This window comes from Manacus candei, unplaced genomic scaffold (assembly GCF_025592945.1).
Source record: "Manacus candei isolate 608988 ecotype Guabito, Panama unplaced genomic scaffold, ASM2559294v1 h1tg000071l, whole genome shotgun sequence".
NCBI lineage: Eukaryota > Metazoa > Chordata > Aves > Passeriformes > Pipridae > Manacus > Manacus candei.
In genome coordinates, this window is record NW_026138119.1 from 9,868,465 (window position 1) to 9,920,238 (window position 51,774).

General features: G+C 54.8%; 4 protein-coding genes across 6 annotated transcripts; 1 reads left to right on the forward strand and 3 right to left on the reverse strand.

Annotated features, from left to right (window-relative positions):
- Nucleotides 1-3,776: 3,776 nt before the first annotated feature.
- On the reverse strand, nt 3,777-13,965 carry TOR4A (torsin family 4 member A). 3 transcript variants are annotated; one of them, XM_051807963.1, is made up of 3 exons: nt 11,291-11,584; nt 6,871-7,105; nt 3,777-6,837 (listed from the first exon to the last, which is right to left on the reverse strand). In XM_051807963.1, exons 1-3 carry the CDS (start codon nt 11,462-11,464, stop codon nt 5,480-5,482), a joined length of 1,767 nt encoding a protein of 588 aa, XP_051663923.1. In that variant the 5' UTR covers nt 11,465-11,584; the 3' UTR covers nt 3,777-5,479. The 3 variants fall into 3 exon arrangements, with proteins under 3 accessions (XP_051663923.1, XP_051663924.1, XP_051663922.1); XM_051807964.1 differs by lacking the exon at nt 11,291-11,584 and adding an exon at nt 13,851-13,965 and having other exon boundaries at nt 3,777-7,105; XM_051807962.1 differs by having other exon boundaries at nt 3,777-7,105.
- A 4,747-nt stretch (nt 13,966-18,712) lies between these two features.
- Nucleotides 18,713-28,867, reverse strand: ANAPC2 (anaphase promoting complex subunit 2). Its single transcript, XM_051807947.1, has 13 exons — nt 28,764-28,867; nt 27,402-28,024; nt 26,697-26,829; nt 24,402-24,576; nt 24,136-24,255; nt 23,540-23,657; nt 23,277-23,458; nt 22,995-23,136; nt 22,160-22,235; nt 21,379-21,582; nt 21,055-21,184; nt 20,515-20,750; nt 18,713-19,209 (listed from the first exon to the last, which is right to left on the reverse strand). The coding sequence occupies exons 1-13, from the start codon at nt 28,827-28,829 to the stop codon at nt 18,997-18,999; spliced, it is 2,418 nt and encodes an 805-aa protein (XP_051663907.1). The 5' UTR covers nt 28,830-28,867; the 3' UTR covers nt 18,713-18,996.
- LOC127480229 (microtubule nucleation factor SSNA1-like) lies at nt 28,868-32,127 on the forward strand. The gene is given in 4 exon segments (XM_051808127.1): nt 28,868-28,925; nt 29,002-29,201; nt 31,589-31,640; nt 31,643-32,127. Coding segments are annotated over 4 exon segments (378 nt in total). The 3' UTR covers nt 31,711-32,127.
- Nucleotides 32,128-32,753: 626 nt separating this feature from the next.
- Nucleotides 32,754-51,189, reverse strand: TPRN (taperin). Its single transcript, XM_051807944.1, is given in 5 exon segments — nt 32,754-34,316; nt 35,090-35,217; nt 35,423-35,603; nt 48,722-50,110; nt 50,112-51,189. Coding segments are annotated over 5 exon segments (2,625 nt in total). The 5' UTR covers nt 50,976-51,189; the 3' UTR covers nt 32,754-34,253.
- Between the last annotated feature and the right edge of the window lie 585 nt (nt 51,190-51,774).

The following is a 51,774-nucleotide window of genomic DNA, read 5'->3' on the forward strand; positions in this document are numbered from 1 at the left end:
CAGTGACTTGCTGATCTCACCACACTTTTCCAGGCTGACAGTTTTCAGATGCAGGTGCCTGAAACTTTGCACCTAAATCCAGGTATCTTAGGAACTGAGGCAAATCCCTTACAGAGGAGTGATGTTAAATTGGTGTAACCTCTGAAGACCAAGGACTGCAAGTGAGAGCAGCTGAGTGCTGGGTGGGAGAAAGTTCCAGCTGAACCCTTGACAGGCACGAGGGGTGACAGGGGACAGGCAAAGTCCTGAGACCACTGAGGCAGATTCCTGTGTCTTTGGCTAAACCATCCTCCTCTACCCCCAGCCTCAGTGGCAGCAACTCTGCAGCCTCCCCAGTCAATCCATTTTGGTGCTTCACTCTTGCAGCTACAGCAGTTTTCCAAGAGTTTTACATAAATCTCTTTCTCTGGAGCCAACTCCACACCCTGCCCGAGGAGGGCTGGGAGAACCAAGCACCGCTGTCTCCTTCCTGCCAGTGTTTTGCATATTTGAAACCTCTTATCATGTTCACCTGAGATGCTTCCCGGGACTCCTCACTCCCCCTCTCCTCCTGCTCCCTCTTCCCAGCAGGATGCTGGTGCCGAGGTCTCCCTCCACCCCACAAGGTGCCCAAATATGGCCACGCTGGAGCAGCCGTGGCCCCACATTACTTCATCCCTTGCATATGCAACACACCTATTTATACATTCTAATGGGATGTTTGCCATTCTCGAAACCCGGGGTATTATCCCTCCTGCAGAGCTCAGGTGCCTCGATCCCCCCAGGCTTGGTTTCCTTTCATCCCTTCACCCTCCCTATCCAGGAACGTGCATTTGCTCACTCCCACCCTCCTCTGCAGCACCTTCCTTCAGACCTTTCCTCCAGTTTATGCTTTTCATCCCAAGCCTGTCTCCTGCAATGCTTGCATGCCTCTCATCTCCCCATCCCCTCCAAATTCTAACTGTGTCTGTCTCCGTGTCTGACTCTGTCCTCTCCACCATTTATGGAATATTTCGTTTCCCCAGCTCTGGAAAACTCTTTCCAGTTCATCCTAGTAACTATTAACAGCTATTCTTTGAATATCCTGTCAGAGGAGGAAATTAGATTCTGTGGTAACAACTTCCCTTGAAAAATGTTGGACGTTATTTCTCCCCCCCTCTCCCAGATGCTCACAGGTAATGCATTCACTCCCATATTTGCCTGTGCCTCCTCCTCATTCCCAAGGAGAGGGGCTGCTTTTCCTCTCTCCACCTTTCAAAGGATCACCCCATCACTGTGTGGTCTCAAAAGCCATTGCAGACATTCCCTCTGCACCCTCAGAGGAACTGCCCCATTCACAGCTATTGGGAAAGCCCTGAGTTACCTGGGCTGTCCCAGCTCCTTCCTCCCCTGCTGCAGCCCCTGATCTTCCCCTGCTGTCACTGGGGTCAAAATCTGCTTTCCTCGTGGCACCTTGTCTTTTTAGTGATGACCACAGGAAAGAAAGCAGCAAAGCACAGACCCTTCCAGAGAGTGGCAGCAGCTTTTCCTTGCCCTGTGCATAAAGGGCACATCACTGGTGTACACAGAGATGGGCTCACCGTGCCCCTGCACCCCTTGCAAGTGGCACCTTCCTTTGCACCTCTCTGCAAACGCTGCTCAGAGCTGGGCCAACACCACAGATCCTCTGTGGTGCCCTGGGAGAGTCAGAGGCACCAGCAGTGAGGACAAGGCCCTGCTGGGTGGGCACAGTGCAGTGGGAGCAGCTCCAGGGAAGCAGCCCTTGGAAAGCTCAGGGAGCCCAGTGAGGCTGGTGTGATGCTGTGGGGTAACAGAGAGCTCTGGGCCAGTGCTGTGTCATCCCTGCAGCACCTTCCTGTGGTGCAGGGAACCCCCAGGAGCACTCAGCCTCACAGCCAGGCTTTAGACAGGCTGCTTTGATTAACAGAGGCAGCTGGGATTAGGTCCTTTTTAGGAATATTTAAATACCAACCTCTCCTCCTGGAGGCAGCTGAAGTTATCCAGAGCTCATGCAGAACGTGTTCATGCATCCACCTTCCTCTGGCTGGAGCTGGGCCATGTCCATGGAGAAACACAGGGCACATCCCATTCCTGCTCCCCCAGCCCTGCCCTGCACAGAGGACACAGCCCCATCCCTGCAGGATCCACAGGAGTGTCCTGGGAACCCCGACCACAGAGTCCCTGCCTGGAGGGCTCCAAGTTTGGTGAAAGCAGTTCATTGTCACTGTATCACAGAATCCCAGGATATGCTGAGTTGGAAGGGACCCACAAGGATCATGGAGTCCAACCCTCAGCCCTGCACAGGCCCATCCCCAAGAATCACACTCTCCAAGAGTCAGTCCCACGTGCCTGAGAGCATCATCCCAGTGCTTCTTGAACATAAAATAAAAACCTCCCAACCTCTGGAGCCAACTCCACACCCTGCCCTAGAAAGGCTGGGAGGACCAAGCACTGCTGTCTCCTTCCTGCCAGTGCTTTGCATATTTGAAACCTCATGTAGAATCAATTTGTGGGCCACCTGGTCTCCAGCTTCCAGCCCTTTCTCAGGAACCACTAAGGATCCTTCTGCCACTGAAAGATGGGAGAGCCTGGCTGGGGGGTGGAACCAAGGACAAGCCACTTTGTCCTTTGGTCCCCAAACTCCAGCCTTGGAATTTGAAGGATTACCTGTTTAATTCCTAACCCAGGCTCATCATCTGGGCCCTCAGTGGGTGTGCCAGGGTGTAATCTGGAGGAGGTAGGTAAGTGTGGGAGTTGATGTCAGCTCCTGCAGAGGTTCTCGTGGCTGACACAGCAGGACAGTGCTCCTGTGATGAGCAAAGGTGGAGAACCCCAGCAGGCCTGGCACAGCCAGTGTGGGAGATGAGGAGGTTTCATTCTCCTCAGTGCTCCCTTCCCTTGGACCAGCTCCCTCTGCCCAGCACTGAGGAAGGAGCCATCCTGGTGCCCAGCTCTGTGGGTCACCCACGTGCCAATTCCACTGCCTGGAAAGCCTTGGAGGGGCTGGTGGCTTTGCAGGGGATTTCAGGGAAGCTTGGGGCCAGGGATAGTATGGACAGAGCTGGGATCTTGGGGGAGGCTGGGCTTGGGGACAACATGAAGAGCCATTTGAGCTGGGATGAGTCATGGGACATGCTGGGACTGGGGACAACCTGGCCAGACATCCTTGTCTTCTGGCAGGGAAAGTCCTCTCTGTGCCCTGGAGGTTCCTGTGCTGAGAAAGGCCTCCAGAGGTACAGGAATGCCACTGAAAGTTGAACTTGATGACCTTGGAAGTCTTCTCACCCTTAAAGATTCCGTATTCTGTGTGAACTGGGGGCATGGGGAGGGTTGACAGGAAGCTGAGCCCTCCTTCTCATCACTGAGAGGAGCTTTGTGGGAGGCAAAGACCTTGGCAGGTCTCCAAGGTGCACAGGGCACCCAAAGCCTTGTGCAAAGTCGTCAGGACAGCTTTGCTTTGAGAGGGTTTTGATGTGCAGAAGGGGGGTGAGATAGAGGGGGAGGCAAGAGAGTGCAGTATGTCCCTGGTCTGCCCAAGCAGAGCCATGAGGGGCCTTTTGCTGCTGCACCCAAGGGTGCTGAGCTGCTCATGGTGACCCAGCGTGCAGCTCCTGGTGGGTACAAAGCCATGGGCTGTGGTGCCTCAGCAAAACTCAGGCAGCTCACTCAGGGGAGGGCTGGGCCCCCTGGTTTAGGGCAGGTGAGTCTTAGAGGGTTGGAAACAAGCTCTGCAGATGCTCAGCTCCACTTGAAGTCACCCTCCCCTTTCTCAGGGCGTGATGGTTGGTGCAGAGGCACCCAGGGACTTCTGGCACAGCTAAACACCCCAGGGGTGGGTGTTTAGAAACAAGAGACCTTGGCTGAAAAACCAGAACTAACATCTGTCCCTCTCCCAGCTGGAAGAGGAGAATCCTGGTTCCTGAGTTGTGTCTTATCCAGGATAAAAACATCTGAACTGTCCTGGTAGTAAAATCTCTCTAAGCTACGAAAACCAGCTCACACCCATTGGTTTTTGAGGACACTTGAATTTAGGAGGTGGCTTAGATGGAGGAGCTGTGGAGTGCCCAGATTGTGGCTGTGGGATTGTGCTGCCCTGTGTGGGTTTGGGACTGGGCTCACCAGGAGCACCTCGAGGTGACCTGCAAAAAACCTGCAGCAAAGCTGTAGCTCTTGCCCCCAGTCCAAGCCACCGGGAAGCACAGGCATGGCAGTGCCAGAGAAATTTGAGAGGAAAACCACATTTCAGTCCAATAAAGGAAATGCACTTTGAATTGTTTTATTCAGGATAGTTTGGGTTTATTCCTGACAACAGCTCTGGAAGCAGGGGTTTGTGACGGAGTCTTTGGAGACCAACAATTAGCAAGAGGTGAATCAAACACCCAGTGCAAACATCCACGGGGTTACCTATGTGGGAATTCACAGCAAATTGTAGAAACCTTGCACAAAACCAAAACCTGAAAAGAACAATGTCATAAATACCTGCTCAGTTTGCCTGCTCAAAACATGGACATGTGCTCTTCCCGAGGTGCTCCCAGGCTGAATTCTCACCTGGGTCTTGCTGGCAAAGAGCCTCCTCTTGGCCTCACAGGACTGGGAACAAGCCCAGCATTCCCCCTGCACAGGCCCAGGCAGCCCAAACTGTCTTTTCCAGTGTGTGTTGCTTAATATACATCAGTTGCTATTCTGGGCTTTCCAGATAACGAGCACAGTGACGTGGGCCCAGAGCAAAAAGCAGAAGAGCTCTGGGGACGAGTTGTCACCACCAGACCTGAAACAATCTGGAGGTTACTCCTGCACTGGCTGGCACAGCCCAGCAGGCTCCAAGGCGAGCCCAAACAGGCCTGCAGGGCAGAAAACTCACTGCAGGTGCCAAAGGTGAGCTCAGGTATGAGCTCAGAAGAGCAACAGCCCAGGAGCAGATCCAAAAAGCGCTCTCCCGAGGATGTGGTCACGTAGGAGGTGCGGAAAGCAGAGCTCTGGCTGCCCATGATTTGGGGGAGCAGGAGCCACAAATTCTCTCAGTTCCCCCAGGTGTCCAGCCCTGCCTCTGCTCTGCACACACCAGCCAGGACCAAGAACAGCAAAGAGCTGGTGACTGTGAGCCTGGGAGGGAGTGAGACATGTGAGGTGACGTGTTCTGCAGGGGCAGCGACCCAGGAATTGTTTCATCTTCCTCTTTAGGTCCTGCAGCTTTTGGTGCCACCTCACAACTCCCTAATGACAAGTATCCCAACGAGAACGTGAGGAACAAAGCATCTCACAGTTACTGGGAGGTGGTTTGGGCTTTCTTGCCCTTCCTTATTCACGGAACATCAGGAACAAGTGAAGCCTGAGGAGGAGAACAGGGTTGTCTGGGCTGCCATCCCTCCACCTTGACTGGGACAGTCGGTGCAGGGCTGAGAAAGGACACCTTGACCACAGCCTGATGTAACATACCCCTCCATAAACCCACAGTGTGGCCAATCCTGAGAGCAGGGCTTGGTCTCTCTGCAGCAAATCCCTACTGGAGGTTGACTTTGGCCACAACCTGCTTGCAGCCTGTCCTGGAGTACTGCTTGTCCCCTGTCGAGTAGTAACTGAGCTGATTCGCCAAATGTTCAAGGTGCTTCTGGTCGGGGTACAGCCCTTCCCTCCTCATCTGCTCTAGGAAGCAGTTTATGACGTGAGTCTTCTCCAGCAGAACAAACGGGACGATGTCTGCAGACTTCCAGAGGGGGTGGACATCGCTCAGTACCGGCTGGATGATCCTCACCAGCTCTTCAGCTCCCCGGCGCTGACGCAGGAGCTCTGCGGAGTCGTTCTGGATAAGGAACTTGGTTATTTCACCACCTCCTATGTTGCTGATTAAAATGTAGATGGCATTGAGGAACTCGTTGGTTTGATTGGGTTCGAAGAATCGGCCGAGAGTATCCAGCAGGACCGGAGACATGAGTTCCACCTCGTCCAGAATAAACAGTGGCGTCTTCTCCTCTATTTCAGCTCTTGTAACGATGTCAGAAATCTTCTCTGACAGATCTATTTCACACATCAGAGGATCCCCCCCGCTGGGGCAGTGGTGCATTACAAAGTACTGCAGCACAAAGTCACTGGCCATGACGGAACGAAAATGTTTGGCCAGCAGCCAGCCAACGTGACTCTTCCCCACTCCTGTCGGGCCGTTTAAAGAGATGACTAGAGGCTTGTTGTGGATGTGGGTAGCCAGATAGTCTTTCAGTAATTCCATAATGCTTTCCACAGCGACCTTCTGCCCAAATACTTCCCGGTGCATTGTTTTCTCCAAACCATCCAGGTCGTATTTTTGGAGGTTATCATCCAGGTTCTCTATTGCATTGAGAATCTGGAAGAACATGATGGCCATGAGCAAGAAGAGGCAGCGTTTTGCCTTGCTCTTCTGCTCTGTTGGAAGGTACCTTTTTGTTTTGTCTGGATAGAGGACCATCCTAGATTTCCTTCGGCTCTTCTTCCGCCGACACTTTTTCATCGCGTGCTGCTCCACCGACGTGTCGAAGGTGAAGTACTGGGAGCTTTCAAAGCCTGTCTGGTTAAAGAGGGACATGGAAGGGCCATACAGGCCAGTTCTGTTCAGGGAGAGCTGCCTTTGGAGCAGCCTCGTGTGGACAAACTCCGCAGGCTTCTCCCGAGGGAGCTCCAAGTGCAGGCGGCTTTTCTTCTGCAGGCGGTAGCGCTGCCGCAGGCGGATGATCGCCCGCAGGGGAGAGGAAAGAGAAGATATTTTCCTTGAAGCAGCAGGGATTCCAGGTTCTGGTACTTCTTCCCCATCGCTCTCAGAGCAAGATGCCTCTTCCTTTGCATCACTTTCAGCACAGGGCATCTCCCCTTCCCCATCACTATCAGTGCCTGGATTCTCTCCTTCCCTGTCGCTGTCAGTGCCAGGAGTTTCTCCTTCCACACTGCCCTCAGCACAAGCTTCTTCTTCTTTTGTGCTGGTCATCTCTCCTGCATCTCTCTGGGCACTGGACACTTCTCCTTCAGTACAACTCTCCCCACAGGGCATCTCCCCTCCCAGATCAGCTGCTGTGGCAGAGGACACTGCTCCATCCACCTCAGCACAGGGCAGCTCTCCATCCATCTCGTCAGGTTCTTGCAGCCCATTCACATCATCTCTCTAAAAAGAAAAAGAACAATATAAGATCCATCTTTGTCAGATCAGGAAGTGACCAATGACTGAAATTAGACAGATAACCCACTTTCTAATGGACAGAACAATTACCTGTAGCAATCAGCAGTGGCAAGGTGGCAGAGAGAGACTTTCAGACCTAAGCTAACTTTCTGGAAGGTAGTCTAGATGTGCAAAACCACAGATGAAATTCAGTATAAATAAATGCAAATGCATAATACAAAACCAACCCTGCCTTCAAGTGCAGAAGGAAAGGTCAGAGCTGGCTGAGGCCAAGGCCAGAGGCTCCACTGTGAGGAAGAGGCAGGACAGCAGGACAGACTGACCCATGCTCTGAACCAGAGCCGCCCAGTCCTCTTTCCCTACACCTGCTAAATTTAAGGCAGACACAAAGCCACACCCCTGTGCCAGCACACACCCCCACCCCTCTAGGGAACAGTCACTTGTACACCCATAGAGACCTCTCAGGGTGTGGGAGTAAGCCTGTGGAAAGACTCTTGCCATGCTGGCTGTGGTGGCACAGCATCTCCCAGGGGGAGGATTTTTCCCAGCTGTTCCAATGGGTATGCCAAGCAGCACCAGCCCTGCCAGCAGGGAGAGCTGCCCCTGGGTGGGAAGGGCTCAGAGAGGCTGCAGGGAACCAATATGGATGTGACAAAGCCTGTCAGCAGCACATGGCTGTGGGGAGAGGAGCAGGGCTGCCCCACAGGGAGGGGGTGGAGTCCCTGTCCCTGGAGGGGTTTGAGCAGAGCCTGGATGTGGCATCAGTGCCATGGGCTGGGTGACAAAGTGGGGTTGGGTCACAGGTTGGACTCCATGATCTCAGAGGTCTTTTCCAACCTTAATGATTCTGTGACCCTGATCCCCCCCAGCCCAACCCTACCCCATGTGCCCACACACTCCCACCCCTGGACACGCAGCAGCCTCTGTGTCCCTCCCACAGGAGACCCCAGAGCTGCCCAGGAGAGTGCAGGGACATGATCACCCTGGGAATACCCCTCTGCATGAAGAACACATGGGCAAACCTCAGCTGGCAAAGAAGGAGGAACAGGAGAGGCTCCAGCAGCGGGGTGTGATGACAAGAAGCACAGAGACATTGGGGGAATCCTCCAGGAGAACACAGCCCTCCAGCCCCAGCTGCAGCCAGGCGGCACAGGACCCCACACACAACCACCCCCACGTGCTGCAGCACCAGGCAGGGCTCCGTGCCTGCCTGGCACGAAGCTGGTGGTGGCAGAAGCTGTGTCACAGTGGGAGGGTGCTTTTCCTCCACCTCTGGACCGCAGCAGCACTGACGCAAGGGATGGTTTGCTGCGGTGACGAGAGCAGGAAACCGGCGCGGGCAGGGCGGGAAAAGCTGCTTTCATCACCCACCCAGAAAAATCGACCCTGCCAAAGCACCACGTCTCTGGGGAGGAGGAGGTCCCAGAGGGTTTCTTATTAACTCGTTTCAGCTCAGCAGGAAGTCACCAACCTGCACCAAGTCACGCTCCAGAGAAGGTTCTGCTTCCCCCGCGCGAGGCTGAGGCTGACGCCGCACGCTCCGAGCCCGAGGGCACCCAGGAGCCACAGGCACCAGGAAACACTCCCAGAGCCTCCTGGCTTCACCCTGCACCTTTCCTGGCTCCTCTGAAATGCTGGGACGTGCGAGTGAAGCCTTCACCCCCACTCCAGGGACAGGTGGGTCTCAGGACCGTGTGCCAGTGGCTGGGTGAGCCCAGCCAGGTGAGTCCAGCGCTCATCGCTGGACCTGCCACTGCTGTGTAGCAATTAACCCTGAGTGCTAATTGCTGACCTAATTCCTGACCCTGTGCAGGATCTGGTGTGCAAAGGCAAAACCAGCCAGACGGGATCCAGAGGAGGCCCTGAGGCAGCACCAGGAAGGAGAACAGGATGCAACCATCACCCAGGATACCACTGGGAGCCCTGGGCTGTCCTCCACGCTGCCATCACACCCTTGCTCCTCTCCATCCTGCACACTTTGCCTTGCTCACACAGGGCCTGAGGGTCCCCAAATGGATGGCTGTCCCCAGAGCAGCTGGGGAGCAGCCCCTGTGGCACAGACCAGCACTGGTCCCCAGGGAGCTGGGACACTGCAGAGCTCAGCCTGGGATTGAGACAACCCTCTGGGCCCTGCCACACATCCACACAAACACAGGGGGAAGCTTTCTCAGCCCCAAACACGTGCAGGTGTAGAGGGAGCTGGTTAAATGCCAGGGGGAGGCTGTGGAAACTTACAGGAAAAATTTTAGGGAGCAGAAAGAACATAGAATCATGGAAAAGTTTGGGTTGGAAGGGACCTTAAAGCTCATCTCATTCCAATCCCCCTGCTATGGGCAGGGACACCTTCCACCAGCCCAGGCTGCTCCAAGCCCTGTCCAGCCTGGCCTTGGACACTTCCAGGGATGGGGCAGCCACAGCTTCTCTGGGCAACCTGTGCCAGGGCCTCCCCACCCTCACTGTAAAAAACTTCCTTATATCTAATCTAAATCCACCTTCTTTTAGTTTAAAACCATCACCCCCTGTCCTATCACAACAGACCCTGCTGAAAATTTGGTCATAGGCTCCCTTTCAGTCCTGGAAGGCTTCTCCTGGCAGGGAAACATGGGACACCCCAAGCACTCCCCATGGATGGTGCTGGATGCAGCCCCAGCTGAAGCATGAAGTGATTTCACTCCTCACACCCAGAGCAGATGCTCCCACTGCCATGTCCATGCAGAGAGCCTGAAACTCCTGCAAGGCTGATGGGAAGCAGTGAGGACTGAGAGCTGATTTAGCCAGGAGATGCTCAAGACCCTCTTACCCAAAAGCCAAGAGCCCAAACAGCACATCCATCCCACCACCAGCACAGGATGCCCAACCCTCCAGACGAGCCAAGCAAGGCAGGGTAGAAAGACAAAATCCCATCCTCAGTAAGGAATCTGTCCAGTCATGCATATAATAACCCTGTTAATGCCATGACTCAGTCCCCAATACCTGCTGATATTTGCATAGGACTGGAATTTTCTAAGAGCAGCCCCTGCACGCTCAGTGTCGGATCAGGGCCGGGGCAGGAGGCTGTGCCAGCCTTCAGCAGTGCACTCTGGGCAGCTTAATTTACTGTTTGGTGAAAAGCATAGGAAAGAGAACCTGGGAATTCAGTCTGCAGCATCCCAGTGCTCGTGTAAACACCATTAGTCACTGCTCCGTGCCAAGCCCGGACACTGCAGGAGAACTTGCACTTGGAAACGCTTCTGAAGAGCCTCCAGCTTTCCTCCTTTAGCTCTTCCCCCAGTGTTTGCATTCGTGTGTCACCCTGCTCCTCCAAAACAAGGTTTCCACAACAGAGGAGCCTGTGTGGGCAGCCGGAGGCAGAGGGAGGGGGGCGGGATGGGGCAGCCCCCGGCACCGACGGTGGGAAGTGCTCTGTTGGCAGCTGGGGAAACATATCCCTGGTTAAAGTGCTGCTGAATCCAGAGGATGGCACTGGAGGAGGGGGAGCTGCACCCCTGTCTAGGCTCCTTGGGTTAGCAAAGTTGCTGGGAAAAGGGAACAGCTGGAAAAGCCTAAAGATTGACACCCCCCTGCCCCCAGGTGGGATCCGAGCCCCTCCATCCAAAAATGAGCATTTCCAGGGGTAAGGTAGAACAAAAGAGCCCCTTGTAGAGGCAGCTGTGGATCGCAGGGATCAGTGGCTGGGAGCAGAAATCCGGGATGCTGGCAAAGGCCAGCAGGGCCCCGGGGGCCCCGTCTGGGAACAAGCTGAGCAACGTGGTTCGGTTCAGGGCTGCAGCTGGGGGTGTGCAGGCGTCCACCCTCCCCAAAAACAGCCCAGGGAGACAACCAAGGCGACATAAACCCTCCTCCCTGCGCTCCCCCAACAGCCCGTTCACCACCGAACCCCGCCGGCCCCCTTCCCAGCCCTAATTTTTGCCGAGACCGACGGGAAGGGCAGCAAAGCCAAGACCAACGGGAAGGGCAGCAAGCGGAGGGAGAGCGCCCGAAGCATCCTAAAACAATCGGGAGCAGGAGCATCCCCCCAAAACTGGGGCGGGTTTTGGTGGAAAGGAGTCACCGGGGACGCGCAGAAGGCAGTGCCGGGGAGATGGGGCTCGAAGGGGCCGGGGGGTGCCCCGGTGAGCCCCCGAGGGGTGGGGAGCAGGGCGGGGAGCCGAACCCAGCGCAGTTACCCACAGCGGCTCCGTCGGGGCCGGTCACGGTCGCTCCCCTCCGTCCGCCCGGCGGAGCCTGCGGCCTCGCAGGGGCCGGCGGCTGCTCTGGCCCTGCTCTCATCGGCAGAAAAGCGTCCCCAGAGAGGAAATGTGAGGAGGAGTGGCCCACAGCAGCACTTCCTTCTCCCCGTGCCATGGGATGGCTGCTGGCCGGTTCCTTCTCGCCGCCGTCCCTCAGACCCCGTCACACGGTGCGAAGGAACGCGGGTCCGAACAGCGGGATGAGCTCATCGCCCTCACCGCCCCGAGAGCCCAGAGTGTGGGCAAAACATCCCCACCCTCCGGGGTGTCATTAGTCATGAGCCAGGAGCCCGTCACCGAAAAGGTCAGAGCGGTGACGCTGCCGAGGGAGGTCATCGGGGGGAGAGACCTCGGCAGCGGGAAAACGGGGAGAGCAGAACACAGAGGGAATATGGGGGAAAGGAGTGAGTCTGTAAAAACAGCGAGTCTGGAAAAAACCAGCGAGTCCGGAGCGGTCGGTTGGTCTGTCCCTGGGCAGGTCCTGCTCCTGCCCCCCGGGCCCCCGACCCCACGGAGGGGTTTGGCCCCTTGGCAGCCCCGGCCCTGCAGCACAGGGATGTGGGGACGCGGGGACAGCCCGGGCCGGGCTGCACGGCTGCTGTGGGACCGAGTTCTGGTGTGGGCACAAAAACTCCCCGGGGAAAACCACTTCGTCCATCGGCCGCACTCAGAGAGAAGGGAGCAGCGGCGGTGTTTCTGTACCCAGCGGTGCAAAGGCTCCTCCTCGCCTCCACCTGCACTCACCTTTCTTTTAGCCCTAACAAACACGCCCTGGAAGCTCCCACCTCTCACCTGCGCTTGCACAACCCGGCCAAGGCTTTTTTCCCCCAAAACAAGCCCATTTATTTGGTCAAGCCAGAGCAGCCCAAAGCAGTCTCTTGCTGGCATTTCAAGCTCCTGTTTTTGAATAACCCTTCAGCTGGCACCTGCTCCCTCCAGCTGCACAAGACCAAAAACGAGGGGGGAGAAAAATGGATTTGGGATGTTTTGGAGCATCAGGGCACAGATCCCAACCTGGCTGGGTAAGGGGATGCTCCAAGCAGGGTCTCCCCAGCCTGGACTCACAAAGTCTCTCCAGCCCCATGCCAGGCAGCTGGATGTGCCTCTGCTGGGGCCAGTGGGGATTTGCCTAACAAATCCTTGCAGATGTGGGGATTTCTGTGTCATGAAGGTGCAGGAGCTCAGCTGGAGCAAAGCCACTGGCACAAAGTGTCTGGGAGCTGCCCTGGGGATCGGGGAACACGGCAGGGCTGACCCCGAGCAGAGGTCCCTTCAGGAGGAAGTTTTGGGAGCAGCCATGAAGAAAGATGCTTTTCTGGCTAGTTCAGGTTTTTGAGAAGGAAGAGCTTCCTCTGAGCAGCATGGTTGAAAACCATTTGAAAAAAAACCCCCAAAACACAATGCCCCCCAAAGAAACTCTAAAAGAAGCAAAATTAGAGGAGCAAGAAGCTGCCACCCGCTCTTGAGGGCTGTCAGTGAACCTCAACAGCCCAGAAAAAACTGTCTTCCTGTAACTGGGAAGGAGCTTGATCCCCTTCCAGCGCCCTGTTGAGGGGGCAGGAAGCCTCCAAAATGCAGCAGGAAACCCAGGGAGGGTGGAAGCAGGGTTGGAAGTGCCCATGAGGGATGTGCACCCTGCCCAGGAAATGGGGGTGCTGAACCCCTCCTGAGCTGGGAACAGAGAGCACTGCTGGGGCCAGGGCTGGAGCAGAGGGTGAGGAGCTCCTGGTGACAACAGGGACGTGGGACTGAGCACCCTGGGACCCCCACAGTGCTGGGGGAGCTCGATGGCACATGGGGACAAGGATCTGGAGGGGCAGCACAGCCACTGCCAGGCTGTGCCTGACCCAGGGCCCAGCAGAGCTGTGGGGTGATGGGGTGATGCAGGGCTGGGGACACTGTCCTGGTGTCAATGCCAACCGGGCTCCAAAATCACCAGCTCAGTCTGGAGTGGCTGCCAAAACATCCAGGGAGCACCTGGGGAGGGCAGGGGCAGGGCTGGCACCAAGAGGTGTCCCATGGGGGGATGTCTCCCCAGCATGCCCTGTCGGGGGGCAGGATGGTGGAAAACAGCCCCTGCTCACATTCCCAGCCAAAATATTGCCTTGTCCTTTGTCCCCCCCACGGGGCTTTGGGGACCTCCAGCACCCCAGAGTGTGTGGGAAGCTGCTGTGCCATGGGGAGGGGACATGGGGGGCACACACAGGCACAGGGGCAGTGCAGCTGGGGGTGCTGCAGTGGGGGGCACTGCAGTGGGGTGGGGGCTGCTGGGGCAGTGTATGAGGGGCAGCACACTGGGGAGTCCCCCCTACAACAGAGAGGGCTGTGTGCCTGGGGGGAGCTGTGCAAAGGGAGGGGCACATGTGGGCATTGAGGGCAGTGCAGTCGGGGGGCAGTGCTTTGGGGGGCCATGTGTGGGCAGAGCGGGGGTGGCAGAGGGGTCTCTGCAGGGGTGCAGCGGGATCAGCCCTCTCTCCCCCCAGCCCCAGTCCCCCACTCACCGCGGGACCTGTTCCCCGTGTCCCCGATGGTGCCGAGCCTGGACCGACCCCCCCGTCGGGGCCCCACGAAGGGAGGAAACGGCGCCGGGCCGGGATGGGGACGAGCCGCGGGGCCACGGCCCTTCCTGCGGCCACGGATGCAAATCCTGTGCAAACACAGCCTCTGCCAGGGCTCTGCCCCGCCGGGGGCACCCGGGGGACACGGGGCAAGGAACTCCTGGCGACAGAGAGATGGCAGCTCTGAGCTGAGATTTTGGTACCAGTCTCTGACTGGTACCCACTGGTTTGGGCACCCCCCAGGTGATGGACATCCCCTGGTTTGGTACCCACCAAGAGGCATCACCAGAGTTTGGGCAGCCACACGGCCTCGTGCTGCTGGGCACAGACCTATAGGACACTTATAGGATTTTTCTCCATTTTTTGGCATGTGACTTGTTCAGCCTGAACACTTCCAGGGCTGAGTAGCAGCAGCTGCATTTGGGGGCAAACACCCTTCTGCACTCCAGGAAGCCAGAATTATAGGGATGAACATCCCAGAGCCAGCAGGTCCCTTTGAGGGGACTGTGGGTGCCCAGAATGGGTCCAGGGTGAGTCCCAGCAGCTCCAGGACAAACAGTAGTTCCCACACCTGCAGCACTGGTCTTGTCGGGAAAAACCTCTGCAAAAAAGAGGAAATCTGTCAATAAAGAAGCTAAAAGCAGCTGCAAAGCTGTCAGGAAAATGGATGTAGAGATCAGAAACACAGCCTATGGATGCAAAGCCTGGAGAGGGCAGGGAGTCCCAAAAGTAAAAGGGAGAGGCTGCAGATGGAGAAGGGGAAATGGGGCGAGGATACAGAAACCCCTGAGAGGCCCTGCAGCCCCCAAAAGGGAAGAACTAAAAGTATATGATAAAATAATCTGATCCATGGTGAGCAGCAGATCCCCTGGTGTGGGACTGCCCATGCAGACGGGGTCAGCAGCCCCTGGCAGAGGTGCAGGATCCAGCCTTGCAGGGTCATTCCCAGAGCCAAAGGTCCTTTTCCCAAGCATGGAGCTGCCCTTCTGCAGTGTGACCCACCAGCTCCACGGACACATTAGCAATGGCTTGGGCTGGAGGGTGGGTTTCTCTCGTTTTAAATCACCCACCTTGGGTGGATCTGCCCTGAACTGCTGCTGCTGCAGCCCCTCGCTCCCCCAGGGCCCCTCCACGCCGTCAGCCCTTTTGAATTGTGGAAATCCAGCAATTCTCTGGGCAAGATGCAGTCCCAGGGCTGTTGCTGGACCCCTCACTCTTCCCAATCTCACCCTTAGCAAAAATTTCCAGCCTCCACAAGCAGCCCCTGCTTTAACATATCTGAAATAACCCAAACAGTTTATCCGTGGGCCGGGGAATGTCCCCTGCAGGGACACCGCATCCTGCTTGGGTTATCGTGGCCCTTCTAAACAGTTTATAAATAGACCAAGGTAAATGAGGCCGAGTGCTCTTTGTGAGAGCATTTTTATCTTATTTCTTCTTTTCAAGCCGTTCAAGGGGCGCTGAGTCAGATGGTGGCTCCTAAAACCCAAGTTAAAGCTGCTGCTTCTTTCTCCTCCGGCTGAGCTCCATCCCCACCTCACTAAAACAACAAAAAAAGAGGTAAAAACTAAGAAAAATGGGATTGGCAGGTTCAGCCCCTCACGTGCCAGACACAGTGGGGCCAAGGGGAAGGTCATGGCCGTGCCATGAGGCACCATCCAGGCCCAGCACGAGGGTGGCAGTGAGAGAGGGCAGGGACCAGCACCGGGAAGTTGTGGGCTCACACTGCTTTTCACTTCGGAAAAAGGAAGTGGTACATCAGGGGAAAAAACCTGGGAAATTTGGGAAATAATTTCAAAAGTATTGGAGAGCAGCAAGTGCCTGCAGCAGTGGGACAATAACAGCAGGGGGACAATCTCCCAGTGCCATCTATGTAGACTCATTTCATGAGTGATCATCAGAGAAAACCACAGTAACACCTTCCCATGTGAAACAGGATGCACAGAAGGGTTTGCATTGGTCACCAAGGACATCTGTAAACACCCCAGAGGAACTGGAGCCATCTCCAAGCAGCTGAGTGAAGAAGTGTTAAAGGGCAGCTTGGAGCAACCTGGGCTGGTGGAAGGTGTCCCTGCCCATGGCAGAGGGTGGCACTGGATGATCCTTAATGTCCCTTCCAACCCAAGCCATTCTGTGAGTCTGTGATTCTATGACTTTACGTGCATTTTTTAGCTATAAATGTTTTTTAGTTCTTCCTTCTAAAGGGGGAGAGATTTGTGAAGGCAAGGGACGTGGGACAGGGCTTTGCCTCAACCAGCAGACACAGCTCCAGCCTGGAGCAACACAACTGCACAGCAAACAGCAGAAAGAAGAGCCCAAAGCCCTTTTTTTTTTCCCCCCAGCTTCCTCTATCAGGCTGAAAAAAAATCACATTTCCAGCTTGTTTCAATTAATTTTAAGACTTTGACATTCCATAAAAGCCAAAGCAGACATTAAAGCAGAGTTTTTCCTGTTGTAACACTTTGAAACGACCACACTGCAGCTCAGCTGGTGGCTCTGGCTCCGCCGTACCGGGACCTCCCGTGGGGAGAGGAGACTCTAGGTCCCTTCAGCTGTGGCAATGCTCATCCCCTGGCTCAGGATGGACCAACTCGTCACACCCCATGGATCCATCCCATCAGGGCAGCTGGGAAAAGCCAGGGCAGGAATGAGGCTCATCCCGTGCCCTTCCACAGCATGGCCAGGGCTGGAACGCTGCTGGGATGGGGCACAGCAAGGACACACCACTCCACACCCCCTGGGGGTGAGGAAGCACTGCAGGAGCAACAAATCCACCTGCACCCACACGTAAATCAGTCAGTATTTTTGCATCCATAAGCAAAACAGACACAGCCAAGGCCCTGAGTCACCCACAGCCACCTCCCTCACAGCCGGCCCCAGCTCTGGGGACAGCCCTGCTGCAGCAGCCCTGCTCCAAACTGGAGTTTCTTTGATCTCCAAGGATCAAAAAGAGCTGTTTCCCCACCCTGTCGCAGCCACAGCCTGTCCAGACACTCTCTGGGCAGTGACCAAGCAGGGAGTGAGACGTGGGCTGGCACACCCCGGGCTGCCAGACACTGACCCCGCTGACCCGCGCTGCCGGCCCTGCCAGGTGCTGCCATGGGCTCAAACAGTGTTCTTTCATGACAGAGGGAAGTAAAACAACGTGTGAAATGCAGCCCTGGGGCTCTGCACCTGCAGCACATCAGAGAAGGGGTCAGGCCTGGGGCTCTCTGCCCGTTCTCCTTCCCTCCTGCCCTGCCAGGGCAGGTGAGTTCGGATGGAGCCCGGGCACTTGTGGCTGCTGGGGTTTATTCAGTGGTGGGTGAGGGTCTGAGCAAGAGCTGAGCGAGGGCATGAGGAGCCTGAGGGAATGTGAAGTCCCCATGAGGTGTTTTCTGCAAGGGAAAGCCCACCAGGACCTGCAGCAGGAGCTGCCTGGGGTTAAAGCAGCTGTGGTTCCACATGTGGTCCCCAAAATGTGTGTCCCAGGGATGACCCAGCCCCATCCCAGGCTGGGCACAGCGATGATGGGGCCAGTGATGTGTCCTGGACACCCCACCCAACCTCAAATGACATCCAGTGTCCTACCAGGGCCCGTGGGGCTCCTCAGCATGGATGTCCATCCCTTCCCTGCTCTTTATCTTTCTGGGAGTTACATCCCCCCTGTTCACAGACCGGGGTTTATTCAGTTGTTACCAGATCTCCTTCAGCACAAACCTTCACAACAGAACATGGCAGAGTTCCCAGTGCCATCCCCCCACCAGCCTGGGCCAAAGTGCCACCAGGGAACAAAAACAGCTGATCCCCACGTAGGAGAAAACACCAACATGCCCAAGGGGCAGAGAAGTGCTGTACCCCCCTGCCTGTGGCTGCAGGAAGGGTGTCCACAGGGTGGGACCTGTGGGCCTTTAGGCACCAAAAAACAAGGTTGAAGGCTAAATACAGGCTGATTCTACATTCCACAAGTCCCTGGATGCAAGGCCAGGCTCACAGGTTGCTCCCTTGTTTTCACTGTGGTATCTCAGTTCCAGCTGCTGCAGCGCCCACAGGCTGGGACAGAAGATTCAGCACGGGAGAGGACAGACTCCTTGGGCTGTGGAAACTCATTGCTGGCTTCACAGAAAGCAGATTTTTAGTAAAAGCCAGATTTCTCCAGCACATTCCTCCTGATGAGCAAAACTCAGGATTGAGGAAGCCCCAACACTACAGAGTGGGGTTGGAATACAGTCCTGAAACCCACAGCTCCATACCCGGGTGGGGGGCAGGATGTTTAACCAGGAGCTCAGGGATTATCCCATCCAACTGCCTCGTGAGTCTCAGTGGTGCAACTCTGAAGCTCACCAGGAGGATGTGCCCCAGGGCAGCTCCGTGGTGCTGGGAGACACACAGGTATCCGTGCCATGGCAGAGCAATCCTGCCAGTGCCTGGATAAGCCACTTACTTTTCTCCAGGACTGACCAGCTTGCCCTGAAGAACTGCTCCATCTCATCCCTCTGAAGCATTCTTCATCCCACAATAAAACTATTCCACACAATTTAAGAGTCCCAGACAAGGGGATCCTGGAGTTGTCCTCACTCCCTCAGCCAGAGGAGACAGCACCAACACTTGCTTTTGGGCAGGGTCTTGCTCATCACACCCGGCTGCAAGACACTGCTTTAGCCACACACAGAGCCCCAGACAGCAGCTGGGGCCAACAGCCCCCTCCCAAAACCTCCTGGGGCTGCAGATGGAGACCCAAGGAAAGGGAGCTGGTGCCCAGCAGACTGGGGAGTTTCCTGCCTGCCTTTGGCTGATGCCAAGAGGAAAGCAAAGAATTGGCACCGTTGGAAAAAGAAGACTGCTGTTCTTTATTAACCAGTGAAGTGGGCCCAGGCACTGACATTCAGCAGGAAGGAATGTGGGGAGCAGGCCCAGAGGTTGTGGGGTGCCCAGCCCAGGCTGCTGCTGTGGAAAACGACACCCGTGTGGGGAAGGGGGCACAGCAAACCCCCAGAGCACAGAAACCCCCCAGCAGGACAACAAGAGCTGGTGACACTCTGGTGACACTCCAGAGTGGAGCACAGCCACAGGGCAGGGGTGGTGAGGGGGCAGCAGGGACACTGCCAGTCTAGTTGCAGTTCTTGGGCAGGCGATAGACCCCTCCTGAGAAGATGAGCTGCTGGTCCCGGACCTTCTTCTGGAGGAAACCCTGCAGCTCCTGGATATCGATCTCGGTCACCACGGGGCCTGTCATCACAAACATCTTCAGCATGCTGTGAATCCTCTCCAGGGACAGGCTCTCCAGATTGGTCAGCATGGCCTGGATGTACGTCCAGAACAGCTGCAGAGGGACACAAGCAACAGTGAGTCACAGACACCTCCACTGTGAAGCAAATATCCCATATCCCAAAGGCAGGGCAGGGCTGTAGCTGGCAGGAAGTTCTGCCTTCAGCCTTGAGCATGTGGTCTTTAAACAGGGAATATCCAAGAACAGCAACGTGGATATCCAAGGACACACAGCTAGAAAGGTGGACTAGATGATCCTGAAGGTTTCTTCCAACCTCGATGACTCTGTGATCCTGTAAAGCAGGATCTGACGTGCAGCACAAGCATGACCCTCCGTGGATGAACACCAGTATGACACCCCAGTGTTGCACAACACACAAAACATGACTCACAGGCAGGAAAGGCACTGGAAGTGTCCAGGAACCACAACACAGAGAAGGCAGAGATCCAGCTGTTAGTGCTGGGTAAGCCTTTTGGGCAGCCAGAAGTGCATCCAAACAAGTTATGACCATTTGCAAATATGAAATCATGTCTCAGATTTTTTATTTTTTTAAACTGAAAAAAAAGAAACCTAGAGATGTCCAAGTAGTTCCCTGACTCAGCAGCCAGACACTTGTCTGGAGGGAAGGCTGCAATCCAGCACCAGTGAGCCTTAACCAAGGATGCCCACTTCAAAACCCAAACCCTCATGGCTGGACTCAGCCACTTGCAGTGGAAAATGCAAATCCAAAGTGCAAATTGAATCCATCATCTTAAGTCAGACTCCCCAAACCCAAACCTACAGGATATTTCACAGAATCACAGAATCAACCGGGTTGGAAAAGACCTCTGAGATCATCGAGTCCAACCCTTGACCCAACCCCACCTTGTCACCCAGCCCATGGCACTGATGCCACATCCAGGCTCTGCTCAAACCCCTCCAGGGACGGGGACTCCACCCCCTCCCTGGGCAGCCCATTCCAAGGGTTGATCCCTCTCTCTGCAAACAACTTCTGCCCAATGGCCAACCTAAACCTGCCCTGGGGCAGCTCAAGGCTGTGCCCTCTTGTCCTGCTGCTGGTTCCTGGCAGCAGAGCCCGACCCCCCCGGCTCCCCCCTCCTGGCAGGGAGTTGCAGAGAGTGAGAAGGTCTCCCCTGAGCCTCCTCCTGTCCAGGCTGAGCCCCCCCAGCTCCCTCAGCCTCTCCTCACAGCACTTGTGCTCCAACTTGGTGTCATCTGCAAGATCGAGTCTATGGGTAGACTCGATCCCCTCATCCAGATCATCAATAAAGATATTAAACAGGACTGAATAAAGATATCAAACAGGACTTTGCATCATCCCATCAGCTCCACAAGCAGCCGAGACACAGGGCCAGGTACCTGCAGCTCCTCCTCCTTCTGGTCGGCCTGTGAGGCCATGGCAGAGTCCCCCTCCTCGTCACTGTCGATCAGAACGACCTTCTCCACCTGGTCCTTCTGCTCCTCCTCGATCACAGTGAAGGTGCCCTCAGGCTCTTCCCTCAGGACACCCTGCTGCAGCCACAGCGTCATCTTGCGCTTCAGCGACGTCACGGGCACCTTGAGCACCTCACTCAGCTCTGTCAGCGTCCAGGTGCCTGCAGAGACCACAGAGATCAGAGAGGAGAAGAGAACAGGACACCTGCCCACGCCCCAGTATGCCAGGACTCGGTCAGAGGCTGGGGAGGCACTGGCAGGAACAGCTGCAGCCACTGCCCAAAGCAGAAGGGTGAGGAGCTGCAGCCCTGATGGGTGACGGAGACCTGGCTGAGCCCTGGGCTAGATCCAAGCCCATGGACCAAGTCTGGGTCCTGCTGCCAGGGCTCTCAGAGCCTTCAGCCACCTGAGGAACGTGGCCTTCCCACCCAAGGAAGCACACAGACAGGGTGGCACAGCACTCACTCCTGGTCTGGAAGTGCAGAATGATGGCGGCGTGAACGGGAGAGACGGAGAGGGACAGGGTGCGGTCAGCCAGCTCCACATCCAGGCTCACCAGCCCCAGGTGGTACTTCCAGTTCAGGGTCCTCATGGCCTGGAAAAGGGGGAAGCAGCCATTCACAGCAGATCTCCCAGGAGGAACCACTAAGTGCTGGGTTACTGTGAATGTCACCGTAACAGCGTGGGCAAACAGCTACAGTCTAGAGGATGACAAAGGGGACTTTGCAAAAACTGTGCTATGTAACAAAATCTGACCAGCTTTTTAAAGGAGGGTTAAGGTGGCCTCACCTTTAACTTCTCATACTTCTTGGAATAGGCTTCCATGGCTTCCTTGATCTGCTCTGGAAGTTCCAGCTTCTCCTCTTTCAGCGGTGGCCAGAACTCACTGGACAGGATAACGGCGACGAGGCTGAACGGGGGCCTCTCCTCCTCCGGGAGCTTCTCCTCCTCATCCCGAATGTTGGCATTGATGCGCCGCGAGTCAGCCATGTCCTGGAACAGCCAGAGGAACCTGAGCTGGCTCCTTCTCTTCCAAGTCATTGTTAATCCTTAGTGAAGAAGCTTAAACAAGGGGAATAGCCTTGTGCCCAAGTGACAGGGGGGAAACTGGAAAGGGCATGATCACATGTGTCTACCAGAAAGACTACGGGGCTACACACTCAGAAACATTTGAGGGAGGGCTCACAACTCCTCACAAGCCTTCACTGGAGTCCCTCCTGACCTGTGTTCTTCCTACACTGCTCCAAGAGAATCAAACTCCAGAGTCCCAACCCCAGAGAAGCTGGAAGAGCCCAACTCTTCAATGCCAGGATACTCTACTGCAGGAAGGGCAGGAGAGACAACAGCACCAGAGCAACCATTGCCCAGAGTCGACAATCCAACCCACAGAGCTTAAAAACCAGACATGATTTCAAAGCACTTCTGCCTGTCACAAATGAGCCCCCTCACTGGCTTTCTGGGGCCCCCACTTTCCTAAAAGAACCTTTTTGTGACACTCCTCAAGTCCCTCCTCTTCCCCAATGGGCTCAAACACCCTGGACTTGAATTTAAAAATAAAAAAGGAAGTTACTTTTAACATGACTTCACAGAAGTGCATCTGAGCTTCACCAAACCGCAGCTTCAGCAGCTCCACGTTGCGGATTTCCCTGGCAAGAGACACAGCAGGTCAGACACAGGTCCCTGGGATGGACAAGCCTGGCTTGGCCTCCACCCCTTGCCACACAGCCAAAAAAAGGGGGTCCCTGGCACAAGGGTGCTTGTTCCTAGGAAGCTTTGCAAGGCACATTATCGGACCAGGATGGCTCCCAGGACCCAAGTGAGGAAAGGCACCTCTTCTAGGCCAGCAGCTTTTTGAAGACTGAATCCCAGAATGGTTCAGGATGGAAGGTCACCCAGTCTGACCTTGCTGCTCAAGCAGGGTCACCTGGAGCAGTCACTTAGGACTGTGTCCAGATGGATTTGGAATATCTGCAGGGATGGAGACCCCACACTCTCTCTGCAGCCTATTCCAGTGCTCAGTCACCTCACAGTAAAGAAGTTCTTGCTCATGTTCGGGTGGAACTCCCCGTGTTTCACAAACACAGACCTTCCCATCCCTTCCATTTGGGAGGGCCACCACAACACGTGGGATGGAGCTAAGAGGGTGTGTGTGCCTCCAGTTTCCTACACACTGCTGCATTAGCACAAGCCAAGGGCAGGACTGGGCAGGAAGCAGCCCGAGAAGAGGTGAGCACATGGAATTCTAGACAGAGAGCTGCAAAAGAAATGGCCAAAGACATTCCTGGCTCCACAAAGAGCCATTGACAGGACTGAGGTCTGAAGGTGTTATCCTTCAGCCAGTAGACAGAAGAAAACCCAGATGACTTTCCCATGAGAAGCCCTGGGGGTGGGCAGTGAGGCCTCACCTCTCAGCACTGTAGTTGAACTGATGCAGCAGCCGGTCGGCCAGCAGCGTGCGGTACTCGTTGATGAACAGGTCCTTGCTGCCATAGATGCTCACCAGCAGGCTGATGATGTCTGAGGAACGACGCTTGGAGCTCGATTTTCCTATTGGAATCCAGCAGACAACAGTGGGAGATTAACAGAGACCTGCCCCAGCCCAGCTCAGCTGCAGAGGACCAGCAAACAAGCTGGCCCTCTGAATTCAGCCCCCCAGGCTGCCAGGACTCCTGGGCTTGGCATCACACCTGGATCTGCATCAACCGGGTCAGGAACCCAGTCCCCTGGCTCTGAGATGTCATCATCACTCTCCTGGCCGTTCTCCAGGGTCACAGGGTCAGCTTTGGAGAGCTCATTTGCCAGGTCACCGGAGCCCTCAGCGTCCCCGGTGAGACCGGCCACGATCTGGCGCACCGTGTCATCCCGAGTCCTGCCAAGGGCAAGAGACACGGAGCAAGTGAAGGGAGGGGAGGGAACGGGGGTGTGTCAGACTGCCCAGCACACCTCTTACCTCAAATACTTCCTGATGGGCTCACAGGCAACCTCCAGGATAACCATGGAAGGATCCAGCTCCCGCAAGGCCTTGATGGCCGAGATATAGAGAGTGATGATGTCGGATGTGTTGACTCCTAGAGAGGAGAGCAGAGGGAGTCAGAGCCCTGAAGCACAGACTAAGGGCTTGGATGGTCCAAACCCTCTGTTTGACCTGTGGTGTCAGAGGAGAAAGCATTCCTGCCCTGCTGCCCCAGGCAACAGGAGAGATCCGAGAATGTCTGAGAAAACAGATCCAGCCATGAATGGAGCTCAGAGCTGAGCCCTGACACGGTGTCAGGAGCTCAGACCACACACAGCAAAGAAGCCTTTGCCCACCTGAACCAAAGTTAAACTTCTAGCTCAGCTCCTGACCATACTGTAAAACTTAGGCCAAAAGGGGCTGGGATACAATGAGCTGCTGCTGCCCCTGCCCATTGGAACATGGAGAGCGTGCCATGGGCACAGCGACTGCCTCTCGCCACCAAACAGGAAACCAGACTGGCTCCCAGAGGATCCCTGCTCATGCCCAGGCTCCCCACAGGGTCAAGACACAGGCAGGGATGTCAAACCCACCAGGATGCAGAAGTCGCATTTCCAGAGCACTTTTCAGGGAGCTGAGCAGCTGCTGCCTCTGGTTAGTCCTTTCCAGGCAGAACTTGAGGTCCTCCACAGCCGGCTTCGACTCCGGGAAATCTGCAAAGCCAGCAGTGAGCAGGAGCAGGGCCACGCTCCGAGGGGAGGCACGAGGAGGCAGTGTGGCCCCTCAGGGGGTGCAGACAGGTCTGTCATCCACCCAGGCCCAGCCCAAGGGTGAATGAGCACTGGCTGGGCCACCCTACCTCGGATGATGCTGAAGAGCTCCTCGATGCGCATGCTGGCGTAGATGCGGTAGAAGAACCTCTGGACGTGGCACCTCCAGCGTTTCAGGGTGCTGCTGGCTTCTGGGGAGGAGCGTGCCAAGGGCCCATCCTGCAGGAACACCCTGCTCAGCCAGCCAATCACCTTCTCAATCCACTGCACGAGGAGAGGGAGACACACGTGTGAACACACGTCCCACACTTAACCCACCCGAGGCAGCCAACACAGCCAGCAGGAAAATGGACAGCATCACCCTCAGATGCTCTCCAAATCTATCCCAGCCTGGGTTAGAGCTGGAGAAAGCCCAGCTGAAATAACTGGGACTTAAACTAAAAATCCAGGATATGGACTGTGCAGGTGTGTGTGAGAAGACAAGGGGTGACTGAGGACTGTGCACAGGCTCTGGGCTCCAAAAAGGACAGGGTATATTCCAAAACTTGCAGACTATTCCATTCTTGCAGAATTCCATCCCATTCTATATTTGCAGAACTATCCCATCCATGAGAAATTTAACAAGTTGCCCATCACAGCACCCCTGGCCCAAAATTTCAATGGTTCCTGAAATCAATGAAAAGCCATCCCAAGGGCTCACAGACACCCAGCCAAACTCAGGCACTTGAAACCTCAAATACCAACCTAGTCACTGAATAATAAAATAAAAACCTGAACAGAAAGCATCAGAAGGTTATCTTTTTATATTTGAGATTTAATTTTCTACAGAGAAATGTGTAATTGTCAAATTTCAAAGGTGTTCAACTACAATACCCAGAAATGTGGTTTTTTTCCCATTATGGTGGCAAATATATGGTACTTCCTGGGATAGTATTTGAGTATTAACAGCTAATAGATATTAATATTTTTTTAATAAGCAGATTCCGACAGCCTGAAAGAAAAATGCTAAGTCAAGGTCTGTTTTGCTGGTGCTCATTTTTAATAATCTACTCAACTGAGGAAACACTGAAGACATGCACAAGTTCTGCCAATGACAAGGCAGGATGAACCTGAGAGCTGCCAACACCTGGGCATCGACCTGGGCACAACTGTGGAGAAGCTGATAAAGAATTCTCCTAAAGGACAAAAGGATGGGACTATAACTGAAAAAAACAACTCGATGTTAAGGAATTACTATCAAACCAACCCATTCTTCCCATGGTTTATCTTCTCCAAGTGCTCCTGTTACAGCCTGATTGCAAACTGACACTGCAGGCAGCTGCTGCTGCGTCTGCAAAGGGGTTTTGCCCTCAGCACCTGTACTTTCAGAGCAACCTGTTTCTCAGACTTCTCCTATTTTACCTTTAGATTGCCAGGCTCGTGCTTTCATTTTTTCTTAAAATTGTCTCTTCCTAATTCTGACACGCTCCAATATTCTGTGGCCAAACACACTGGCCCTTCTGAAGAGGTGGGAGCAAGGGGACCTTCTGCAATGTCTGATGAGCAGAATGCTGCATTTTGTCTGATGCCCTTAAAATATCCTTAAACAATCTCCAGCTCATCCAAAAGCATTTCATACGAGGTGCAGCAAAGAAAGTGTTGCAGAGCTACTAAAGGGAAGTAAACACAAAATGACTCCTCATGTTTGCAGGCAACAAAACCAGTGGGCCAGGCAAACAGTGAGGGAACCAGGGCAACCACCACAGTCTGGCCTGTATGGCAACCTGGCTGCACACCTTGTTCTCTGACACAGGCAAAGGCAAGGTCATGACTGAGGGACACAGAGCACAGGACTGTGTCCTGGAAGAGCCATAACCCAGAGAATTTTATTTTAAGGTCATAGTGGTAAACAGCCTCACATAAATTTGGTTTAAGTGGCAGCAAAGCAAGTGGGCAGTTGCAAAGAAATATTTTAATTCTCCCTGTGGCCACTGGTGAGATCAATAGCAGAGTATCCTCTCTCATCCTCGCTTCCTATTTTACAGGGGAACTGTGAAGGGGACAGAAAACAGCCACACAAATTCTAGTTGTGGGCTCACCTACACAGAGGGAGGGTCCTCTGCAGGCCAGGTGGTACTTGTGGATTTTGTAAACTGGAACCACAGAAATTCCCTCGTTACTGTGGACAAGGTAAAATACAACTGTGCACAGGTCAGAGCAAACCTTTCCCTCCAGCAGCAATCAGAATGGAGAGTTTAAACCACCTTTCCTGCCCGGGATGGTGGAATTCACAGCCCTGGACCAGGTGTTTTCAGGTGGAATCTGCTTTAAGCCTGAGCTGCTGAACCAACAGCAGCTGCACATCTCCAAAGGAAGGGCCCTTGCTGCCCACAGCCCTGCCTTACCTCCTGGAACTCATTGAGGAAGGAGTGCTCGTACTCGCCCCGGCACCGCTGCTCCATCCTCTCCTCGATCATCCTGTGCAGGATGGTGGTGACAGCATCAGCACTCACCCTCTCCAGCAAGTTCAGCCGGCGCCTACGGACACAGTGACCCATCAGGAGCACGTGGGAGCAAAGGTACAAGCAAATGAAGAAAATCTAAAACCTGAGGGCACCTTCCCCCCTGTACACTCCACAGGTGAGGCCTCGGTTCACATGCTCTGATAGCCCACAGAGATGCACTAAATACGTAACACATGACACTACTGCTGTCCTTTCTTCCTTACAAACATTTTTCTCTCACCATCAAAAGCTTTTTAGAAGAGTTTCATAGAGGTTGGGGTAGAAAGGGACCTTAAGATCATCTAGTACAACCCCCTGTCATAGGCAGGGACACCTTCCATCAGTTTGTTTCTTTGTGGTCAGAGGGCCTCAGAGCAAGAGCAAAATATTCTCATATCCAGGGAGAGGAACTTTCTGTCTAAAGATCTGCTCCAGTTCAACCACCACTTGGAAACCAGCTGTGTTAGGTTCTCTACCTAGTACCATGACACAGCCTGACCTCACACACAACTCCTCAGGTTCTCAGGGATCAGTAAACCTGCTGCTGCTCCCCATCCAGACCCTCCCTTGTTCCCAGTGACAGCCACCACCCCGTGACATACGTACAGGATGTCATTGAGCTGCTGAAACTGCTCCATGGCTTCGGGGCACCAGCACTGCTCCCTCTTGCTGCTGCAGCCCGGGCACAGCGAGCCCTCTCCCCCACCCTCCTCCGTGTCGCTCTCCTGCTCGGTCTCACTCATGCTGCTCTCACACTCGGTCGTTCCATCCTCTCCCTTCTTCCACTGCCGCATGTAGATCCTGAAAGTGCGGCTGTAGAACTGCTGGATCATTTCCTGGAAGGATTTGGTCGTGGTGAAGAAGAGGATGGCCTTGAACATGGTGTAGACCTTCTCTCGCAGCGTCTGAGCGCCTGTGCCCAGGAGCAGGCCCGCCTTGGTCCACTCCTCCAGGAGCTCCAGGCTGTTCAGGTAGGGCTCCAGGCGGCTCTTGAGCCGACTGAAGGCGTCCAGGAGGAGCGCGGCACACTGGGGCTCCTCGGCCGCGTTCTCATACTGGATGACACACTTCCAGAACTCGGGGCCGATATTTGCCTGCAGGTCTGTCTGCAGCACCTCGATGAACCACTCCTCCACCACTGAGTGCAGGTCATAGCACTGCAGCACCTCCAGGGCCGCCCGGAGCTCCGCATCCTGCAGCGGCCCCGCAGCCTCGGGCCTCGGGGCTGCCTGGAAAGGAAAGGGCAGGGGGACACTGAGTTCAGCATTTGATGGAACACACACACGGACTCTGCTGCCAAACAGCACCTGGTGGATGCCTGACAGGGTCTCAGCCCACTGCTGGAAGCCCAGCGCCCACCTCCCAGGGCTCACACCCGCACACATCCATCCATTACCCATCCATCATCCATCCATCCATCCATCCATCCATCCATCCATCCATCGCTGTCCCTGCTGGTGGCTGCTGCAGGGCACACATCCTGGAGGGAATGCTGCGAGCCACCCTTGGGTGCCTGAAAACGCCACACTGTGGGGCAAAAACCTTCTCTACGGCCAGGTACTGAGGTAAAACCTTTCCTCACGGCCAAGCTCTGGAGCAAAACCCTTCCTTGGCCAACGCCAGCTCCCTCGGGGAGCGAGCGGAGCAGATCAGCAGCTCGGCCCGGGGAAGCTGCGCCCCTTTGGGCACATCCCTCTCCTGGCCGGGGTGATGGGGAGAGGGCCCGGCTGGACCCCGGGACCCCGACAGCCCCCGGGAGACACCACCCGCACACCCCAGGCGCCCCTTCCCCTCTCCCCCCGCACAACCCCGGCAGCTCGGGCCGTTCCTCCCTCGGCCCCGGCGGCTCCGCCCGCCCCGCGGGCCCGGGGGCGGAGGGGCCCGGCCGGGGAGGGGCCGAGGCCGGAGCCCCCCGGGTGGGTGCCGAGGGAGCTCAGGGCCCCCTGAGGGCCCTCCGGTCCCCCTCACCAGCCCCAGGGCGGCGGGCGGCACCAGCGCGGTGCTGAGCGTGTGCCAGGCGGCCGAGAGCTCCATGCGGGCCGGGCCGGGCCGCAGGAAGGGGCGGAGCGGCGATGAGCGGGGCCGGGGCCGGGGCCGCGCTGCGGGGGCAGCGCCGGGCGCTGCGGGAGGGTGAGCGGGGCCGGGGCCAGGCGGGGCAGGGCCGGGGCCGGGCCGGGCCCGTGTGACGGTCGGTGCCGCCCCGCAGGGCTGTCGGAGCTCCGCGCCCGGCGGGACGAGCTGAGCGGGCGGATCCGGGCGGAGGAGGCGGAGCGGGCCCGGCTGCAGGCGCGGATGGCGGCGCTGGCCCGGCGCTTGGCCGACACCAGCGAGAGCCTGGCGGGGCTCCGGACAGCCCGCGCCGACATCGACCGCACCATCGCCGAGACCGAGGCGGCCTCCGGGCAGGTACGGAGGGGCAGCAGGTACGGGGGGTGTGCCGGGGCCGGGCAGAGACCCCACGGCGGGGTCACATCCTCGTGGGAAGCGGAGGGACGGCACCGATCTCTGCTCTCCGCAACCCGAGGGGATCGTGGAATCCAGAATCACAGAATATGCCCAGCTGGAAGGGACCCACAGGGATCATCCAGTCCAGCTCCTGGCCCAGCGCAGACACCTCCAACAATCCCACTTTGTCCCTCAGAGCGTTGTCCAAACCCTCCTGGAGCTCTGGCAGCCTTGGGGCTGTGCCCACTGCCCTGGGGAGCCTGGGCAGTGCCCAACCACCCTCTGGGGGAAGAACCTTTTCCTGAGATCCAACCTAATGTTGTGTCAGGGGAGGTTTAGGCCCCAAGGCTGCCAGAGCTCAATGAGCATTGGGACAGTGCTCTTGAGGGACAGGGTGGGATTGTTGGGGTGTCTGTGCAGGGCCAGGACTCGATGGTCCCTGTGAGTCCCTTCCAGCTCAGGGTGTTCTGTGGTCCTGTGAACTCAGGAGCTGGTTTTGTCTGAAGGTCTGTCTGCAGCACCTCGATGAGTCAACTGCCCCGGGACACGCACACACCCCCTGGTCACAAGGGGGTTGAGTTGGATTGGGATTAGTTTTGGTGTTGTTTGTGGGCAAATCTTGTTGTCGTAACACATCAAAGTGGTCCTTGAAACAGACCCCTAAAAGCAACCCTCTCACACCCATCGTTTGGAGAAAAGGAGGAAACCAGAGACAGGACGCTGACCCAGAAGCCTATGAATTCATGCAGGTAACAACAGTGCTGATGGAGCTGTTGCCCTGACACTCTTTCTGCCCAACATTTAGTGTAGTTTCTTTCATCTTTAATATAATAATGTCATTAAGAGTCAAAATGTTGGGGCAGTAGAGGGTGGGAAGGAGCAAACAGTGTGGACTGGTGCTGTCATTTCAGCTCCTGGGACAGCTCTACCCTTTCCCTGTTTGTGGACTTGTAAACTGCCAGGCAGGGATTGCCTGATCCCACATACAGGATCACAGCTGAAGTCACTTCTGCATTACACACCCACCAGCTTTTTATTTTTAGAAAAGGATCTTTCCAGACTACTTGCAGATAAGTAGCAATTTTCCTTCTGTTGGTGACAGGGCAGTTTGGGCCAGAAGGAAACCCCTATTAGCTGCTGTCTTCTCCTTCTCCCATTTGCTTTTTGAACGTTATCAACTATTCTGTGTCAGCTCCTCTTCCTCTCCCAAAGTCAGTACTTTTCCATGACAGTTATTTTTCAGGTGAGGCTGGAGCTGTTTCCCCAGCCTGCTTCAAGACCTGATGGTTTGAAGTGAAGGGGGAAACTCACATAAAAAATTAACAGCTTAAAAATTGCATTGTAAAGGTACACAAGCAGCCCCTTTGAAAAGAAACCTTACCTGAGATCCCAGTCACACCCCCAGCCTACAAATGAATTCCTGTTTATTGAAAGGAACTCACAGGAGGTATAAAGAGGTGGTGAGGAGGAGATGCAGGTGTCCTACAAACAGAAACCAGTAACAGAGTTCCTGTCCTGGGGATGTACAGCACTGGTTTGTGATCACTCCTTGCTTTTCTCAGTCCCCACAGGACTCCACCTTCCTCCAGGATGGCAAGACCCCATGAGCACCTCGTCCTGCTGGGTACTTCCCTTTGGCTCCTCTCTGACCACTTAGTGATTTCCACAAGCTCACAGAACATAAAATGATCTTTGGGACTCCCAGCTATCACATTTTGTTACAGTTGTCCACCATGTTAAAATTTTACACTGGTGAGATGGACAGGCAGCCAGGTCTCCTTAACCTCTTGTGGCCCAGAGCACAGTAAGCAGGGATGTTAGATTGTGTGCACTGTAAGCTAAAAACAGGAGAAAATTAATAAAAGATTTAGTCTAACTTGAGGTCACTGTGGAGTTGAGTTCTGGCTTGAAGCCAGAAGCCCAAAATGTGCAGTTTTAACAGCAGAATAGAGCTGAAACTGGGTCACCTGAACACAATACTGATCTAAAAAGCCCAGGGATCAACATCTCCCTTAACAAAACCCAACCAACCAACCAACCAAAAAAAACCCAAACCAACCAATAAAACCCCAGAAGTTCAACCCAGTCTGCTTTGGGAAGTTCTATGCCTTGTGCTCCAAGACAGATAAATTGCTTAAGGTGTTTTGTATTCAAAATATGGGCACAAACCAGAGAAATTCCCCCACAGACATTCCTGCAGGAACATTACAGGATGATACATCACCAGGAATTAGGGACTGTAGGGGCTGGAGAACTCCTCTTGCTGCAAGGCAGGTCAGCTGAACTTGAAGGGAACTCATAAGAGAAACAGTTTATGTAAAAATAAGCTATTTTTATTTCTTTCCCAGGTACTGGAAAATTCTCAGACATTGCTAGATATCCTGAAGGAAGAAAGTGGGAATGATGTAAAGCCAGTGAGCCACAAAGCAGTTCATTAGGACAACAAGCACATCAACAAAAGCGTTCCTAAACTTGATTTTCAGCCTGGGAAGTCCTGCTGGTCTGGGACAGCTGCTGTTCTGGTACAAGGACACCACATTTAATAAAAGCCTTTGTTTTGCAGAAGTAAATTTTCCTTTCAGATGTGCTTTGGTATTAGAGATCCACTAAAGCTGATCCTCAAGTGTTAGAGATGAGGGTAGGCATGTACAAAAAAAATACCCTTTATTTTGAGCACAGTGATCCTGAAGCTGCTTCTGCCCTCAGAACAGCACTCACCTTGCCCTGCCAGGAGTGAGCTCAGGGTACCTGGCACAGACAGGGATCAGAGCAGAGCTGGGGAGCACAAGGGCAGCGCTGGGTGAGGTGTGAATCAGGGGCAGGGTAGAGCAGGAGAACTGGAGGAAGGAGCAGAGGAGCCAGCAGCACACAGGGCAGCACGTGCTGCATCCCCCACCTCCTGAGCCCGTCCTGCCCACGGGGCTGCAGGCCCTGAGTTAACTCAGAGGACAGCACACCGAGTGCCAGAGCAGTGTTCCAGCTGGCTGAGGTCAGGGGAACAAGCTGCAGGATATTGTTGGCTTTAGCATTCCTCATTGATCCATAGCAGGACGAAGTCAGGACTAGTTCAGACACCTTGTCCCTAACTTGAGCTGAAAGCAGCTTTTGCCTTACCACCTGCAGTTTTGCTAAGCTGTGACTCTACAAAAAGAGCTGCCTAAAACTGACCTGGGCTTTTCCACAGGGAAGGATGCTCACTGGGACCTTTCCTGCTAAAAAAGCTGCGAAAAAACTTTTCTTCCAACACAGTCCCTGGTCTTTGGCTATGGGCAGTGTTTAACTCCACACAGCTGAGAACTTACCCCTTAAATTTTCCTTGCATTTTCCCTCATTCTACCCCAGTGTCAGCACCTTGTCCTGAAGTATTCCATATAACACATGGAATTCCACAGTACCCACAGTACCTGTGTCATGTCCCAGGCAGGTGCACTGCAGACACGTCCTGCTCCTTGGGAGGTCAAGCAGGGAGCAGGTCTTGAGTTGGCCTGGACAGGACAAGGAGATGCCAAGTGCTCCTTTGTGGCCCCTCCAGCCAACATCTAACAAACTACTGAGTATCTCATCTTTTTCTGTGTGTGTGTTCTCTTTACAGAAGTATTTAGGCACAGAAGGGAACAGCTACAAGTAGGTATGTACTAACATTCAATCCTGACTGTGTTTTTCAGCAGAACAACCTTCCCCTGCTGCTACAATACACACCAAACCCAGTGCAAGGTATGCAGAGCATTTTCAGTTCACAGACCTCGAGTAGATATCCATCATCTCTGTATAACAGACAAACCAATAAACATATCAAATTTAATCAAAGATTCCAGCCTGTTCCTTTGGACAGAGCCCCACACTGGGGTACCACTCATTCCATAAAGCCCAAAGAGGCCAGATCTTTTCCAACTGCATCTCTTTTAATCCCAAAGTACAAATCACATTAGCAGCAGTGTTCTATCTGTTCCAGAGTGCAATTTTGACCCTGAGTTTACAGTAGTAGAAAATGTAAATGGAAGATTCTAGCAGATTCCTTTGCATATTGGCTGCATTAAACAATTACAGTAGAACTATAAAAATCCTAGAAAAAAAACAAAACAAAAAAACCCACATTCCTTGTTCAAGTTCTGCAGAAGAAAGGAGTGAAAGTGCCCTCCTGTGCTTTGATTAGAGGAGCAGAGCGAGTGTGGTTCAAAGGAATCCTCCCCACAAACCAAGACAGATCAGTCAGATCTGGAACAGAGCAACAAGAGGAACTGGCAAACTGGAGCACAACCAGCAATTCCTAGAGACTGGATGCCAAAATTGGGTATGGACAGAGCAAAGCTGTGGCCAATGTTTGGGAATTTTCAAGAGGCTCAAGCCAGTCTGGACACTTGGTTACAGATTGGTGCAAAAATGACACCTAAAGCTAGAGGCATTCATTCCTCTCCCCTCCCTCACAGGGTGTTCACGTAACTGGCACATTAATTCCATGATGGTTCAGTGAAACCAGTCCCAGAAACATGCCAAGAACAAACCATGACCCTTCAATGGTTTTCCAAACTGACACCTTATCTGTCAAATCACAGCCACACTGTGAATCCAGCTCAGATGCTCCCAGTGCTCCAACTCCAGAGCCATTCTCCACTGAGACCTCTGATGGGAAAAGTGTTACAAAAGCTGTCCAGACCCCACAGAGTGCCTGGACTCAGATAAGCACCGAGAGAATTGACATCCACCCCGGGATTACAGCTCTGCCCTTCACGCACCTGCCTAAGCAGCAGCTGATCTTGAACAAGGAATGTGCAAGGCCACAGGCAGAATAAATCATACGCCTCAAAAGTAGCAATTAGGTCCCAAAATCCAGTGCAAATATTCTCTGAAGATGCCCGACAGCATCTGGTCCCCCCTTGGCATCAGGATCCAGCGCCCGGCGGGGCGGGCGCCGGCCGGGGCAGGGGCAGGGGCAGGGGCAGGGGCAGGGGCAGGGGCAGGTGCACTGACACGTCCTGCCCAGCAGCGGCTGCTGCAGGACCGGGGAGGAATCCGTCAGAAATAGAGCGCGGGCTCGCTGCTGAAATCCGAGAGCCCGCCCTTCTCTGCCGGGGTGAGCTGTGGAGAGAGAGGAGGGCTCGTCAAATCAGAGCAAACCAGCACCCACACTTCTGCACTGGCACCTTGCCCAGGGCATCGATTCCCCCCTCCAAATGTGCCCTGGTTTATCACAGAATCCCACAATAGCTTGGATTGGAAGGACCCTTAAAGCCATGGGCAGGGTCACCTTCCACTAGCCCAGGTTGCTCCAAGCCCAGTCCAACCTGGCCTTGGACACTTCCAGGGATGGGGCAGCCACAGCTTCTCTGGGCAACCTGTGCCAGGGGCTCCCCACCCTCACAGGGAAGAATTTCTTCCTAAAATCTAATCTAAATCTCTTCTGATTTAGTTTAAAACCCTTTCCCCCTTGTTCTATCACCCACCCATGTAAAAAGTCCATCTCCCTGTTTTTTACAAGCCCCTTTAGGCACTGGAAGGGGCTCTCAGGTCTCCCTGGAGCCTTCTGATTTCCAGGTGAACACCCCCAGCTCTCCCTGCCTGGATCCAGAGCAGAGGGGCTCCTGCCCTTGGAGCATCTCTGTGGCTTCCTCTGGACTTATTCTAACAAGTCCATGTTTTTCCTGTGCTGAGCCCAGAGTGTGCAGCTGCCTTAAGTCTCGTTCAGAGAGACAGGTCTGTCCGTGGCAGTGGGACTGTGTGTTGGTCCCTTTGGGAGCAGTGACACACCTCCCTGCACAGTGAACACAAAGGCACATCCATCCCATCCACTGCCCAGAACAACCCCAGCACCACAGAACAGCACAGCAAGACTTCCTTATTTAAAGCCTCACCATGTCTTGGTTCCCATGGGAATCAGCTTCCTTTGGGAGGGGTCCCTCTGCAGCAGGACCCTCATACTTCTGCTCCTGCCACTCGCTGAACTTCACGGAGTGCTTTGGGGTGTAGCTGGATAAATCTGCTGGAAGGAGAAAGCTGGTGTAAATATTCCTCACCACCCCAAAAGGAAGTGGGGCCAGGATCCCGGAAGGGACAGCATGGAAGCTGCCCAGCTGCAGTTCCCTGGTCATCCCCATTAGCATTTCCACCCACATGGAGCCCCATAAGGGTCTGTAGGAAACATGGACAGTGTCAGACACCACCTGCCAGCACAGGGCCTCACTCACCTGAGTTGGGTGTACTGGGATGCAAAGTGCCATTTGGGCGTGGAACGTAAAAAGGGCAAGATTTTTCCTCCTCTGTTTCCGAAGCATGGCCTTCCTCCTCCTCCTCCTCTTCTGCCAGGGAGCTCTCTGAGGGGTACTCAAACATAGTCTGCAAACTTGTCTCATTGAAGGAGATCTTCATCTAGACAACAGCAAAGGAGGATTGTCAGAGAGCAGCACAAGAACCCACGGATCCCAATGCTGGCTCTGGCACAGGCCACTGCACCCCAGGGCTGCACCCTGGTTTATAGGAATGACTGAATATCTCCCCCATCCCTTCCCATGTGCCTTGGTGGATCTCTTGCCATGCTGACAGAGAGCCAAATGGATGGGATGGAGGCAGGAGGCTGAGGGGTCCAGACCACCTCTGGCTTTTTGCCCTTCACCATCATCTCACTGATGCCCAGCACCCAGGAGGAGCTGCCAGCGTGTCTCTCTAGAGATCAGTGTTGCCAAGCAGGAAAGGAAAACATCCACATGTTGGAAAGGTGGCATTGCTAATGCCTGACAACTCATTTGTGTGCCCAGACTACAGAAATATGGGTGATCAGGACTCCAGTCTTAGGAGGACATCCCGCCAAAGGGTTATTTAAGCTACATAAAACAGGGCTTAATACCAGAAGTGAGAAGGTGGAAACAGCTAAAGGAGAGATGGTAACAGGTGGTAGCAGAGAAAGGAAAATACTGGACAAGGTTCTGGTTTGAAAACAGTTTTATTCAGTATTCTCACTAATGACCTTTGCACAGTAACTGGGAGAATGAAGGTGAATGAATGAAGGAGGAATTGAGGAATGAAGGTGACTCAAACATCAAAGGAAAACCAGAATTTTATGGGTCATGAAGAAAACTAGAGAGCAAGAACACTAGAAATGGAATGGTGTTTAAAACCAACCCTTGCTCTAAGACAAGTTCATCACCTGTGAATAACAGGAAGAAAATTTTGGATTGGCTACAGGATTGTAATCACCATTAGGATACTGCTTAAAGCAGGAATGAAGCAAAGCATTTCTGCTGGAAATAGGGACTGCCTGGCTCCATCCTGCCTGTAACACCCAGCAGGTAGTGAAAATAACTCCAGATATGCTATTCCAAGTTGAAAAGAAAAGCTGAGGGAAGGGTTTGCTCCCCTGCAGCCTGTCCTGTCCTAATCATTATCCACCGTTGCGCTTGGAGGATCTGGTTACAGGTCACCTCAACAGGTGCAGAGGAGATTCACTGGCAAAAACTTCCCACCAGCACAAGTGCAGGTTGAGAAAAAGCATCACAGCTCTTTAAGAACACCACAAAATAACCCCCAAGGAGCAGAGAGCTGCTGATACCAGCACACAGAGGACAAACAAGGAGGAATTGCCAGGAATAGATTTATGCCAGAAGTAGGGAAGTATCCAGCCAACAGGGATCAAGGTTCAGGAGCAGCTGTCTAAGAGGGTGTTGTGATCCCTCTACTTCTAAATACAGTTAAAACCCAGACAATAAGGTTATAAACAGAATTAAAAGGACGTGGGAGCTTGTGACAGGCGGCAGGAGCTGCATGGATCTCCCTAGATGCTGTGTAACGACTGGCAAGGAGCAAGTGCAGCACATTTTTTACCTCCTGTGCCATATCTGCAGTTACTCTCACACCCAAACTCCCCTACGGGCTGGGAAGTGGCACCTGGCCCCAGGCAGCTCTCAAGCACCACATGTGCTGCCCAGGTGCACCTATTCCCTGGAATAGCTGTCTCTGTCCAGTGGCCGGAGCATTGGTGGAGGCTGCTGAAGTCCTCGGGGGTCAGAGCTGCCAGTGGGCCACAGTGCCCCTGTGCTGCCTATGGAACCTGGGAAATGGGGGAGCAGGGTCTGCAGGGCCAGACAGGGAGCATTTCACTGCTGCTTTTCAGCAAAACAGCAAGAGGAGTTTAACTGGAATCTGGGTAACAGAGTGAGCACCTGCACCTCCTCCACACTGCAGATGCACACCTGGGGTGCCACTCCACCCCAGCACGGGAGGGACCTTGGACACACTCCCAGGATGGGAACAGCACAGAGGGCAACCAGCTGCTCTTCCCCATTCCCTGCCCCAGAGCCACTCTGACCTTCTTCAGATGACACATGGGGAGAACAGTGATTATACTTCAGACAAGAGGGGTTGGAATAAAATGGTCCTGAAGATTAGAGCATCCCAGTTGCTGTTCCCTGAATTTCCCATCCCTGCTGCTGACCTAGATGCTCCCTGATCCGAGCCAGGCTGTGACTGCTCACAATGTGGTGTCTGTACTGGGGACGAGCCACACTGCCAGGCACGAAGGCCAGAGAGTGGAGGTGCCCAGAGCTCCTGGAAGCTCAGGAGCTATCCCAGAACCAGGCACTGCACACAGCCTGCTTACCAGTGCTGGCAACTGCACTGAAGGGCAAGAACTACTTGGCTAAACATGGAAAACAAAGGAGACGGGAGAGATATGCCTTAGATTTAGAATTTAAGCTTGGGAGATGGAACTAAGTGTTCCTAGTTTTCTGTTATCTGGAGGAAATCTCTGAGAAAAATTACTCTGAGTCCAGTTTGGACCAAAGGTGCATGTAGTGCTGGAGGAGGAAACAGCCTCACCAGGGAGCAAAACCAAAGAGCAGAACACAGCAGAAGTGACCCAGAAATACAACCCTGCCCACACAGTGCCCAGAGGCAACACCCCAACAGCCCTAAACTCACACAGCTCCCACTTCCCACAGCCAGTTCATCTGAGGCCACACTCACTCCCGGAGCAGGGCTGGGAGTCCAGCTGGAGTCTCCAGGCACCTGTGCAGGAGGCAGTGCTGGAGCCACTCACACAGAGCAATCATTAACCACAGCAGTGCAGCCCCACACGCCCAGGGACAGCTGGGGACAGCTCAGGACAAGACAACCTGCTGCCCCAGCAGCACACGCCCAAGTTCACACCAGCCAGTCGTGCGTGGCACGGCTGCACCATGGCACAACCCCCAGAAACCACACTGGGGGTGTCACACCCTCTGCACCCACAGCCTGCTTCCGAGCACCAGCAGAGCCCCACAGAGCTGCAATAAAGCTCTGGACACACCCAGGCAGAGCAAACACAAGGAACAGCCCGGAGCTGGCCCGGGGAAGGACTGCAGGGAGCTCAGTCAGCCCTGCCCGTGCAGGCAGAGAGCACTAAAAGCAGAGCAGTGAACGGCCGAGCTGCCCTTCCCCAGCAGGACGTGCTTTCGGGGAAGCACAACCCAAGCTTGACCCAAAAGATGATGGAGGGTGACATGCTCAGGCAAAACCAGGGGACACAGGGGCAGAGCTGCCTGAAGAAACAGAGCAGCTACAGAGCAGAACTGAGCACTGTGGGGGAAACACAGGCAGCTTCAGTCCCAGGAACCATCTAAAGAGGAAAATCAAGAGCCCAGCAATGGCAGAGACACCAGGTTTGCACAGCCAGCAGCCCCTTGCCAGACCACTGAGGCTTTTATGGGAACACAAAAGGCAAGAGGGGACGTTTCTTTAGAAGAAAAGCGTCTCCCAGCAGAGCCAAGCACGCTGGAGCCCGGCCAGAGGGCTCTGCTCAACGTGTCTCAGCACTGGTTTCCCCATTTCTGCCCCAGCAGCAGCTGCCAGTTGTGGCAAGGAAGAATTTTGCACCCTTCAGCTGTGGATGTTTGCAGGGATTTGTCACTCTTCACTCAGCTGAAGGCTTCACCCACAACTGTGTCACAAACCAACCCATATATCTATATATTAATACTCTGCCCAGCAATCAGAGACATGCTGGGAAGAGCAAAGCAGGCTTTTCAGGGGATATTGTGCTGCTCAGCCAACAGATTCTTGTTGCCATAGCAAGAATCATTTATTTATTTGCTAGGATTTGAACAGTAATGAGTAATAAAAGAGAGGCAGGAAAAAGAAGGCAGGGTAAACATTGCCCAACGTGCGTAAATCTGAGTAGTCATACAAGGCTCATTTAGAAAAGAAAACAAAAGTCAACCTTCTTTCAGGGCAGGCTGCTTCCAGACCAACCACCAGAGAGGCCTCATGGACAGAGACTTATCAGAAATAAAAATAACCAGTTTACAGAACCCAACCTATGACATAAGCAATGACAGCCAGCAGATACCTCACCTCCAAAAGGGAGGTGGGAAAGTCTGCAAGCCAGTTTTAGTGACAGAACAAACACCCCATCAGGGCTTCTCACACCAGGGATCTCTCTGGAAGTCTCCTGGGGTTAATCTGTATCCTCAGCTCCAGAAGCAATCTCTTTAGTGTGGCTTTTCTCTTCTACACCCATTATCACATTTGCTTCTTGGCTGATGAGGCAAAGCCCAAATGATTATGTAGGGTGTTTGCACCTTTTAAATAGGAACTTCTTTGCAATCCAAATCCTCACCTTGTAAGAGTCAGAAAAAAATAAATGTTCTAGGCATTAAAAGAGACCAACAAAATCACCCTGTAACTCTATTCCAGCAGGGAGAGTCAGTGTCAGCATACTGCTGACATCCCACAGCACCCAACCCACCAAGTGCTTCACCAGATCCAAACAGCTGAGCAGCACTAGGGATCAAGATTCTTCTTTTCAGGTACTAATTTTCGTCTGATCATCCTCTCTCCTCCAGCAACATAATTCCCAAGTGACAAACCCCAGGACTGCTCTGACCCCCCAGGACATGTGTGGGCTGCCAAGTGCTGCTGGGTGTGATTTAAAGCAGCTTTTCACACCTGGTCAATCCAATGCCTCCTCCTCTCTCAGCATTTGCACAGAGGGAGGGAGGACCATTCAGCATGAGTGAATCTCAGAGATCAAGCATGAACAAAGTGAGTGTTTGGGAGAACCTTGTGTTCCTGTGCAGTCTTACACTGAGCTCATTTGCTGCTGCACTGGTTGTCTAAAGATTGGGTGGACAGCAGGAAAGCACAAGGACATCTCACCTGACACCTGGAACTGCAGCAGCCAGCTGGGGGAAGCCTGTACACACAGAGCATCCCTGGGAGGTTTGCAAACAGCCCCCTGGGCTGGGCAGGAAAACTGCTCAAAGAGCAAACCCATTGGGCTGGTTGATAGAGGCTCTGCCCCCAGGACTGCAGGGAGCTTCTAACCCCAGAACTCAGGACCCTTCTAAACACAGAACAACCTCCCAGCTGCCATGGGGTGAGGGAAGGTCTCTGCACAAATAACAGCTCGTGACACTGGAAACAGAGGGCAGTATTTTATGGTGGAAAAGATCTCCAAAGGGTTTTCCCTGGTCCTCCCACCTGACCATTCTCACAGAGCACCAGATTTACTAAAAGGAGGCAGAAGAGCAGGAACCTTCTTTTTTTTTTTTCATAGCAACCTGCAGTCAATGATCTAGACAATTCCCCTGGAGAGAAAGTTTTAGATAAAGGATTTTTGAGAAAATGAGCCACTTCCTTAGAGTTGGCAATGAGCTTGTCTACGTGCCTGTACTTGTCCTGAAAACACAGTCATGTGTCAGCCCAAACTGTTGAAATTATGTGCAGCAGCCTGGAATAGTACCATGGGGACTGCAGTAGCATCAGCACATGACCAGGGCATTTGCTATCATTCAGAGAAGATAAGGAGCTTTTGCACCTCTCAAGCCTTTCCTTGACACAGGAATAAAGGGCTTTTCCCTGACAAGTATCCCTAGGAACTCAGGGGACTTGAGGCTTGGCTCCTTTATCAGATTAACCCTGTACTGCTATGGCTGAAGCAGCCTAAATATGCCCAGGAAACTGCACATGGCACTTCAGAAATGTGCTTTTCTGTCATTCTGCACAAAAAGAATAATTTTGGGGAACTGGAGTTGGCTGCATCACCACAGGCTAACTGGATCACGTGTGATTATCTTTTCCAAGAAGTGTTTCCTAAGAGCAACACTGACTTCTGCTCAACTATTAACTGCACCACAGTTACTGAGCAGAGCTAAGGGCACTAAAGATTTACAGCAGGAGCATGTCAGGGAAGCCCTGTGTGGCTGGCAAAGGAGAGGTTTTCTCCAGGATCACTTCCCAGCTCCCAAGCCACAAGGCAAAACAAGAAAGTCTCCATTTACAAGGCAACCCACACAGCCAGCCCTGTGTAATCAATATGCTGGAGCACATGGCAGACAGGAGCAATGCATGGAGATTCGAAATATTAAACTCCTCGTGCAAGACAGGGGCAAGTTTCAAGTTCCTGATGAGAAGTGACAGGGTGGGGACAGCCCCGGGAGCACCACAGGACAGGCAGCTTGGTTAACTCTTCCCTCGACTGCGTCGGACAAGGAGAGATTCCAGAGCCCAAACAACCACAGCTGGAGCCCCAAGTGTGCCAGGGCACAGAGCAGCCATTCACCACAGAATCCTTTATTCCCCCTCACATCTGCAGGCAGAGGAGCCAGAGCCTCCCACAGCTTAACAAGCAATTCAAATATTACTTCCTTGGCCCTTCAGAATTGGACAAATCTCCCTACATCTATGGAACAAGCCTCCTCTGAATACACAAAGAGAGCAGGATAAACAAGGTACAATTAGTGTCAAGACTTGGTGTCTTCATTAACAACAGCCAGAACTCCCCACCAGCAGAGGACTCTGCTTTGCAGGCAGCTCTGAGCACACCACTTGTGGCTACAATGTGGGGCAGCACTGGGGGTTGCCACCCACAAGCATTTCTGTGCAACCCAGACTGCCCAGAGCAGCTCAACAAACGCCTTGGGCTGGTGCTGGAATGGGACCCACTGGAGCATCATTCCATGGGAAATACAGGGAGGTTGGGAACAGAATTACTTCCCACCCCGCCAAGGAGCTCATTCCAGACTTCAGGACCAAAAGGTTTCAGTGATGTGCACAGCATCCCCTGCATGACAGAGGTCATGTCTCTCTTGCCCTTTTTCCCCACTCCTAACATGCAAAAGGTGCTTCCCCAACGGGAAGTGCAGCAGGTTCCCCAGGAGCCCCAGGGATCTGCCTGACTCAGCCCTGCATTTTCACCAGCTGCAAGAGATATCATTTCCCTGAGCACACAAGTGTTTTGCTGTCATTGTGTCTGAGATATTTCCTCCAGCTTGCTTACATTCCTTCCAGTGCCCAAAGCCCAGCAGCTCCATCCTGCCAAGCTCCCAAGATCATCCAAAGGGCACTTCTCGGAAAACACCAGCACCGAGTTCCTCCAGTGCAGATTTTCCCAGGATGTTTGTGAAGCTGCTCTGTGTGATACAGATGCTTCACATGACTCTTCCTACACAAACTGTCCCCATCCTCCCAGCCTCATGCCATACCCACGTCCCACTGCAGTCACGAGGAGGAGTCTGGGTTCTAAACAGGTTTTAAACTCAGGTTTCACTTGGGAGGAGGGTGAGCACAACCCCTGAGGTGAAGATGGTGCTGCAGCAGCTTTTACAGAGAGTTCCTTTGCTGCCACTGAACCAAGAAACTAAACATTTTAACTTTTCCTACCATTCCCCACAGGTAAGACAGACCAGCAGGACCCCTGCCCCAACAGGCTGAGCGTGTCCTTCCTCTGCTCCTCTCAGGAACACCGTGACCATGTACTGGAAAAAAACAGAGTGGGCAGGAAAACCCAAACCCAAGACAAGCTGAATCCTTGAGAGAGAGGGGAAATGATAAACTGTCTCCAATCTGGTCCACAGATTAAGGAAACTGATTAAGATAAGGTTAAGTGTAATCCTTGTGATTAGACTTCAGAGCACAAAGTACTCCAAATCTCCTCGAGCTCTGGGCAGGCTGAGCCCTGGGCACATCCTAACCAGCCTCAAAGCCAGGCTTGCCTCTAATTTGCCTAAGAGTTTCTATTTTAGCTCTTCTGTCCCGTTCCCCTCACTGCTGACAGCAACAGGGGATGGGAGGAAGAAAACCAGGGGAATCTGGAGCAGCTCAGGCTGTTGCTACAGCACAAGGCAAAGCATGGGAGTGGTGAGGCCATGGAGAACCTCAGTCACAGAAAGCTTCCCACTACAGAGATGAGATAAATCTGACTCATCTGCTCTGCCAGGGTTTCATACAACAAAGCACCAGCACTTCAAGCAGCTGGCAGGCAGGGGTGAAATCAAAAAAACCCCTACTGCCCCACCACCAGCCTTGGGTGCAGCTTGTGAAGTGGTTTAAGATATAACCACAGCAAATTCTGATTTCTAGAGTCTTCAGCCATCAACATCACAGGGTAAAAACCAGCAGAATTAGAAAAGGGCAGGGAAATGGCCCTGTCTGGGTGAAAGAGCCTGCTGATATCTGACAGCTAACAGAGATCACCCCTGCAGGGGAGGGACTGTGCCTCCTCATCCAAGACCTTATTTCCTGAGCATGACTTATCACTGCTGACCTCATCTACCAAAAATGCAATACATTCATGTCAGATACTGCCACAGCCCCTCCTTAAAAGTGGCAGATGGATCTGCCCCAGCAGAGCACAGCCAGAGACAGAAAACAGAACAAGAATGCAGCTCTCTGAGACCTAAAGAACACAAATCTCTGCCCTGATCCCTCCAAAACAGACATGACATAATTAATTTAAGGAATTTTTGCAGAGACATTTTTGCTTCCACCACCACATTAATTTACTTGGGTTATGGTTAGTTTAATTGTGTTATATATTGCAAAAAAATACTTCAGGCAGCCACTGATGTTTAGACTCCCCACTGTGCAGACTTGCTCCAAACAGGCCTGGGCAACAGCTGGAAGTGTTCATCCCTGCCAGCATCCTGAGCCCACACCTGGTTCTCACAGGAGACCATCTCCAACAGAGCTGAGATGATGGAGAACTGCAGAGCAAGAAGTTCAGCTGGTTAGACCAACAAGGTGCTGCCCAATCCTGCCCATGATGAAAACTGAGGGATATTAAGAATGATTTTTTAACAGACATTTAAGTGGGAATTTGGAAGCCACATTCAGGCATTACACAGCTCAGAACATTAGGAAATGGACCTTGCTGAAGTCCACATAACGTTTTGAAGTTCAGCTGAACATCTTTGAAGACAATTTAGCATTAGACTCCCAACTGTTTGGATCCCACCAGCCTTGTTCCCGTAATCCCTGCTCACACAGGGCCTGCCAGCACATGGCAAACCACCAGCTGTGACAGGAAAAACACATTAAAATCACCAACAACCTGCTGAGTGTTGGCTCTCAGGTCCTGTTACTCACAGGACTTTGGGTGGCCTGGCCAGAAGTGACTTTCTCTGGAGAGGACAAACATGCTGTGACTCGGGATGAACCGCAGGAGTGACAAGACACGTGGAAGGAGCACAGTCAGGGCAAGTGCTGCAGACACAGGAGCTCCCCAGCAGAGTCCAGCCTCCAAGGAGATGAGAGCATGAAGCCTGAAGGCAGTGGCTGCTCCTCAGGAGCCCGGCTGGCTCCGCAGTTTGCCGTCCTCCCCAAGCTCTCGCTCCAACATGCCAGTCACATGCTCTGCAGAAACCCAGATTTCTATCTCACTGACAGTGTTATTGTACGTTGTTCTGGCAGGTGACCAAACCACCATTGACTCTTTTCAGCTCAGCCGAGGTAGATTTTATCCTCTGAGATCCCAGAGATCCACATCCTGCAGCAAAGCCTTCCCTCCCTCCCCGGGCTACGGAGCCGAAACGCTTTTAGTTCTCTGCCATAACAAAGAGGAGCCCTGAGCAGAGGTCACAGCAGTGCTCTGCATCCTCTGTCCCACTCCTGGTTTAGAATAAAGGTCAGTAGGTCTCCTTCCACCCCTGTGCTCGTATCCTGTCCTCCCCGCCGGAGCTGACAGCTCAGCCAGGCTCCTCCAGCAGCTGCCCAGCACATCCGTTCGGAGCTGGAAACGGTCACTGAGTCCTCAAACTGAGTCACACTCTCACTGCTTTATCCGAACTAATGTTGGCACACCTTGGAGAGGCCTCAAAACAGCCACAAGAGCAGATGAAGAGTCCTCAAGGGCACCTGAACCCCACGGGAGGACAAAAAGCTCCCTGCCCACACAGGCAGCCTGATCCCCAGGATGGGCACAGCCATCCAGCTGCAGATCCTGCTGTGTCCCATCACACACAGCCCCACACTGACCTTCAGAGCCTGGGTGGGCACTGCCTGTCCCACCACAGCAGCTCCAGTTGCACAAGAGAGCTGGGAAATGGTTATCCTGACACAGGAACAGCATCTCTCTCCCCCTCACCAAGACCCAGCTCCAACTCCAAAACTAACAGCTGCTTCACATACTTGAAGGTCTGGAAGGAGCAATAAAGCTGTTTTTCCTGAAATTTCTTGCACACCAGCAGAATCCCTCAGGCCACAGCAAAGTCACAAGTCTTGCAGACTGCCAGTAGCCCAGGGCAGGGGCTGGAGCTCCCTCTGTGCAGCCCAGAGCAGTGCTGGAACCTGCTCCCAGCCTGTCCCAGCCACCCTCCCACTCCAGAAAGCCAGGCAGGATGTGGAGGATGTGGGCCAGAGGACATGGACCTCATCAGCTCCATTTTGCTGGGATCTTTACTACAGTCAGGCTTTCAGTGGCCAGACATGGGGATGAAAAGAGAGGTCAAATTCCCACATTTCAAGCAAAGCACCACTTGCATCTCACAGAACAGAGGGTCCAACTGCCAGGGCTGCCTCCCTCCCTCCCCCTGGATGTACAGCCCTGGCTGTCCATACAGACACCCACTGATCCACAGCATGTGGATCAGCATGTGCTAGACCTGGGTTTTATCTCTCCCAGATCCCTGCTGGGCACCAGCAAACGGCTGACATTTTCCAAGTCATCAAAGGTTCCCTAAACACTGCTTCCCTGAGCAAATTCAAGGCAAGGTTTGGAAAGGTGGGCTCATTCACCCCAAGAGACACAGGTAGGTGCTCACTAAAACCAGCGTCAGGTTTGATTTTGATACCCCAAAAGAGAAAGGGACTTTGGTATGAGCTCTCAGCTCACAGGATCCCTCTGCTTCTGCCCAATTCAGGCCAAAATCTAGTTTCTGAAAACCCCTACACAGCTACAAAATAGAACCCTTGTTTTTGGCCTGTTGCCTTGGCGACACACAGTGATCTCTTGGGAAGAAACCAAGGAATGCATCCTAATACGAGCTCCTTCCTTTTCAGGCATCAACTCTCAGCCTTATTACCCAGAGTAAAAGCCACAAACATCCTCTAGGTCAAGAGTAAACAGAAATCTTTCCATTTGCTCCAGCATCAGCATCTTCTAAACGCTGTCTGCAGAGTCAAACCCTGCACTTGCCACTCCAAGCAAGAAGGGAACTGAAAGAAAAACGGGTGTTTCTCCCACTACATCACCACATTTAATTTCACCCAGAAACTTCTGTCTCTACTACTTCTCCTTAAGCTGGATCTTAGTTTCCAAAGGGTCCCCATTTGTTTCAGTCTCCTGAGCTCTGCAATATTAAAAGGCAGAGCAGGAACTGCCTGTCACATTTCTCCTCTCCAAACCTAGATGTTTACACAAGTTCTCATGCAGGACATCCCCTCAAAGGCTGTTTAGAGCTGTGTGTGCATCTTGCAGTATTTAGCACCTCATGTGCACAGTGGGACAGTTAATGCCATTAAGCTGATAAGAACATGGGCAGAGAAGCTCCGTGACGTGCCCAATGTCACACAAATCCAAGACTGACAGACAGAACAGCTCTTAACCAATATCATGATATTTTTGGTTAGGAAAGGTCCTCTGGAGGTCTCTCGTCCCAACTCCTGCCTTAACCAGGTCTGACCTGCCAGTTGCTCAAGGGTTTCCCCAGGCAAGTTCCAGACAGCTCCAAGGTTGGAGATGCCACGACTTCTCTGGGGTTCTTGTTCTGGTGTTTGACCAACTTAAAAACAACTCAGTCAGTGCACCGGTGTTGTCCTCATCTCCCTCCCTTCACTTTTGTAATGTTAAGGACAGCTTCCATTGTGCACCACTGAATTGGTCTGGCTCTGTTCTTTGTGCCCCTACAGCACTCCCTGCTCAGAGGAATCAGCTCCCCAGCTGCATCAGGAGCAGGGCTTACCCAAGTGTGGCTGTCCCACGAGGTTCCCTCTGTACCTTCTGCTCCATCCTAAGAGCACCCATAACTGTAACATGTTGTATTGATATTTTCACCATTTATAGCACACACCTGATTAGGTGTAAATCTGTTTAACGCCCCAAACTGAACTGAGCAGAGCCAAGAAAACAGCTGGAATGGGTTCAAGCCAGCAGGTGTTTAAACAGAACAACTCCAGTCAGACTGAGCATTCCCCTGTAGGAGAACAAGATAAAACTTCGGGAGCACTGAGCAAGAATCATCACTCCTCATTTGCTTTATCTGGATCTCAAGGTGCTCCTGGTCCAGACCTGCTCCCTGCATTAGTCACCATCAAATTAACACAGGCTGCGTGTGCTCAGGAAGGAATTTACCAGCGTTAAGCCAGGGAAGCAGCACTCCCTGTCTCCCTTCAAATGAGATGCATCCTGCTCAAAGGATTTCCTCAACTCATAATGCTCAGCGCCTCAGGCACCCGTGTGGATTCAGTCCATCAGCCATCTAGCTGGATTTAGGTAACGGGAATGTCAAACAGCTCTTCCTGCTATGGGAAAACATGTCATGTTGCAGCTTAGAAGTCAGGATCTGTCACCTCAGTGTGCTGCTTTCAGAGCCCAGCAACACGCCCACTCCTCCTCTTATCCAGCTGCATTTCATCTAGCCCTACAAAGATTAATTCTCAATGTAGGACTCACAAGGATCCAAGTTAGATCCCAAGCAGTGAGAAAATCTGGCATTCAGTCTGAAGGCACTTGGAGCAATCGACATCTCGCGGATCTTCAGAGCTGTAGCTGCACATCCAGACCACGCAGGTGGTATAATCCTATCAAGGGGAGTTAAGTTCTTGCTGATCTCTTTCTGCCTAATCGAGACCTAATTCTTGAGCCTCTATCAATAGATCACTAATGCGGGGAGGACGCCAATGCCACCCTGCCCAAGTGACCACGGGGAGCTCAACATGTCCAGCACCCGCAGACACAGCGAGCAGAGCTGGAGGGAAAGCCCACAGCTGTTCAAACCTTGCAACTCACCCTGATTTCCTAAATATCTGAAATATTTCACTTTCTGTTATCATATCTCCAAGAGGGGATGGGGTGGGAGAGGCCCTGCAGTTATCACAGGGAACATCCCACCCTCAGCTGCTTCGTGGAACAGCACCCAGTGCCCCCTCCCCGAGAGCAGCCTCTGGCTCCCAAAAGGATCAAGCCTATCTTCCCAAACACACTTCTCATCTTCCCACCCGGTGCCTCACGGACAGACAGGCCAAAAGCAGCCACGTCCAGCCTGGCTGTTCAGCACAGAGGTGTCCCGGGCAGTTATTACCTTCTTGCGACGGGAGCCCGTCTTGCTCATGCAGGACCTCTCCAGGGACAGGTACCCCCCGATCACTTCGATCTCGTTCACTGAGGGGTAGCGCTTTTTATGGGGTATCCCCACCTGGGGCCCATCAGCATTCTCCATGGCTTTGCCTCTTCCTTTGCTCTCCTCCTCCTCATCCTCTTCCTCCCGCTGCGGCCTTCCGCTGGCATCAGTGAGAGTCTGCAGCCCCGAGGCAACGGGCTTCCTTTTGGGCACGACAGTGAAGGTGCTGCCTCCCCTCTGGTGGGGGGCAGAGTGGGGTCTGTAGAGGGGCACGGAGGAGAACTCCATCTCCAGGTCAGGGCCAGCTCCTCCGGGCTGATCCAAGCTCCCCGTCCTCGCAGTCGAGCCGGCCCTGGGAGAAACCTCCCCACTGTCCGGCTCCACAATGTCATCGATGTAAGTCACAGGTACCAGCGGGTCCAGAGGAGCCGGCGGGGAAGCGGCGGGCTCCTCCTGCTCCGGGGCGGGAGCCCTCGGGGGCTCCTTCGCTGCCTTCTCCTCCGAGGGCGGTGGCCGGGCGATGTGGGCCGGGGGCCGAGCCGGGCCGCCCTCCCGGCGGGGCACGAACAGGAAGGAATTGCGTGAATTCAGGCGCAGCTTGGCCAGAGCCTGAGCCTGCAGGTCGTGGGCTGGGATGGCCGCCAAGTCGGGCTTGGGGGCCGGGTGGATCTCGAAGGAGCCCCCGGCCCGGGGGGCTGAGGCGGAGAGCGGCTGAGTGGCGCCGGTGGCACTGGGGGCCAGACTGGCACTGGGCAGGGGCGACACGGCCGCCTCGGCCTCCTCTGGCTTTGGCCTCCTGGCGTTGGCTCTGGCATGGGAAGGGCTGGCGGATGGCACTGGCGGCCCCTTGGGCGGCGCGGGGCGGCCCGCGGGGACAGCTCCGGGCTCGGGGACGCGGGCGCCGGGGGGCTGCCCCCGGGGGGTGACGGTGAACGAGTTGGAGCTGATCTTGTGGAGGAAGCAGTTGGCCTGGGGGGCCGCAGCCTTGGGGGCGGCGGGAACCGCCTGGGGGGCTGCGGCCCGGGGGGCAGCCGGGGCGGGCTGGGGGGCCGCGGGCTCGGGGGTGGCAGCCCGGGGGGAAACCGCGGGCTGCGGAGCGACAGCCCGGGCGGGGGTCGTGGGCTGGGGGGTGACAGCCCGGGGGGGAGCCAGGGCTGCCTGCGGGGGCACGGGCTGGGGGGTGACAGCCCGGGGAGGTGCCGCGGGCTCGGGGGTGACAGCCCGCGGGGGAGCCGGCAGCGGCTGGGGGGTGACAGCCCGGGACGGGGCCGTGGGCTGGGGGGTGGCAGCCCGGGGGGACAGCGGCTGCAGGACAGCGGGCTGGGGGGCGGCCGGCACCGCCGGGGGGGGTGGCAGCCCGGGGGGACAGCGGCTGCAGGACAGCGGGCTGGGGGGCGGCCGGCACCGCCGGGGGGGTGGCAGCCCGGGGTGGCGCCGGCAGCGGCTGCGGGGCGGCGCGGACCGCGGGCGGGGATGCCGGTGCCGCCTTTGGCGCCGGGGCCCGGGGAGAGCCGGGGCCCTTGTGGAGGGGCGCGGGGGCGCGGGGGGAGCCGGGCCCCGCGGCCCGGGCAGCGCCCGGTCCCACCTGCGGAGGAGCCGCGGCCCCGCCGGCGCCGGTCCCGCTCAGCGCGTCCCCCCCGCGGCGGCGGCGGCCCCGCGGGCGCTGCCCGAACTTCTCCAGGAGGCGGCTGACGGTGCCCGGCTCGGCCGCCTCGGGCGGCTCCGGCGGCTCGGCCGTCTCGTAGATGAGGACCTGGTCTGCGCGGATCTCGGCGAGCGCGGCCCCGCGCCGGGCCAGCAGCTCCCGCAGCGGGTCGGGGCCGGCCGGGTCCCGGCGGCGGGCGGGCGGCGCGTCCCCCGCGGCGAAGCAGGCGGCGGGGTCGGTGCGGGACTCGATGATGAGGATGTTGTCGGCGCGGATGGTGCGGATCCCGGGCACGGCGCTGTACAGCTCCAGCAGCTGCTGCAGCGGCCGCGCCGCCGCGCCGGGCCCGGGCCGCCCCTGCCGCAGCCGGCGGCGCTCGCTCTCCAGCCGCATGAAGGGGTTCTCGCGGAGCGGGCCCAGGCTCTCGGCCACCACCAGCCGCTCCCCGGCGGGCGGCTCGGGCTCGCCGCCCGCCCCCGCCAGCTTGGCCCGCTTGCGCTCCAGGATCTCCCGCTGCCAGGCGGGCTGAGCCCGCGGCCCGGCGCCGAGCGGCGGCTCCGCGCTGCTCATGGCGGCGGCGCTGGGGCTCTGTGGGCCGGGCCCCGCCGCGCCGGGCCGGCCCCGCGGCACCGCCCCCGGGCCGGGCGGGGCGGGTCTGCCCCATCCCGGCCGCCCTGAGCGCTCCGCCCCGCCCGGCCCCCGCTCGGGGTGGGACTCGCCCGGGGGAGCATCCCCGGGGCTGGGGGCCGGCCGGGCCCGCTGCCCGCACCGCCCTCCCCTCGCTCACGGGAGCCCCCGGCCCGCGGGGTCTCGGCCTCACGCGGGCCACGGTGACCGACACAAGGAACCCTGAACACCCACATCTGCCCTTTCCCCAAATCCCGGACTGGCCCGCGGGGCACCAGCCCAGGACAAGAGAGAAAATCGCCCTCGGGGGTCACTCGTAGGATGTTGGCCGTAGTCCGGGCAGGTGCCTGGGCAGGAGCGGCCGTGGTGGGCAGGGAGCGAGCCCCGAGTGCCAGAGCTGTGTCCGTCCCACCCATCCCCTCACGGGAGTGCTTTAGGGAGAGCTCCGATGGAGACAAGTGGGACTTCCCACGGCACGTGGCAGTAAAGCAGGGAAAACATTTTTCCCACCAGCTTCGCTCTTCAGGCTGCCCAGGGAGGTCGTGCAGTCTCCTTCTCTTGGAGACATTCCAAACCCACCTGGACGTGTTCCTGTGTCACTTGCTCTGGGTGACCCTGCCTTGGCAGGAGTTGGACTGGACGATCTCCAGAGGTCCCTTCCAACCCCGGCTATTCTGTGACTCATCAACAGCCACTTGTTGAGCACAAAAGTGCCGCCGTGGCGTTATTTCCAGTCAGTCCT

What these genes read in the sequence shown, in the direction of transcription:
- TOR4A (XM_051807962.1), bottom strand. Translation starts at nt 11,464, where the DNA reads ATGGCACGGGGAGAAGGAAGTGCTGCTGTGGGCCACTCCTCCTCACAT. An exon ending in CCGGCCCCGACGGAGCCGCT is followed by an intron (nt 7,106 to 11,290) that starts GTGGGTAACTGC and finishes TTTTCTTTTTAG; the next exon opens with AGAGATGATGTGAATGGGCT.
- ANAPC2 (XM_051807947.1), bottom strand. Translation starts at nt 28,829, where the DNA reads ATGGAGCTCTCGGCCGCCTGGCACACGCTCAGCACCGCGCTGGTGCCG. An exon ending in AATGCGACTTCTGCATCCTG is followed by an intron (nt 23,658 to 24,135) that starts GTGGGTTTGACA and finishes TCTCCTCTCTAG; the next exon opens with GAGTCAACACATCCGACATC. An exon ending in TCTGTGAAGTCATGTTAAAA is followed by an intron (nt 21,583 to 22,159) that starts GTAACTTCCTTT and finishes TGGCTGTTCCAG; the next exon opens with GACATGGCTGACTCGCGGCG.